Source organism: Pseudophryne corroboree, chromosome 6, assembly GCF_028390025.1.
Source record: "Pseudophryne corroboree isolate aPseCor3 chromosome 6, aPseCor3.hap2, whole genome shotgun sequence".
NCBI lineage: Eukaryota > Metazoa > Chordata > Amphibia > Anura > Myobatrachidae > Pseudophryne > Pseudophryne corroboree.
The window spans coordinates 16,750,931-16,823,019 of record NC_086449.1 but is presented as its reverse complement, the minus strand read 5'-3'; the positions used below and the strand labels follow the sequence as shown (position 1 = coordinate 16,823,019).

Sequence of the window (72,089 nt, the reverse complement as noted above, 5' to 3'; positions counted from 1 at the left end):
GATAGATGTTTGTTTTTAATTTAATTGATGTATTAAATTTGCCTATATTCTAACCGCAGTCTATTCCTTATTTAATTCATCCAGAAACCCTAAGCGCTGTTTCTTTCACTATTTTACTAAACTAAAGGTTATGCTTAATGAAGGTTTACATAACAAATGTATCAACCTAGAGGAATATAAATATCTTCTTAATAAATGTACAAAGCTGGCTACTTTTTACCATCTCCCTAAATTGCATAAGGATTTTTGGCATCATCGGGGCACCCAATAATTGCTGGTATAGGCTCCCTGACTTCTAGGATTTCCGAGTTTGTGGACATATATATTAAAAAATATGTTTTAAGTTTACCTTCTTATATATGAGATTCCACCCATGTGTTACAATTTATCAGAGACCTTGAGTGGAAGAGTGATTATAAATGGTGTACAGTAGATGTACAATCACCGCTTTACCACACTCTAAGGGAATTGAGAGTGTATGGAAAACACTTATGGCTGATCCAGAATTACCTGGCCCATTAATTGAGCTTATATGTGAATGTTTGAATTTCATTTTAAAGCGTAACTATTTTACTTTTTTGGATGAATGGTTTATACAGCAGTGTGGCACAGTGATGGGTAGGATTTGTGTCCCACGCCTGGCTAATATCTACATGGGCCAGTGTGAAAATGAGACTATTGACTTGCTATCTGAACATATTGTACTCTTTAAGAGGTACATTGACAATATTTTGATAGTATGGAAGGGTAGCACTGAATAGTTTACTGAGTTCATGAATATTATTTATGTGAATGATTTTAATTTAAATATCACATATATTATGGGTATTAATAAGATACAGTTTTTAGATCTTGTTCTTGATAGCACAGAGTTTGCCAAACTGGAAAAATTTAAATATACATATTTTTTTTTTTAAAGTTGACTGTAATAGTTATCTGAAGCTTTCTAGTTTCCACTAGAGATGAGCGGGTTCGGTTTCTTTGAATCCGAACCCGCACGAACTTCACTTTTTTTTTCACGGGTCCGAGCGACTCGGATCTTCCCGCCTTGCTCGGTTAACCCGAGCGCGCCCGAACGTCATCATGACGCTGTCGGATTCTCTCGAGACTCGGATTCTATATAAGGAGCCGCGCGTCGCCGCCATTTTCACACGTGCATTGAGATTGATAGGGAGAGGACGTGGCTGGCGTCCTCTCCATTTAGATTAGATTTAGAAGAGAGAGAGAGAGAGAGATTGCTGTGATACTGTAGATTAGAAGAGAGTGCAGAGTGCAGACAGAGTTTAGTGACTGACGACCACAGTGACCAGTGACCACCAGAGACAGTGCAGTTGTTTGTTTTATTTAATATATCCGTTCTCTGCCTGAAAAAAACGATACACAGTCACACAGTGACTCAGTCTGTGTGCACTGCTCAGCCCAGTGTGCTGCACATCAATGTATTGTATATAAAGCTTATAATTGTGGGGGAGACAGGGGAGCACTGCAGGTTGTTATAGCAGGAGCCAGGAGTACATGATAAATAATATTATATTAAAATTAAACAGTGCACACTTTTGCTGCAGGAGTGCCACTGCCAGTGTGACTAGTGGTGACCAGTGCCTGACCACCAGTATATTAGTAGTATTGTATACTATCTCTTTATCAACCAGTCTATATTAGCAGCAGACACAGTACAGTGCGGTAGTTCACGGCTGTGGCTACCTCTGTGTCGGCACTCGGCAGGCAGTCCGTCCATCCATAATTGTATTATATACCACCTAACCGTGGTTTTTTTTTTCTTTCTTTATACCGTCGTCATAGTCATACTAGTTGTTACGAGTATACTACTATCTCTTTATCAACCAGTGTACAGTGCGGTAGTTCACGGCTGTGGCTACCTCTGTGTCGGAACTCGGCAGGCAGTCCGTCCATCCATAATTGTATTATAATATATACCACCTAACCGTGGTTTTTTTTTCGTTCTTTATACCGTCGTCATACTAGTTGTTACGAGTATACTACTATCTCTTTATCAACCAGTGTACAGTGTGGTAGTTCACGGCTGTGGCTACCTCTGTGTCGGAACTCGGCAGGCAGTCCGTCCATCCATAATTGTATTACAATATATACCACCTAACCGTGGTTTTTTTTTCGTTCTTTATACCGTCGTCATACTAGTTGTTACGAGTATACTACTATCTCTTTATCAACCAGTGTACAGTGCGGTAGTTCACGGCTGTGGCTACCTCTGTGTCGGCACTCGGCAGGCAGTCCGTCCAACCATAATTGTATTATATACCACCTAACCGTGTTTTTTTTTTCATTCTTTATACCGTCGTCATACTAGTTGTTACGAGTATACTACTATCTCTTTATCAACCAGTGTACAGTGCGGTAGTTCACGGCTGTGGCTACCTCTGTGTCGGCACTCGGCAGGCAGTCCGTCCAACCATAATTGTATTATATACCACCTAACCGTGGTTTTTTTTTCATTCTTTATACCGTCGTCATACTAGTTGTTACGAGTATACTACTATCTCTTTATCAACCAGTGTACAGTGCGGTAGTTCACGGCTGTGGCTACCTCTGTGTCGGCACTCGGCAGCCCGTCCATAATTGTATATACCAGTGACCTAACCGTGGTTTTTTTTTCTTTCTTTATACATACATACTAGTTACGAGTATACTATCTCTTTATCAACCAGTCTATATATTAGCAGCAGACACAGTACAGTGCGGTAGTTCACGGCTGTGGCTACCTCTGTGTCGGCACTCGGCAGCCCGTCCATAATTGTATATACCACCTAACCGTGGTTTTTTTTTCTTTCTTTATACATACATACTAGTTACGAGTATACTATCTCTTTATCAACCAGTCTATATATTAGCAGCAGACACAGTACAGTGCGGTAGTTCACGGCTGTGGCTACCTCTGTGTCGGCACTCCGCAGCCCGTCCATAATTGTATATACCAGTGACCTAACCGTGGTTTTTTTTTCTTTCTTTATACATACATACTAGTTACGAGTATACTATCTCTTTATCAACCAGTCTATATATTAGCAGCAGACACAGTACAGTGCGGTAGTTCACGGCTGTGGCTACCTCTGTGTCGGCACTCGGCAGCCCGTCCATAATTGTATATACCAGTGACCTAACCGTGGTTTTTTTTTCTTTCTTTATACATACATACTAGTTACGAGTATACTATCTCTTTATCAACCAGTCTATATATTAGCAGCAGACACAGTACAGTGCGGTAGTTCACGGCTGTGGCTACCTCTGTGTCGGCACTCGGCAGCCCGTCCATAATTGTATATACCAGTGACCTAACCGTGGTTTTTTTTTCTTTCTTTATACATACATACTAGTTACGAGTATACTATCTCTTTATCAACCAGTCTATATATTAGCAGCAGACACAGTACAGTGCGGTAGTTCACGGCTGTGGCTACCTCTGTGTCGGCACTCGGCAGCCCGTCCATAATTGTATACTAGTATCCAATCCATCCATCTGCATTGTTTACCTGAGGTGCCTTTTAGTTGTGCCTATTAAAATATGGAGAACAAAAATGTTGAGGTTCCAAAATTAGGGAAAGATCAAGATCCACTTCCACCTCGTGCTGAAGCTGCTGCCACTAGTCATGGCCGAGACGATGAAATGCCAGCAACGTCGTCTGCCAAGGCCGATGCCCAATGGCATAGTACAGAGCATGTCAAAACCAAAACACCAAATATCAGTAAAAAAAGGACTCCAAAACCTAAAATAAAATTGTCGGAGGAGAAGCGTAAACTTGCCAATATGCCATTTACCACACGGAGTGGCAAGGAACGGCTGAGGCCCTGGCCTATGTTCATGGCTAGTGGTTCAGCTTCACATGAGGATGGAAGCACTCAGCCTCTCGCTAGAAAACTGAAAAGACTCAAGCTGGCAAAAGCACCGCAAAGAACAGTGCGTTCTTTGAAATCCCAAATCCACAAGGAGAGTCCAATTGTGTCGGTTGCGATGCCTGACCTTCCCAACACTGGACGTGAAGAGCATGCGCCTTCCACCATTTGCACGCCCCCTGCAAGTGCTGGAAGGAGCACCCGCAGTCCAGTTCCTGATAGTCAGATTGAAGATGTCAGTGTTGAAGTACACCAGGATGAGGAGGATATGGGTGTTGCTGGCGCTGGGGAGGAAATTGACCAGGAGGATTCTGATGGTGAGGTGGTTTGTTTAAGACAGGCACCCGGGGAGACAGCTGTTGTCCGTGGGAGGAATATGGCCGTTGACATGCCAGGTGAAAATACCCAAAAAATCAGCTCTTCGGTGTGGAGGTATTTCACCAGAAATGCGGACAACAGGTGTCAAGCCGTGTGTTCCCTTTGTCAAGCTGTAATAAGTAGGGGTAAGGACGTTAACCACCTCGGAACATCCTCCCTTATACGTCACCTGCAGCGCATTCATAATAAGTCAGTGACAAGTTCAAAAACTTTGGGTGACAGCGGAAGCAGTCCACTGACCAGTAAATCCCTTCCTCTTGTAACCAAGCTCACGCAAACCACCCCACCAACTCCCTCAGTGTCAATTTCCTCCTTCCCCAGGAATGCCAATAGTCCTGCAGGCCATGTCACTGGCAAGTCTGACGAGTCCTCTCCTGCCTGGGATTCCTCCGATGCATCCTTGCGTGTAACGCCTACTGCTGCTGGCGCTGCTGTTGTTGCCGCTGGGAGTCGATGGTCATCCCAGAGGGGAAGTCGTAAGCCCACTTGTACTACTTCCAGTAAGCAATTGACTGTTCAACAGTCCTTTGCGAGGAAGATGAAATATCACAGCAGTCATCCTACTGCAAAGCGGATAACTGAGTCCTTGACAACTATGTTGGTGTTAGACGTGCGTCCGGTGTCCGCCGTTAGTTCACAGGGAACTAGACAATTTATTGAGGCAGTGTGCCCCCGTTACCAAATACCATCTAGGTTCCACTTCTCTAGGCAGGCGATACCGAGAATGTACACGGACGTCAGAAAAAGACTCACCAGTCTCCTAAAAAATGCAGTTGTACCCAATGTCCACTTAACCACGGACATGTGGACAAGTGGAGCAGGGCAGGGTCAGGACTATATGACTGTGACAGCCCACTGGGTAGATGTATGGACTCCCGCCGCAAGAACAGCAGCGGCGGCACCAGTAGCAGCATCTCGCAAACGCCAACTCTTTCCTAGGCAGGCTACGCTTTGTATCACCGCTTTCCAGAATACGCACACAGCTGAAAACCTCTTACGGCAACTGAGGAAGATCATCGCGGAATGGCTTACCCCAATTGGACTCTCCTGTGGATTTGTGGCATCGGACAACGCCAGCAATATTGTGTGTGCATTAAATATGGGCAAATTCCAGCACGTCCCATGTTTTGCACATACCTTGAATTTGGTGGTGCAGAATTTTTTAAAAAACGACAGGGGCGTGCAAGAGATGCTGTCGGTGGCCAGAAAAATTGCGGGACACTTTCGGCGTACAGGCACCACGTACAGAAGACTGGAGCACCACCAAAAACTACTGAACCTGCCCTGCCATCATCTGAAGCAAGAAGTGGTAACGAGGTGGAATTCAACCCTCTATATGCTTCAGAGGTTGGAGGAGCAGCAAAAGGCCATTCAAGCCTATACAATTGAGCACGATATAGGAGATGGAATGCACCTGTCTCAAGTGCAGTGGAGAATGATTTCAACGTTGTGCAAGGTTCTGATGCCCTTTGAACTTGCCACACGTGAAGTCAGTTCAGACACTGCCAGCCTGAGTCAGGTCATTCCCCTCATCAGGCTTTTGCAGAAGAAGCTGGAGGCATTGAAGAAGGAGCTAAAAGGGAGCGATTCCGCTAGGCATGTGGGACTTGTGGATGCAGCCCTTAATTCGCTTAACAAGGATTCACGGGTGGTCAATCTGTTGAAATCAGAGCACTACATTTTGGCCACCGTGCTCGATCCTAGATTTAAAGCCTACCTTGGATCTCTCTTTCCGGCAGACACAGGTCTGCTGGGGTTGAAAGACCTGCTGGTGACAAAATTGTCAAGTCAAGCGGAACGCGACCTGTCAACATCTCCTCCTTCACATTCTCCCGCAACTGGGGGTGCGAGGAAAAGGCTCAGAATTCCGAGCCCACCCGCTGGCGGTGATGCAGGGCAGTCTGGAGCGACTGCTGATGCTGACATCTGGTCCGGACTGAAGGACCTGACAACGATTACGGACATGTCGTCTACTGTCACTGCATATGATTCTCTCAACATTGATAGAATGGTGGAGGATTATATGAGTGACCGCATCCAAGTAGGCACGTCACACAGTCCGTACTTATACTGGCAGGAAAAAGAGGCAATTTGGAGGCCCTTGCACAAACTGGCTTTATTCTACCTAAGTTGCCCTCCCACAAGTGTGTACTCCGAAAGAGTGTTTAGTGCCGCCGCTCACCTTGTCAGCAATCGGCGTACGAGGTTACATCCAGAAAATGTGGAGAAGATGATGTTCATTAAAATGAATTATAATCAATTCCTCCGCGGAGACATTGACCAGCAGCAATTGCCTCCACAAAGTACACAGGGAGCTGAGATGGTGGATTCCAGTGGGGACGAATTGATAATCTGTGAGGAGGGGGATGTACACGGTGATATATCGGAGGGTGAAGATGAGGTGGACATCTTGCCTCTGTAGAGCCAGTTTGTGCAAGGAGAGATTAATTGCTTCTTTTTTGGGGGGGGTCCAAACCAACCCGTCATATCAGTCACAGTCGTGTGGCAGACCCTGTCACTGAAATGATGGGTTGGTTAAAGTGTGCATGTCCTGTTTTGTTTATACAACATAAGGGTGGGTGGGAGGGCCCAAGGATAATTCCATCTTGCACCTCTTTTTTCTTTTCTTTTTCTTTGCATCATGTGCTGATTGGGGAGGGTTTTTTGGAAGGGACATCCTGCGTGACACTGCAGTGCCACTCCTAAATGGGCCCGGTGTTTGTGTCGGCCACTAGGGTCGCTAATCTTACTCACACAGTCAGCTACCTCATTGCGCCTCTTTTTTTCTTTGCGTCATGTGCTGTTTGGGGAGGGTTTTTTGGAAGGGACATCCTGCGTGACACTGCAGTGCCACTCCTAGATGGGCCCGGTGTTTGTGTCGGCCACTAGGGTCGCTAATCTTACTCACACAGCTACCTCATTGCGCCTCTTTTTTTCTTTGCGTCATGTGCTGTTTGGGGAGGGTTTTTTGGAAGGGACATCCTGCGTGACACTGCAGTGCCACTCCTAGATGGGCCCGGTGTTTGTGTCGGCCACTAGGGTCGCTAATCTTACTCACACAGTCAGCTACCTCATTGCGCCTCTTTTTTTCTTTGCGTCATGTGCTGTTTGGGGAGGGTTTTTTGGAAGGGCCATCCTGCGTGACACTGCAGTGCCACTCCTAGATGGGCCCGGTGTTTGTGTCGGCCACTAGGGTCGCTAATCTTACTCACACAGTCAGCTACCTCATTGCGCCTCTTTTTTTCTTTGCGTCATGTGCTGTTTGGGGAGGGTTTTTTGGAAGGGCCATCCTGCGTGACACTGCAGTGCCACTCCTAGATGGGCCCGGTGTTTGTGTCGGCCACTAGGGTCGCTAATCTTACTCACACAGCTACCTCATTGCGCCTCTTTTTTTCTTTGCGTCATGTGCTGTTTGGGGAGGGTTTTTTGGAAGGGACATCCTGCGTGACACTGCAGTGCCACTCCTAGATGGGCCCGGTGTTTGTGTCGGCCACTAGGGTCGCTTATCTTACTCACACAGCGACCTCGGTGCAAATTTTAGGACTAAAAATAATATTGTGAGGTGTGAGGTATTCAGAATAGACTGAAAATGAGTGTAAATTATGGTTTTTGAGGTTAATAATACTTTGGGATCAAAATGACCCCCAAATTCTATGATTTAAGCTGTTTTTTAGTGTTTTTGGAAAAAAACACCCGAATCCAAAACACACCCGAATCCGACAAAAATAATTCGGTGAGGTTTTGCCAAAACGCGTTCGAACCCAAAACACGGCCGCGGAACCGAACCCAAAACCAAAACACAAAACCCGAAAAATTTCAGGCGCTCATCTCTAGTTTCCACCTCATTGAGTGGAAAAAGAATATCCCTTTCTCTCAGTTCTCACATCTTTGGAGGAACTGTGCCAGTTTGGATAGATTTGATAAACAAGCTGAAGACTATACAGAAAGGTTTATGGATAGAGGTTATCCAAAAACCATAAAAGAATAATCCAGGCATAGAGCCAGTAATAAAGTCAGAGAGGACCTATTTATTGGATACTTACTTTAAACACACTTAAACCCAAAGGTTTAAATAAGGGATTTGAAATTACACCTTATATTAGCTAGAAATTATATAATTATTTCTCATCTTTATTCCTGATTACTTGAATTGTTACTTTTATCTTTTTTATTCTTTACTTTTCAATCAATTAAGATTTAGTATGTAATGTCATGACTTATAAATGTATTGTAAACTGTATCTCTATTTCCTAACCACTCTATGGCAATGCTGGTAGTAATGGTCATGGATATGTTGCAGATTTTACTACTTATCTGCTTAGCTTATGCTTTTTACTAAAAGTACTTACTTTATACTATTATGATAGTTAAGTGATTATTAAAGATGTAGGATTTATATGTTATTTATTCACCGCCGATTTCTAAGTAGAGATATGGTGTTCATTCTTGTTCTTCCTGTTTAATTGTGATAAAATACAGGTGATTCAATAGGAGGGTGTATATAAACAGCGACCAGTGTCACAGACTCCATCCCTCTTTCAAAGTCTGTGATGAAACATGTTAAGGTGGAGTCTGTTGACGCAACTAAGTCTCTGATTCCCGGTGTCCTGGACATTTGATGCTCAGCAGCTGTGATCCTACCTGTGATGGTATCCTAGGCTGGAGTCCGGTGAAGGGGTTGAGGAATCCTGTTCCGCCATAAGCAGTGTTACATTATTAGCAAGGGATCTCTGTGTGGAATCATGTGGTAACCAGCCCACACTAGCTACATGCTGGTACGGGCAATATTGTTTGTCTTTATTTGTATCCGTATACAAAAAAAATTATTATAAAAAAAATGGTTTTATACTATGGAGCGCATCCTCTATTTGCTTTTTTAACAGACATATATATATATATATATATATATATATATACTTGTTGGATGGACCGGCACTCTACCCCTCAAATGACCACCATACCCGGTGCCCTCTGGAATACATTGGAATAGATGCCTCTTTCAAACAGTAGCATCACTCGTAGGATTTATAATCAAGAAAAATGTGTATTTCACATCAAAGTCTGACTTTGATGTGAAATACACATTTTTCTTGATTATAAATCCTACGAGTGCCGCTGCTGTTTGAAAGAGACATCTATATATATAAATATATATATATGTATATATATATATATATATCTATATATATATATATATATATATATAGAAAACGTGTAACCGGCACTCTCACTTCCAATTCACATGCCGCAGTGCTCATTGGTATAAATGCATAGATCCTCCGAAATATGGCACTCTGCGGTCTCTTTCTGAAAATTAATTACAGCTCCAGCCAAGCTTGCAACAAGGTTTTGGCTTTAATCGCCTTTGTTAAGCAGCATAATTATCATAATTTAACAGCTCTGATTGTGTACCTTAAATACCCTTACCTCTCTCCTCCTCTGCGCCACGGCCTCTCACCTGCTTCCGGCTATGTAACTGCGGCTTCTGGGTGCAACATCCTTCTCCTACCCTCTCCAAACACTGTGTGTTACCATGGCAACCCCCGAGTATCTCACAGGCGCCAGCAGCTTAGTGTATACATCAGTGATGGCGCTTGTGTGTCAGGACGGGTGTAGTATGGCTGACCAGTGGTCTCCTGACCGCCGGTCAGCTTACCGATGCCGGGATCCCGGGAGCATACCAATGCCGAGATCCCAGCAGGGAGGGGTGAGTGCAGCAAGCCCCTTGTGGGCTCGGTGGCGACTCCCACTCTATGGGTGTCGTGGACACCCAAGAGTGGAAATAGTCCCTGTTGGTCGGCATGCCGACTATCGGGATAGTGAGCCTTCAGGATGGTGTAGGAGGTCATGTGACTGTCGGTCAGCAGACCGCCGGTCACATGAATACCACCCATCAGGACATCTCCCCAGTGTCAATGCATAATGAACCACTTGCAAGAGGGATCAGGATATCCATGGCTACTGAGGAAGAGAAAGACACCATAATGAAGTGAAAAAACATACATTTAAAACAATGTCTACTTTAAAAAACATGTAAAATACATATTGGATTTTCAGCTCTTATTTCTATCTAGAATCTGGTTCACATATTGAAAGAGAACAGTATTGATTAACAATATCTAAGAAATGATGTATCCCATTAAATTGTGTCTCTAGATGTAAGGTACTATAGTACTGAGGCTACTTATAAGAATACATTTAAATTTAATTGATCGTTTAGACCTTAAGGTTTTACTGTCTCTAGAAGGTGGATCCACCTGGACCCTGGGTGCGGGCAGTATCTCAATCTTGTGGCTACCCAACTCCCTATTCACCCCCATCTTCTGGATGTCTCTCCCAGTGTCAAATGTTAATTGATTGATACAGCATTCTTTAGAGGTGAACCAATAAATCTTGAGACATATTTCTAACCCATTTTGTAGTCTCTATTTCTTGAACTGGCTTCAAAGGAGGTATGCTTATTTGGGATTGAAGTAGATCATTTAAACACACAATATTTTATGACTGGTCCAAGATCAATATCTTTCTTTCTTGAGCAGTAAATCATTCTGCTACTAACAACCCCTCCTGCAGCCCTGAAACAATACACATACAGGACACAGCATGTCAGCCATATTGATATATTTGTTAGGTAACTCATACTGTACAGTTTCTAAAATGTCATATATGGTTATGCCTAGGCATGACCATGATAGTACTTGTCATGTATTTTCTGATATTTCAGAATTTGGGGAACTAAAAGTAATAACTTCCACAGAAATGCTAGAAATATTGCTGCAATAATTTATATGCTTGAATTTAAAAGTGACATCTATTAAATATTAGAGATGTGCAGATTCGGATTTACCCGGATCTCAAAACAGCATCTTATTGGCTCTTGGATGTCACGTGTTTTGTTTAGCAGATAGAAAAATCTGTATAAATGTGAACTCGCGTTAATTTTGGAGTTAAGAACCAAATAAAACCAAACTTGCAAATCTCAAAAAAATATAGGTATAATTGATACATTTGCTTTTGTAACATCTTGATACCTGTTTATCACAGATGAACATGCTCTGTTTTTTTGTCAACAACTATAAAGTACTACTTTTATGTATTTTTTTTACATTTCTGAAATATTATTTAATGCAGATTTTCATGATAGACATGTCGTTATCCAAAGAAAATGAGGATACAATTACATTTGTAAATGTTAAGAATTGTGTGCATATCCACCATAAACTGTGACTTTCAGTATATTGATATATATATATATATATTTTACACAAAACATAATTCTCAAAAGCACACATGTTAAACTATGTGTTGCAATAGCACATGGTGCCAACTGTACTTAAATTGGATACACGCTACAAGATTATGCAATGTAGTCCGAGTTTGGTGGCCATGTGAGACTGTAGATGAAATTTTTTTTTTTTTAAAAGGGCAATCATTAACAAGGCTTAATCATGCCTTGCAAATAATTGTCCCTTTAAAAAAATGTCAGATTTTGGCCAGCATCCCTCATGGCCACCGAACTTGGACTCCATTACTTCCCAGCCCATCACTCTGATATTTCTGGTTGGAATGAAAATCTGGTAATGTATGGGAGCACATAACAATTGACTATTTACTCACAAACACTGGAAAACAGACAAAAATGGTTATTCAGGCACATCTGTAAAATCTGTTTGATTTAACCAATTTATCCTAATGACCAATTTTGTAAGTTTTCCTTTTTTTTGAGCAAATGGTTGACAGTGATTTGCTCACAGACATTTCCAGTTTTTCATTCCAACCAGACAGATTGGACAGATAACCTTATAGTGTGTACCTAGTTTAAACCCTGAAAAAGGATAACATGGAAAGAGATAAAATACCACCCAATCAGCTCCTGTCATGTTTCAAACACAGCCTGTAACATGACAGTACGGAGCTGGTTGGTGGGGACATAATAACTCTCCAATTTATAATTTTTCAAGGCTTAGTACATCTGCCCTATGGTCTGAAAAAATGACAATAGACTGTGGACATCAATAAAGTGTATGGGGTAGATTTACTAAAGCTTCTAAAACATAATGGTGGTAACATTGCCAAAAGCAACCAATCAGAGTCTGTCTATCAATTTCTAGAAGGAAACAGAGAAATGAAAGCTATGATCTGATTATTTGCTAAGGGCAACACACCACTTGCCATTTTTATAAGCTTTAGTAAATCTACCCCTACTGTGTGTCTCATGGTGATATCTATGTGTTATGATAAACAGCATTTTTGTACAATTTTGTACAAAATTAAATTTAGTTTATTCTCAAAAAATTTTAACTTTCGTGCCTGAAATTGTTCATGAAATCACTCAAATTCCATTTACATTTTTCAAAAGCTTTCTTAAAGTCTTTATTCCTTAGGCTGTATATAAATGGGTTAAGCAGTGGTGTCACCACAGTGTAAAGCAGCGATACTATCTTACTGATAGCTCTTAATTGTCCTCTTGTTGGAACCATATACACAGTAATAAGAGATCCAAAAAATATACACACAACAGTCAGGTGGGAACTGCAGGTGGAGAAGGCTTTCTGCCTCCCACTGATGGAGCGAATGCTTAGGATGGTGGTGATGATATACACATAAGAAACAAAGATTATTATAAATGGGAATACAAGTGAAACAACACAAATTAAAATGGTCTGGTTTTGAAATACCGAAGTATCAGAACATGAAAGCTCTAGAATAGGAGTTAAATCACAAAAGAAATTATCAACAACATTAGGTCCACAGAAGTCTAATTTGTATGTAGCTACTGCATTCATCGACACCAACAAGAAACTCAAAGACCATGATGCTATGACAGATACAAGACAGAATCTTTTGTTGATTATAGAGCTGTATCGCAGTGGGTTGCAGATAGCCACATAACGGTCATAAGACATCACTGCCAGGATTAGACATTCAAATATTTCTGAATTACCAAACACAAAAAACTGTAATATACAGGCAACAAGAGACATGGTGCCACCATTGTGCAGGACAATGTGAAGTAAGTTGGGGAGAATGTCCGTGGTCATCAGGATGTCCAGTAGAGCTATTATTGTGATGAAGAAATACATTGGTGAGTGGAGATTTTTGTTTACGGAAACTAAAGCAATGATAATAACATTACCGCATATGATGACACAGTAATCGATGAGCAGGAAAGAAAACAGTAGACTATTGAGGCTGTGGAGATTCAGAAATCCCAGGATAAAGATGTGTGAAATATTATTCTTGTGCATGTCTTCATCTCAACACCAGCCTCACACTGTAGATACTGTATAATTAAAAGTGACACATTTTCTATTAAAGAGGGCAATAACACAACATTCTTCAAAGTATAAGTATTTGAGAGATTTGAAAGTAAATCTACAGATGTAGCCATGCTCATCTTACTGTGATGTGACTATTCACAACCGGTGATCACACCATTAATTCAAGGAATTAATGGAGCGATCGCCAGCTGTATATAGTCACAGCCTGGCATGCCATGCATCAAGCCATTTTGCAATATGCCGCATCACAGCAAAGATCTCTTCTTGCTCGATAACAAAAGAAAAACTCATAAAAATAGTAGTTATTATTATTATTATCCTTTATTTATATGGCGCCACAAGGGTTCCGCAGTTCCCAATTACAGAGTACATAAACAAATAATCAAACAGGAAAACAGCAACTTACAGTTGATGACAGTATAGGACAAGTACAGGGTAAATAAACATAGTTACATCAGCAGATGACACTGGAATAAGTATCAGGTGGCAGAAGACTGATGGAATTGGTGCAGTTGAAGATTATTAAAGTAAGAAAGGATTAGCACATGAGGGAAGAGGGCCCTGCTCATGAGAGCTTACATTCTAAAGGGGAGGGGTAGACAGACAGGGGTGACACAGTTGGGGTACATAGAGAGCGTAGAACAGAGGGTTAGGATGAGATTTGGCAGTATTATCAATTATTAGCTGTCAGTATTATAAATAACTTTATTGCACTGTTCATCATGAGTAAACTACTTTGGTCACAAGATCAAATGTTGCTGCCTTAGTTTAATAAATAAACTGCACTTTTAGCTCCAGCCTAAACTAAACAAGATTTTTTTTATAGTTATGCTGCTATAGAAACAATTTTATTGAAAGATAAATCAAGAAATAAATGTTAATCTTAAAATTGCTGTTACATTTGAAATGATTTAGTCTTTTGAACTGGACAAGGGAAGTCAAAAGCTAGCGGAGAAAAAAATGTACAATACTGTACTTTACCAAATAGAAATGAAGCAAACCAAGACAGATAGTTATAATTTAAATGTGCACACACTTCTAAGGGTCTCAGGCACCTTCATCAGGATGCAGGATCTTTAAGCCATGACATCTTGCAATTTGTTGGTGTGATATTGCAGTGGTGACCTATGTAATTAAACATTTCTTGCAAAATTAAACAAGTATAACAAATTGTAATAAAACAACATCTAAAATGTACTTAATGTTACACAGTTTGTCTGTGATATTGCATTGGTGCCATATGTCCTTCAACACTTAAAAAAAATCAAGAAACATGTTTCTTCTATTTAACTATTTTTAACACTAATATTTAGATAGTGCACATGTATTATTCAGCATTTAAACAGAAGGTAAGTAGTTCTGCAACAGGTTATTGTATCAGACAAAACCTTTATGGGGGTAATTGTCTGTTACCGACCATCTTTCTAATTTACACAATTGTGTCAATCTACTGTCAGTGGTGCTCCCAGAGTCAGTAGGAATACATGAACATAAAAAGAGGAAAGAATGTGACTAGAAAATGATCATCATTTTCTAGTCACATTAATTTTAATGCAATAATTAAAAGCTAAGTTTTATCGTCTAATCACGTTTATGATAAGAGTGCCCCAGCACAGAGTCTTTCTTTTCTCTTTTTATGTTCATTATTCAGCATTTCACAGAAAACAATTAGTCACTCACTCACTCACCAGTGCCTGCCAAAGTGGAGCTTACTGTCTATTTTTCCTACCACATCAACCTTCTCTTATACTTTTGCAAAGATATGGTAAAGGAGCTGGTTAGTCTATGGAGAGATCATTGAGAATCTCTTGTGTTTCATTTGTTTTTCCACAGTTGGGAAATTATTTTTAAAATGAGATTAAGGAAAAGTGAAAAAAAAAATTACAAATTGCATTCCAATAAAGGAAAATAATTTGTAACAAAGCTAGCTAATATTTAATATAAAGATCTGTACACACAGATATTTTTTATAGGTTTAAGGGTACCAACAATTTGTGTGTGAATACTGGGGTACCCATCTTCATCTTCTTTCCCTTTAATTCTTTCCCTCTTTCCTGTGTTCCCTGAAATGTCATATATGTCTTTAAAAATCTGGTCCCCATCCATGATCTCTCCGTTTCCAAATCCCTGAAACTCCTAGCCATCACCAAAACAATTTCCCCTTCAGATACTACTACTGCTGTATTATCCTCTGGGGTTCTTCTGTTCACTCACATCCCCACACTGTGGGTTACTGTGGTGGTGTAGAAATCCTTCTATCCTGTTTTTTCCAAAAAACTCATACAGTACCTTCAGAACCATTCCTTTCATTCTCATGCTATTCATCTCTGCTTTCCTTTGTTTAGCTGTCATCTATCATCCGCCTGGACACTATATCCAAACTCCTTGACAAATCTGCTTTGTGGCATCCCTACTTCCTCCCTTCAGATCTACCCTCCCTCATCTTAGATTAGTTTAATACAGCTGTTGATGTCCCCATTGACCCTTCTGCCTCCAAACTTCTTACCCTTAAATCATAATTTGGTCTCTCTCAATGGACCTACACACCCTCCGATATAAGTGGACACTCACTTGATCTGGTCTTCACTCTCTTTTGTGATATTTCTGATTTCACCAATTCCATGTTCCTTCTCTTTGATCATCACCTTGTTTATGTCAGTATTTCTGATTTGGCAAAAAGATGGAGAATAAGTTGGACAGAAGTTTCTGGGCCTAGGGCCATAGGTATCCTTTAACCTCTCTATAAAGGGTTAGAAGGGTTTGTTTCACCATGCTATGACACCAGTAATATCACCGAAACATTTTACACTTCACTCTATAATTTATTTGACCCCGCAGATAATCCTGGTACTCTAGCAAATCAAGAGGCCATTAGTGCATACCTTTCTAGAATTAGATTCCCACGGCTTAGGAACACAGACAGAGAGAACCTAGAGGAGCATTCATTTTAATGGACTTGGATGAAGACAGTAAATCAACCCCAACTGGAAAAAACCCAGTCCCAGATGACTTCACCATCATTTATTATAAGGCATTTAAAGGCAATATTGTTCCTTTGCTTCTTGAAACATGTAGCACTGTCTCAGAGTAGACCCTTTTTCTCATTAATCCTTAGAAGCAAACATTACTGTTATTCCCAATGAGGGTAAGGACCATTCCATGTGTCCTATTTACAGATCAATATCTCTCCTTAATGTCAATGTCATAAACTTCACAATTCTTGGCAAACTGACTAAAATATTATTGCTCACTCTTATCCACACTGACCTAGCTGGTTTGAGCTGACCCCTAAAGCTCAGGACAACAGCACCAAAGTCTTAGCCTTAACAATGGCATCTCCTCTATGGATGTCTCCGCAATTGTGCTGTCCCCAGATGCTGAGAAGAGATTTGACGGATAAGAATAGAGTTTTATGACAGAGGTGCTGGAACACTTGGGATTGGGGCCTGCCTGCTTCCAATGTATACAGTACTTTTCCTTTCCCAATCCCCTTCTGCCATAATTAGTGTCAATGTCTCCCTTTGACATCTGGAATGGTACTAGACAGGGAATACCTACAGGTGTGTCCTTTTTTTGTTGTGGCTGTGATGTGCATTCATTGCAGCACACAACTCACGACATAGTGTGGCGCATGCTCCCTCTATGCATACACTTGAATGCGAGGTGGCGGTCACATGCCTATGCATGCTCCTGCCACCCATTTTTTCTAATTGTTGACGGCTGCAATGAGTATGCATGTGACATGCCGCAATGCATACACATCATCATCATCCCACTACAGCATGCTGCAATATGCAGCAAAGCTGTATCGGGACACATATATGTATATATCACCTGATCTTCATCCTTTACATGGAGGGATTAGCGAGATCTATACAGAAGAATCCTGACATATTGGGATAGTGATTGGGGACAAAGGAGTAGAAATTGGCTCTTTTTGCAGATGACTTACAGGTCACAATCATGAACCCCGTGATCTCCTTGCCAAAAGTATTAGATGAATCTAAGATGGTTGGTGATCTTTCTAACTTCAAGGTCAACTATTTCAAATCAGTTGCACGAATTATTACGGTGCCCCCTCAAATGATAGCTGACCTTTATATACTGCTTTCCCCTTCACTTGACATGTCGCTCATTTAAAATACCTGGGCACTGCCATTACCAGGAATCTTAATCATTAATTTGAGGCCTTCTTTTTCCCTCTCCTGATTACAATATGTTGGAAGCTTCAGTCCTGAAGATCTAAACCCTTCTCATGGCATGGGAGATTAAGCATTCTCAAATTAAAATCACTTTCCAATATTGTCTATCTCCTGCAGACTGTGCCCATCCAGACTCGCTGATTTTGGATATACAGTACATATTCTGCTTAGAGAGTTTGTATGGAGGTAGGGGGTAAGTGGCCTCATTTAAAGCTGGGATTGTTCTACAGACAGAAGCATAGGAAGGTCTAGGTCTTCCTAATATTCAGGGGTATTACCATACTAATCTCCTCAATAGCATCATAGGATTGACAAATGCCTCTTGCATTCTACGTAGGGCCTTTACACCTTTTGAATACATATGTTCCATCACTAGTGCCCTGACTTATACTATCACCCTGCTATACAATTTCCTGTCAGCAGATGTCAGGCAATGAAAAAATGGTGAGGCCTGGGGGGGAGATAAGTGAGATAAATAACTTCTCTTTGCTCATACTAGTTTGCCTAACTCCTGTGTTGTGGAAACTCAATATATGCTATTATCCTGATGGTACAGATGCCTACACACTCTCTGTAATGTAGAGATTGGTGTTCCTAACATGTGCTGGTCCAATGCTCCTGGTACCCTGTTTCACATATGTTGGCAATGCCCAAGCCTTCACCTCTACTGGAATTAGATGATCCATCTTTCAACAAAGATTCATGGGAAACTAGACCCTTCTGACCCTATGCTTTGGCTATTACATCTGTCCCCAGTACTTCTCTCAAAATACAAGAAATCACAGACAGTTATCCCAGTTATCCTCCTACTCATCCACCTCCTCATCCAACCATCATTCTCCTCATCTTCCTCCTTCTCAGCCTCATCCTCCTCTTCATCACCCTCCTACTCCTCCTCCACCTCTTCAGTTACCTCTTCTCATCTTGCCCATCTTTTCAATATCTCCATCATATCAGGCACTGTCTTCTCTGTTTTTAAGCATGGCCTTATCTCCTCCCCCCCCAACACATTCTTATTAACCAACCCTGGATCCTAACACTTTAATTACTGTCCATGCTCTCTTCTCTCTTTTAAATTCAAAACCTTAAGCACATTGTTTATTGCCGCCTTACCGCCTTTCTAACCTCCCATTCCCTGCATGCCTATTTGCTGCTAACTACAAGGTCCACTAATCCTCCTTGGCCCCTCTGCTGCTTTTGACACCGTTGACCATCCTCTACACCTGCAAATCCTTCCTACCATGTTCGAAGTGAAACTGCCGGCTATCCAGGTTTTCATCTGTTCTTTCTCTTCCCAATGTATTTATTTTTTGATCTAATTTATTAGTCCATGACAGGTGCTCAATGATCGTTTTTGTACCGCTTCCATTCTTTCCTTTATATGACAATAAGATCTATATCTTTTCCCCTTACATGTCCTCCTCTCCTAATCACCTTTCTGACCTAATCTCCCTTCTCACTACTGTCTGCCTTCTTCGTTCCACAAGAAAAAAATCTACTCCTACCAACTGCTACCTTCCTTCCACTTCTACCTCCAAGATTTTGCACATGCTGCTCCCTATCTCTGCAATACTCTACCTCTACCCCTCAGATTCTCCACCTCTCTACAAAACTTCTAACATGCTCTCAAGACCAACTTTTTATCAAACCCAGATCATTCTAATTCTCTGTTCCAAGCTCATTGTCTACACCATCTATGTCATAGTAACAAAGGGGGTCATTCAGATCTAATTGATGCTGTGCATTTTGGCACAGTGGGTGATCAGGTCATAACAGCGCATGTGCATGCACGTGCTTCTGACAACAACAAGGGGTATTGTCAGTCAGCAGCGGGATGGTGGCAAAAATCCATTTGCATGGACGTTCACAAGGTGATTGACAGGAGGAAGTTGTTTGTGGCTGGTAACTGACTGTTTATTGGGAGTCTTCGGGAAAATGCAGGCATTCCCAAGTGTTTTCAGGGAGGGTGTGTAACGTCAGCTCTGGCCTCAGAATCAGCTTGAATCTATCATACTGGAAGAGTAAGTCCTGGGCTGTGCAGAGACTGCACACACAGAACATTCACTCCCACTTTAGGCGGTGACTATCTGAATGCAGAACAACAAAAAACACAGCTCAGCGATCAGATCTGTATGACCTCCATAGTTAGTGAGGTTGAAAAAAGACAAGTTGTCCATTAAGTTCAACCTTTGTTTTGATCCTATACTCATATGAATGTTACCAAAGTATACCCGTAGTAACTCAATACAGTCTTTTTAAATGTTAAATCCCTGGATATTTTTAGCAGTTAGAAATGTATCCATCCCATTTTTTAACTCAATTGCTGAGTCCGCCATTACTCCCTTCTCTTGCACGGTATTCCAAATCCTTACAGCCCTTATTGTGAAGAACCCCCTCCTACATTGGGTATTACATTTTTCTCATCTAACCTCAGAGAGTGTCCGTGTGTCCTTTGTATAGGTCTCCTAATAAACAACTTGCCTGACAGTTCCATGTATTGTCCTTTTATGTATTTTATATATATTGATAATGTCTCCTCTCATACCCCTTTCACACTGCACAAATAAACCGGTATTGACCCGGTATTTTGCTTAATCACCACCTTTATTAAAGATGTGGCCGTACCAGTGAAATATATAATGGTACGATTACACTTTCAGCCCTTGTCTTAATTCCCCATTTTATGCAGGCTAAAACCTTACTTGCCTTTGTTGCTGCAATCTGACATTGTAGACTATTCTTACATTTATTATCAATGAGCACCTCCAGATCTATTTTTCTAATACAGTTTTTCCTAAAATCTCTCCATTTAAGTTGTAAGATGCATGGTTATTTTTAGTTCCAAGGTGCATGACTTTACATTTATCTATATTAAATCTAATTCTCCATTTAGATCCCCAAAGTTCCAGATTAAAAAAGTAATTCTGTAGGGAGTTAATTTCCCTACATACAGTACTGTAGTTTAGTATCATCTGCAATAATTGATACTGTGCTTTCCGGACCTTTTCTGGATGATAATAATAATAATAATAATAATAATAATAAAAAATAATAATACATAAATAAATATATTGAACAGTAGACTACTGACCCTTGTGGTATTCCACTGAATACAGTGGCCAGTTGGAAAACAATTACTTACCCAAGTACAAGTGGTGTTTCCTATGCCAAGCTCTTTTAGTTTGAAAATAAGCCTCTTGTGAGGCACTGTATTGAAGGCTTTTGAAAAATCTAAATAGACCACATCTACTGCATTGCTCCGGCTAATTAAGTTAGTTTGGCATGACCTGTCCCTCACAAAACCATGCTGGTTCCTAGTAATGACATTGAAGATATCCAAAAACTCCTGTATTCTATCCTGTATTATTCACCGCAAAATATTTCCCACTGCTGATGTTAAATTAATCAGTTTAACGCATCTGTCTTCCCCTCCCCTTTTGGATGTATGCTTTTGTGAGCAGGGTCCACTTCCCTGATGTGCTTTGCCTTCCTTTACTTATACTATAATATCACCATATTCCCTAAAATGGCACCAAAATCTTGGTTTCCTCCACCCTGATGCTTTTTTGGGTGTTATGACCATTGATGCAGAAATGTTTTTAAACCATGTAGTCATCTTATTTTGTCTGTCCTGTACTTCAAGCCATTTTTTGTTTTACTCTTTTGTTTATGTACTTTGTTAGATGATGATAATGATAATATGATAAAAATAATAATAATAATAATAATAATAATAATAATATTTGTTTGTTTGCCAGAGTGAGAGAGTTAGTCAGTTCATATGAGATGATCATTTACAGATAATAGTTTTTAAAACCAAGCAGCAATAATACACACTGTATGTTATATCAATGCATTTTAACAATTTTACTGGATGAAAGAAAGTACTGTAGTATGTACTTATCCTGTTCAAGTGTGGGATTGTTAGGAACAAAGATACACCTTGCAGTGCTCCTGTTTTTTGCTTTCAGGAAAACTGTTTTATAACTCGTGGATCCTGGTATTTATCAGCTTTCCATGGTCATGTGAAATAGAGTCCAGCTGTGTAGGGTTTTAAGTAGAGTGGATTTGCAGTGACACCTTTTACTCTGATTGTAGCAAGACAATAAACCCTTTTTGCAGGTATGGAACAGAGCTGTGTCTCCTATCAATTGGAGCTGGCTACTCTACTTCTCCAAACTGGGGGAAGCTAATAAATACCAGGATTACCATTCATAGCAATTCCTGAATGGCATTTTTGACTTAATGATACCTTAAAGGGTGTTTGTCTGTTCCAACATGGTTGTACATAGTTTGTAATTAAGTTTAAATGAGAAGTTATGAACACCTGTAGACATCATGGATTTCAACTATCAACTCACAAGGCTTAATGTATGTTCATCATAGTAGGACAGATGTAAATTCTTAACTCATTACTTGTTCCATGAAAAATAATCTTTTATAACTTTTAATATTACTTTATTTTTCAGTTTTGCTAACATAAACTTTATTTAACCTCTAGCATTTACCACTTATATTTGTGCCATTTCAGTATGTTCAGTAGACATCAATTAAGTATATTTCAGTAGAAGCTGAAAAAATGAGGGTGTTTTAAAGCACTGGATTAGTAGTCTGTGTCCATTCTTGGCTTTTTCCTGCCACTAGTCTCTATCTAGAGTAATGATGTCATAGTTGTCACTTTTTTCAGTAGTACTTACCTCTAAAGCAGGAAGTTTACATCTTTATCTCTGCTAAGATTACGAATTTGACCATCTTTGACTGTAGATTCATTCTCATATTTCCCATCAGCATATTGATGATCCAATTCTTGTTGATTATTGATGTAATATATACAGAAGGAAAATTACTAAGAAGAAAGGGCTGAATCATCAGCAGCATTTTATAGTCACTATCCACTACTGACCACAACCCTGGAGTTGTTGATTATGATGATGATGATGATAATGATGATGATAATGACACAATATTTTATGACTGTTTAGAGATCAATATCTCACTACCTTGAGCAGTAAACCATCTTGCTACATTTGACCCCTGCAAACAGTTCACATACATGACACAGCATGTCAGCCATATTTATATATTTGTCAGGGAACACATACTGTACACATGGTGGTATGGTTAGCATTACTGCATCGCAGCACTGAGGTCATCGGTTCGATTCCCACCATGGCCCTAACTGTGGTGAGTTTGTATATTCTCCCCGTACTTGTGTGGGTTTCCTCCGGGTACTCCGGTTTCCTCCCACAATCCAAAAATATACTGGTAGGTTGGTCCCAACAAAAAATTAACCCTAGCATGAATGTATCTGTGTATACATGTCTCAGGGAATATAGTTTGTAAGCTCCACTGGGACAGGGACTGATGTGAATGGGCAAATGTTCTCTGTAAAGAGCTGAGGAATATGTGTGCACTAAATAAAGAACTGGTAGTAATAATAATAATAAATAATTTTATAAAACATCATATCCCATGGTTATGTCTGGGCATGACCATAATAGTATTTTTAATGTATTTTCTGGGATTTCAGACTTTGGGTAACTAAAAGTAATAACTACTACAGCAAAGCTAGATTGAATGCAATGTTGTATAAATATAGGTATAAGAGATCCATTTGCTTTTGTTACATCCTGAAACCTTTTTATCACAGATTAACATGCTCTGTTTTTTGTCAACAACTATAAAATACTAATATTTTTTTTTTTTTTTTTAGAATTACACAAATATTGTTTAATGCAGATTTTCACAATAGAACTGTCTTTATCCAAGGAAAATTAACAATATTTACCTTTACAAGACTTCCGGTTCCAGCTTCATGCTGTAAAACAGCGAGTCACCGGAGCTCTGAGACAACCCTGCCAGAATACCCTTTTAAAAGCTGTTTTCCAGCCTCCATGGCCGCAGAATCAGCCCTCTACAACCCACGGATTTATATGGACAAGTATTTGACTCCGTCCACCCTGGTAAAACAGGTGAAACACCAGGCTAACACCAGCATGGCGCCTGGCATCACTACCCTGCTGGCGTCTCTGGCACCTTAGAAACAAGCTCCAGTACAGCAACGAGCAGACACATCAAAGGTCACCCTCAACCTTAAAGTCCCACTCACACATGCAATAGTAAGAGCCGTGGCCCCACTTCTCACTAAGGCTGTCACAAATATAACAGAGCAGCTGCAGCACAAAGTCGCTATCAATGAAAACAGAATAGGAGGCTTATGCCATGACATGGCTAATGTCCAAGTTGAAATGAAGCGTCTGGAAAAAACAAATTACCAGCTCTGGAATCGATTAGAGGACACAGAGAGTTGTTCTAGGAGAAACAATATAAGGTTGGTGGGCCTTCCTGAAAACATTAAAGGAACTGAACTTACCCATTTTGTTCAAATCACCCTACCCTCTTTGCTTGGTATAACTGATGAATGCAAAGATTTAGTAATAGAACGAGCACATAGGGTTGGCCCTCCACCACGATCCACCGATTGTCGTCCATGCGTGACCTTATTTAGATGCTTGAACTATCTACATAAGCTAGCTTTTTGGACCTCCTCCCGGAAACAGCGCAATTTACTCTGGCAGAATATGCATTTATACATTTTCCAAGACTTTTCGTCCAAATTAACGAGAGCTTGCAAAGCCTTCAACCCTATCTGTTCCAAACTAGCATCGGCAAAAATAAAATTCACAGTTCTCTGTCCAGCCAAACTACGCACATTTGAAGGAGACAATCATATTGACTTTACATCACCTGCTGATGCAGATGCCTACCTGCAAGATCTTCAATCATCAGATCCAGATGATATTGCAGACCTCCCTTCCACTGCTCCAGCTTGACAATGTTCATGTTTACCTATGTTGTCTATGTCACTTGTCCCAAGCAGAGTATTGTTTTTCACTACTGATGTCCTTGGTAGGAATTATCTTCCCTGGTATTCTATAATATATTATGATACTCAAGCTCTAATGATATGTAATTTCCCAACTCTTTTACTGTCTATTCTCTCCTAACCCCTCACCATTACATCACGGCATTCTACTGTATGAATCTATACGTCCCCGGTCACTGAGACACATAGTATAATAAGATAAGTGATCTTATTGCTTTGCTCTCACAGTCTCTGTAGAATTTGTATACACATATAGAGACAAAAAAACATACAAGCAAAAAATGATATATATATATGCATATTAATATTAATGTTGAAAACTTCTTCTCCCCTGAGAAAATACTTCCTAAGATTGCAGACCTCTCCCTACCTTACCTTTAATTACTGTCTCCATTCTCTTCTTACGCTGCACCTAAATTAATTCCTATATAACTTTTGATGTTATACTAGCTAAGGGCTATTTCTGATGGCCTCCTTCTTTATTCCCACGTACCCACCTGGCCGGATTGTTGTCCAGATTTGCTAGCCAGATTACTGTATAGACATGTTTTATGTACTTCTCATATTGATTTTGTTCTCAGGAAGTTGGTTTGTTTTACAAACCCATTACTTAACTATGTTTTGTACCTATGTTCTTTTTAGTATTTTCCTAAGTTCCTTGTCCTCCTATCCCCAATTCCACATCGAAGACACCGCCACACTTTGTAGACAGTAGTGGACCCACTTCCTTGGAAGGCCCAACTATTGGGTGAGTAGATGACTGAGGTGTAGATTGGCACCTTAAATGTCACAGGCATAAACACACCGGCTAAACACCAAAATGTTTTATTATACTTAAATAAACAATCTATAGATTTAGTTTTCCTTCAAGAAACACATCTCACACCACCCGAGACTTTAAAACTCCAAATTCTAGGTTGGTCTCTAATTGCAGTGGCCCCCTACAACTCAAAATCTAGAGGTGTAGTATTTTTAGCTAAAAAATATCTCAATATTAAAACACTCTCCACAGTTATAGAACCCAAGGGCAGATATCTTGGAGTGCATACTACTATCAATGATTGGCCTTTTATTTTTTGTTCAATCTATGTCCCCAATTTATATAATAAATCTTCCTTTCAAAATCTGATATATTCTCAAATTGACTCTGTATTGTACAAATAACTTAATACTTACTGGGGACTTTAATTTAATCTCCTCAATTTATTTAGATTGCTCTCAGTGTCCCAATAGAACCTTCCATCTTCCTAAATTAGGTATAACTCTCTTTTCCTCTACTTTACAATTGATTGATGTCTGGAGAGCATTACACCCGATAGACAGAGAATTTTAATGTCACTCGGCTGCTCATAACACATTCTCACAAATAGATTATATATTAGTCGCTCAACATTTATTTCTTACCGTATCTTCCTCAGCCTTTGAACCCATCTCACTTTCCGACCATGCCTTGACATGGTTCTCTTTAACTATACATCCCGATCTCCTCCCTCCTTCTCTATGGAAATTTTCCACCCATCTAGTAACCTCTAACAAAATTTGTGACTCCTTGCAAGTAGCTTGGGACTCTTATTTTCTCACATATAAATTACATTCTGAGGATAATCCTTCTCTATTTTGGCAAACTGCGAAATCAGTCCATCGTGGATATATTATGTCTTATTCTTCTGCATTAAAAAATAAATATTTTCAATCTTTCATTGAAATTCAACAATCTCTTTCTAATGCCTATCAACTGTTCATAACCAATCCCATGTTGGCCCATAAACAAACATGTAACACCCTAAAATTACAACTTCATTAATATTTGTCATCCACAGGCGGCAAGTATAAATTGCATGTATATTTTTGTTTCCATAAATATGGCAACAAAACTGGAAAACTACTAATGAAGTTACTGAAAGGTACATCATCTCCCGTCATAGTTTACCCCCTGAAACAATCAGATGGATCCTTAACCACAGACCCACATCAAAAATCTCAAATAATGAAATCACATTATGAAGCTTTATATTATTATTATTATTATTATTATTATTATACTTTATTTATATGGCACCACAAGGGTTCCGCAGCACCCAATTACAGAGTACATAAACAAATAATCAAACAGGAAAATAGCAACTTACAGTTGACGATAATATAGGACAAGTACAGGGTAAATAAACATAGCTACATCAGCAGATGACACTGGAATAAGTATCAGGTGGCAGAAGACTGCTGGATTTGGTGCAGCAGAAGATTATTAAAGTAAGAAAAGGGTAAGCACATGAGGGAAGAGGGCCCTGCTCATGAGAGCTTACATTCTAAAGGGGAGGGGTAGACAGACAGGGGTGAGACAGATGGGGTACATAGAGAGCGTGGAACAGAGGTTTAGGATGATATTTGGCTGGGTTTGGTGAAGAAGTGGGTCTTGAGAGCCCGTTTTGAAGTTTTGTAGAGAGGTGGAGAGTCTGATATTCTGATATTCTGATCCTGTTGACTCGGAAACTTGCTCACAAGATACCAATGTACTTTTAGATGCGCAATCATCCTCTAATGACCCCTCACCATCAATACACCTGACTTCCCAAACCTGGTGCTTTCCTCAAATGCCTCAGATCCCCTCTGAATTTATCTCCTCTCTCCCCACACCAATTACTATCAAAGAATTACTCCATACAATACAACATTTAAAAACTAACAAAGCCCCTGGACCAGATGGTTTTTCAAGTGAATTCTATAAATTAATAATAGACAAAATAGATACACATCTTTTGACATTATACAACACGATTTTGGGATCTCATACTCTCCCCCTGTATTTCAATTCTGCAATTAAAAAACTATTTCTTAAACCAGGCCGTGATCCTTCCCTTCCTAGCTCGTATCGACCGATTTCACTCTTAAACACAGGCTACAAAATACTCACGAAAATTTTTGCGGATTGCCTTTAACTTTCCCTTCCTCATGTGATACACTCAGACCAATCTGGTTTCATATGGGGACGCCATTTAGTGACTAATGTACCTAAACTTCTATCAGCAATATATAATTCATCCACCAATTCATCACCCATCAATAAAATTATTTTAGCCCTAGATGCAGAAAAGGCCTTTGATCTTGATACATGGTGACACCTACTTAAAACCCTAAAATACTTTGGCTACCCATCCCCAGTTATTTCCCTACTTCAAACCCTTTATACATCTCCTACTTCACAATTGAACTGCAATAGACTTTTATCTTATTCCTTTCAATTATACAGGGGCACAAGGCTTCCCCCTTTCCCCTTTACTCTTTGCCCTAGCCATTGACCCTCTAGCAATTCAAATAAGACTCTCTCCTGATATTCTTGGTATTTCACTAGGTGACGTTGATTTGAAACTAGCCCTCTATTCCGACGACATGTTACTATTCCTAACTGACCCCCAATCTTCATTATTACCACTATTTAATTTTCTTGATCAATTTGGCAAAGTATCAGGTTTCAAAATCAATCCCTCCAAATCAGAAATGTTAACAATATTGGGAACAAACCTCACTTTCCAATCTCCCTCCTCTTTTCCCACACTCCCTCCTAGTAAAAAAACTATAAAATACCTCAGTGTTAACATTCCATCAGATATCTCATCTTTATATTCTCATAACTTTACTCCTATTCTTACTAAAATATCCTCTCTCTACAACTCTTGGATCAACCTGCATTTATCTTTACTAGGTCGCATAGCAGTTGTTAAAAATATTATTTTTTCTGAAAATCTTTTACCTACTTCAAATGCTGCCCATTGGTTTAACCAAACAAGACCTTTGCAAATTTGATCATCTTACCTCCACCTTTTTATGGCAAGCCAAAAAACCTCATATTACTGTATCCAAATTACAAACACATAGAACTAAAGGTGGATAATCTTTACTCAATCTTCACAATTATACCTTAGCCATCCACTTTACATCACAGATTGGCTCCTTTCTACTTCCACCTACACAATGCCTTCTCTAGACTTAACCCTATTTTCACCCTCCTCCCTAAGTGCCCTCTTGCATACTAACCGATGTCTCATACCTCCACATATACTACACCATCCTCTATTTAACTGGACTTATAAGGCTTGGCTGATAATTAACAATAAATTGTCTAGAGATCCTTCTTCATCTCCATATGTCCCCCTATGGGGAAATCCCACATTTCCTCCCTCACTACATAACTCACAATTTCTCACATGGAAAGAAAAAGGATTGTCACTTACATCCCAGGTTTTTGATCCCGGTGGCTCCATTTTATCTTTTTCACACTTACAGGAACTATATCAATTGCCAAACAATACATTTTTTTATACCTTCAATCCAGGCATTATGCCTTCTCCTTAATACCGGATGCTCGCTATACACTTTCCTCAGAGCCTCTATCTTCACGTCTCCGTTTACTTAAAATGTCACCCTATCTGACTACATATGTTTATAACATGTTACTGCCACACTCTGACAAGAAAACGTGGCAATCTTTAACATCCTCCAGGCTTTCATATTTACCTGCTTTCCTTCAAGTTTTCACTAAACATTATGACAAAGTCCTCACATGGCTAAAATCCTCCAACCTACAAGAGGTTATTTTAAAAACATTGCATCGAGCATATATTTCTCCTGCACAAATAAATAATTTTTCGACAGACACCTCTAGTTCCTGTTTAAAATGTTTTCATACTCATGCAACATTTTTTCACTGTTTCTGGGAATGTGGGGAAAATAAACATTTTTTGGAATAAAACACTAAACTACATCAATCATTTATTGAATACAAAATTATATCTGGATCCAATAGCTTGTTTATTTGCTAATTTACACAAACTGATCAACTACGCACCGACTTTCCTCTAATCTACCATTATTAACTACTATAATCACAGTGGCCTAGAAGATTATCCTAGTCCACAGGATATCTAAAACATCTCCATTTCTTCAAGAACTTAAAAATAAACTTCTCTAACTCTTATATTTTGACAGAAAAGCCACCTTCCCAGACATTAACAAACATATACCAAAATGTTGCGCAAAATGGAACCCCTTCATTATTTCATTAGACACACAAACCCAAAATGGCATTATGAAAGTATTTGAAAATACTGACTGGCAACTATTGTTACCAACTCCTAAATGCCTCCTCCTTTGTGCCTGCTCCTTACTCACTCATCTGACTTGTACCTTATATTTTTGATGTGTCAACCTTGTGGGGTAGGATGGATAGTTGCATTGTCGACAGTTATGGAGATATCAGGTTGGTAACTACTCTTGGTTGGTGGAAAAATAATTAATTCTGCTTTGGAAATGTTGAGTTTGAGGTGGCAAGAGGACATCCAAGATGAAATGGCAGACAGGCATCCAGTGACACGAGCCAATACAGATGGTAATAAATCTGGGGAGGATAGGTAGATTTGAGTATCATCAGCGTACAAATGATACTGAAATCTGAAGGAGCTGATTAGTTTACCAAGAGAGGAGGTATAGATTTAGAACAGCAGAGAACCGAAGACTGAGCCTTGCGGTACTCCAACTGATAGAGGTAGAGAAGAGGAGGTAGAATCAGAGAAGTGAACACTGAAAGAGCGATTAGATAGGTAGGATGAGAACCAAGTAAGGGCTGTGTCCTGAAGATCTAGGTATTGTAGCGTTTGTATGAGAAGAGAGTGGTCAACAGTGTCAAAAGCAGCAGAGAGATCTAGAAGAATAAGTAGTGTGTAATGGCCTTTTGATCTAGCAGTGACTAGATATCTATATCTTACACAAAGCATGATTCTCAACACTCACATGTATAAATGTGTATTGTAAAAGCACATGGGGCCAGATGTACTTTTGAATACTGATAAAGTGGAGATAAATAAAGTAACAACCAATCATCTCCTAACGGTCATGTTTCACATCCTTTAACATGGCAGTACGGAGCTAGTTGGCTGGGACATTATAACTCTCAACTTTGAGGCTTAGTACATCTGCCCCATGGTCTGAAACAAAATGACAATAGACTCTGGGCATCAATGAAGTGTATGAAGTAGATTCACTAAAGCTTCTAAAACATAGAAGTGATACTTGTGCCATAAGTAACCAGAGTCTGTCTATCAATTTCTAGAAGGAAACAGAGAAATAAAAGCTATGATCAGATTACGTGCATTGTGCAACACACCACTTGCCTCTTTTTTAAGCTTTAGAAACTCTACTCCTACAGCATGTCTCATGGTGGTATCTATATGTTTATTTATTTATTATGTATTATCCTTTATTTATATGGCAACACAAGGGTTCCGCAGCACCCAATTACAGAGTACATAAACAAATAATCAAACAGGAAAACAGCAACTTACAGTTGATGACAATACAGGACAAGTACAGGGTAAATAAACATAGCTACATCAGCAGATGACACTGGAATAAGTATCAGGTGGCAGAAGACTGCTGGATTTGGTGCAGTTGAAGATTATTAAAGTAAGAAAGGATAAGCACATGAGGGAAGAGGGCCCTGCTCGTGAGAGCTTACACTCTAAATGGGAGGACTAGATAGACAGGGGTGAAACAGATGTTGTACATAGAGAGTGTGGAAAAGAGGGTTAGGATTATTTATTTATTAACAGTTTCTTATATAGCGCAGCAGCAAATTCTGTTGCGCTTTACAATTTGAAATAACAATAACAAACTGGGTGATAACAAACAGTCATAGAGGTAGGAAGACCCTGCTTGAATGAGATTTGGGATGAGATTTGGCTGGGTTTGGTGAAGAAGCGGGTTTTGAGAGCCCGTTTGAAGTTTTGTAGAGAGGTGGAGAGTCTGAAGGGGAGAGGTAGGGAAGTCCAGAGAAGTGGTGCAACATGTGAAAAATCTTTGAGGTAGGAGTGGGAGGAAGTAATCCATAGGCAGGAGAGTTGGTGTGCATTAGCAGAGCAAAGAGGACGGGTGGGAGTGTGATAAACAGCATTCTTGTACAATTTTGTACAAAATTAAATTTAGTTTATTCTCAAACGTTTTTCCCTTTTGTGTCTGAAACTGTTCATAAAATCACTCAAATTCCATTTACATTTTTCAAAAGCTTTCTTTAAGTCTTTATTCCTCAGGCTGTATATGAATGGATTAAGCAGTGGTGTCACCACAGTGTAAAGCAGGGATAATATCTTGCTGACAGCTCTTAATTGTCCTCTTGTTGGAACAATATACACAGTAATAAGAGATCCAAAAAAAATACACACAACAGTCAGGTGGGAGCTGCAGGTGGAGAAGGCTTTCTGTCTCCCACTGATGGAGCGGATGCTTAGGATGGTGGTGATGATATACACATAAGAAACAAAGATTATTATGAATGGAAATACAAGTGCAATAATAACAATTAAAGTGGTCTGGTTTTCAAGCACTGCAGTATCAGAACATGAAAGCTCTATAATAGGAGTAAAATCACAGAAGAAATGATCAATAACATTAGGTCCACAGAAGTCTAATTTGTATGTAGCTACTGCATTCATTAACACCAACAAGAAGCTCAAAGACCATGATGCTATGACAGAAATCTCACAGAATCTTCTGTTGATTATAGAGCTATATCTTAGTGGGTTGCAGATAGCCACATACCGGTCATAAGACATCACCGTCAAAATTAAACACTCAAATACTTCTGATTTGCCAAACACAAAAAACTGTAATATACAGGCAACAAGAGACACAGTGCCACCATTGTGCAGGACAATGTGAAGTAAGTTGGGGAGAATGTCTGTTGTCATCATGATGTCCAGTAGAGATATTATTCTGATGAAGAAATACATTGGGGAGTGGAGATTGTTGCTCTTCGAAACTAAAAAAATTATAATAACATTACCACATATGGTGACACAGTAAACTATGAGCAGGAACAAAAAAAGTAGACAATTCAGGCTGTGGAGATTCGGAAATCCCAGGATAAAGATGTATGAGATATTATTCTTGTGCATTTCTTTATAAAGTCCTGCAAGGCAAGCATGAAATGTTGTATGCATCAATTATTTATCTACAACAGTAATATATGATTTTTACCTTAAACTAAAGTTTGAGAAGATGACAAGATTTGTATATTTACCTATATGTGTGGTTTTAATTTTATATTGTATATTATGTGTCTGCTTTTTAATCATGAGCTGTTGCTACAAAGAGGCAATTATGACATAAACTGAGATAGTTTTTCTGCTTAAAGTAACAATTTTATTAAAATACAGTATAAATCTAAAAATTATTTTAATATTAAAATTAGCTTTAAGATTTGAACTGTTTTAATCTAACGGACTCGGACAAGGGAAGTCAATAGCTAGAGGAGAAAAAATGTACTGTAATGTACTTTAACAAATATAAAATGAAGAAAACAAAGACAGCTAGCTCTACTGGAAATATGTGCACACTTCTAAGGCTCTCAGGAACCTTCATCAGGACAAAAAGACCTTTGAACCCTGACATCTTTCAATTTGTTGCATTTACAGGAGTTTGCTACCAGATTAGAAATAGCATATTACAATTTTATTCTAATTTTTACAATAATTTTCTAATTTAAAAAAGTCTATAAAAATGTAATAAAACTACTTAAATGTACTTAAGTTTGTACAGTTTGTGATATTGCAGTGGTGCACTATGTTCATAGACATTTAAAAAAATATAATGAAATGTGTTTCCACTATGCAACTATATTCAACACTGTCAAATAAAAATGTATTAATTTATTATAATGATTTAGCTAGTACACATGTATTATTCAGCATTTCACAGAGAAGTGTTAGCCACTCACTCATCAGTCCCTGCCAATGTGGAGCTTAATGTCTATATTTCCTACCACATGCGCACAAACTAAGGTTGTTTTTTTGTCAGAAGCAACTTAACCTACCAGTAAATTTTTGGGATTGTTGGAGAAAGTATACAAAATGTTACCAGTTCTAGTGCGCAAAAAAAAAACCCTATATTGCAGCTAGTTATGTATATCAGAGTAGCGCATCCAGGTTACTCGGAAACAGTGAATAGAAAATTGTTGGAGAAAGCCGAAGTAACAAAGGAAACAAATATGTACTGAGGGAGGACACACAAATTCCACACATACAGTATACTTGACTGAAATTGAGCCCAAGACTTTAGTGTTTGGAGGATAAAAGCTAACCACTGAGCTACAGTACTGCTTAGAAAAAATACATAGGAATTTACCTAGATAAATTCACACTTCTCTGTTAGATATTGAAAAAGCTTACCATAAAGTAGTATCCTCATTCAATACAGGGATTTGTTTCTTTGTGTAAAAATTGATGTGTCAACCTTCTCTTTTATATTGTTGGAGATATAGTAACTGAGCTAGTTAGTCTTTGGAGACCTCACTGAAGATCTCTTGTGTTTAAGTTGTCTGTGCAGTTGGGGAACTAACTTTTTATATGAGATAATGGAAAAGTGAATAACAAATTACAGATTACATTCCAATAAAGGAAAATTATTTGTAACAAACTAGCTAATATTTAAAATAAAGGTCTGGGCATAAAGCAAAAGATCACACTCAATTCATTCTAATATTTTTTTATAGGTTTAATATATAGCTTGTGTTTATTTATGCACATAATGAAATTATTAAATATGTTAAATTTTTTACACCTTCCATTATTTTGTGGTTCTTTCTAAGTGCTAACTCCAGTGGATTAGTATTTACAGTGGCTGAACAACTACTAATTGAAGAAGGTACAGTACACTAGCAATTGGCTGAGTCCTGGAAGGCAGGTTAACAGCAGGGCTTGATTCAGGAGATGCACTAGGAAGTTGACAGCTGGCTGGGGCCAGTAGTTCCACAAGCACAGAGAATAATGTTTACAGCTCTGTGCAGTGGGCAAGCTTTCTCAGAAGATGCTGGAGACACAGGAAATGCATGAAAGTCTGGAGAATCCACCTGACTGCCAGAGGTCAGGGAGCCAAGGACATGGCTGAATAGGCAACATTGTTCTGGCCAAGATTGGATTGATTGGTTACCTTTTATCCCCTGAGGTGCACTAGGATTGGTGGAAAGAATCACATGATGCAAGGATTGACTGTGGAGATAAGCAAAGCTGAAATGTTACTGAAGTTTCAGCAATCAGCTGGCCAGATTCAAAATGGTAGCAGCCATTACACTGAGACAATAGAGATGCTGCAAGGAACCTCTACACCCCCACATGGAAGACACACTGGAGACATCACTGTGACAATGGGTCACCTTCGTAGACATTATGGGATCCTCCAGGACAGCGCAGAACAGCACATAGGCAAGTGCAGATGTGCTGTATGCACATTCCTGACATTGGCTTTGGGGCTAATTGGACAGCTCCAGAGGATCAATTAGCTAATTGAATTCCCCCTATGCAGGATATGGCCCCAAATATCACAATATGCATGAAAACCTGAGCACAGAGAAAAAAAATCACATCATAGCATATGGTCACTGATATGTATCTGAAAACCTACTGGTATTGTGGTACACTTACTTGGGGTACCCGAATGTAGTGTCTCACTCGTTTGCAGTTTTTCTCTTCTGCTCTGGCTATGACGTTCATGGCCAGCAGGGCCCCTGAATACTTGGGTCTATAGCACACAGTACCTGATGGAGGGAACACCCATGAATAACAGGTGCAGTGTAATAAAGGAATTTTGGACACCAGACCATCTCATTATGCAACAGGAAAACTTTATTTCAATGTCTCTAATTTCCTCCAGCACAATAAGAGTAATGGTTTCAAGCTCTACTTCACCAACTTCCTCCAGCACAATACTTGCAGCAGATGGTAATTGCTGTATATTTTAAGCTTGATGGTTACAAAAGGTTTGGTATAGTTAAATTTCCACTCCAAATGAACACTTCCAGCACAGGCTTACGCACGTGTCACACCAGTGAAATGCCAGCACATACCTAATGTTACTGGGTACAGTAGTTCTACCAGGGACGTGCGGTGAGCTAAATGGCTCAGGAGGCACTGGCTAACCCCAGAGCCAGAATTCCATGCAATATATGAGCCAAAGGGTACATCTGGGCATTATACATAGGTGCAGCAGTATAAACTCCTGGATATTTGGTGAGTTTTGATCAAAGATGTGCTGAAAAGATAAGCAGGTGAGGCACTGCCTCACCTGCCATAGACTTTTTACTCCAGAGTTTGGGCTATAAAAATTATTTGGATAAGGCAAAGAAGATATTTCAAACATATTATTAGTATTTTTCATATACTTTATTCAGTCAAAACTCTGGTTTAAACGTAAGTATGACAGGAAAGGCTCTGCCTCACCCCACTGCACGTCACTGAGTTCTACAGCATGTCAGTCCAACAAATACATCATAATGCATACAGGGAATTTCAGAGTTGAAGGTCATCACACGTCTAAATCCTCTAATGTATGGAAACATCCCAATACACAGGGGCTCTCTCTCATTCTGTCACCCTGCATATACCTTCTTCAGGCATACTAATGTCCTCTATATCCACTACAACATATCCCACTATCCACGACCTTTCGTCTGATGTGCTGACAACATTTAACTTTATACAGGACTTTAACCATTGCACTTCTGAGCTCTTCTACTTAGGTATATGGTTGCTCAGAATTCTTCAACAGGACTCCCCTCTAACCTCACTGCCATCTTGCAATGACCCCTTCCTCACTATGGGGCACTTCTCCAAGGGATATCAACTGGGGATCCATCATTACACATCACATTGACCCGCATCCTCTCACACATGGGCTGTCTCTTCACAGGAGATCTCTCATCTTTCACTGTGGCACTTGGCAGCACTCACTGGTCTGCAATAGTAGGTAAGAATGTAATGGAGCGCTCTCCATTGCCCTCCACCTTTTTTCTTCTGCAGGGGGTCTCTCACCTGAATCTGCATGCAATCTTAATCCAGCTGCAGACATTTGCATGGGGTACTTTCTTGTTGCTCTCCATGCTTCCCCTCCTTTCTAGGAACACTTGGAGGGTGCCCTCTATATTACAGTGCTTTCCCTCTTTTTACCAATGGTGGGGCATTTTAATGGGCCTTTTACTTTTTGGGCTTTGCATTACTTTAATTTCCCCCTCATGGCACTGCCATGAGGGGGAAATTAAAGTAATGCAAAGCCCAAAAAGTAAAAGGCCTGAAAGGCCATGCCCCCTGTGCAGCCAGGTTACCCCTGACCTGGTAATTGATGGGTGACGTTGACAGAAGGCAGAGCTTAATCGCGGCGGTGTCAGTAGGTGAAGCTTGCAAATGGGGCAGAACTTAAGCCCCGCACTGTCTGGTATTACTAGTAGATAGAAAACAATTGATATTCAGCAAATTTAGAGGACATCACACTGAGAATATCTAAGGCAATACCAGCTCCTAAATAATATAAAATAATATGTATAGAAAGTGGAAAAAAATCCTGCATGGTAACTGACAGAGCAATAACAGTGTAACCCTACAGTATACATCTATGCATCAACTATTAATTTCCAAATAGTAAGAAAAGGCATGACTTATTTTTATCATGAGAGATACGAAATATACACACATAAATAACAAATACAATAAATAAAAGTAACAACTAATGACACAACAAATAATTATACACTTACTGTAACACCAAAGACAAGGAAAAAACTATATAATATCTAAACTAGAGGTGTGCGGTTCGATTCTCCAGAAATCCAAATGAATCCATATTTTTTGTATACGAACTGAACCAAAACCCGGTCTGGATGCTCCAAGGAGATCTAATCTGATGCGAGTCTCGGTTCAAATCTTCATGCAGTTTGGAATTCAGATTTTAAATTTAAATTCTGGGAGTCCAGCTGCTGCAAATTTGCCTAACTCTCAGACTGGGAATTTCCAAAGCAAGCAACACAGCTGTTCTGAATTATAAATCATCATTTTAGGAGTAAATTTCAATGTATATGTTTTTTTGTCTATACCCTTGATGACGTCTTACAAACACCATTAGCATGCCAGGATAAAATGCACTGGAAATTGCAATTTATCTCTGATACTTTTCCTGTTTGGGCTGTAGAGAATGAAGCCAGGATGACTTATTTATCAGATAAGATCTTATTAGTGTATCTTGCCTTTTGTATGTACATTTTAAAACCATGTATTAATTATATCCTGAGTTTTTATACAGTACAACATTGTTGGATTATGCTTTCTCTCTTTGTGAAAAGTAAATATTTTTGAATATTGCAGAATTGCAAACCCTGATGGGCATGTTTTTGTTTTGTTCAGCTAAGCAGTTTTTCTATTTTGTGTGGTATGGGGCAAATTCTTGCACACATAGTTGACCCCAAAATCCTAGAAATATACATGAAATCTACAGTATATACTGGGCTTATGTAATTTCAGGGCACCTAGATCATATGGTTTAGTGGAAATGAAGCAAATACTCAATATACAGTAATGTACATCCTGGAGCAGTCTTGTCTACAATCATTTTATAACTCAAAAAATAGAGACTGATGTGAACATACCATATTTCATGTTGCTATAGCACAGAGGAAATTATGTAAAGTTATTTGTACTTTGGTCAATAGTTTCATGGGTAGTTATCCATTCATTGGGGACTGGGTCATGACATCATTATGGTTGTAGGTAATAGTTGATAAAAGGTATGAGAGCATTTTGCTCTCTGTCTGACTTGTGGCATCAATTCTAAGTTGATACCTTACCTGCATTTACCTGCCATGTCCCCTGACTCAGAAAAAGGTGAGTGTTATTCTGTGTAAATTTCTCCTTTTTATTTGACATTGCAACACATACAGTCTTTGTATATGTAATCTGTACCTCTTTTTAATTATATTTATTTAATTTCTGTAACTAAGAATTACACTTCTTTGCAAATAAAGTGTTACTTTATTAGCCTAATTTCATATGTGCTCCAAAAAGCAGACTTTTGAGACACTATTATAGCACTAAGGTTACTCTATAACTGTTATTGATAGAAGGAGGATAAGTTCAACTGTGTGCTATTTTGTGTTGCAGAAACTGCACAGTTGTGAGAGAGTATTATGGCAAAGTATTGTAAGGTACAAAACTCATTGGAGGCTCGATACACTCAGTGGCATCACTCAACCCAAGTGAAAAATGGTGTGGTGGCTGCTAAATGGGGACATGGCTTCATGGTCCACGGGTTTAGCCACTAAAAAGGGAATGTGGCTGTGTGAGGTCCCTTTAAAAAAGGTGCATGGCTTCGCAAGATGGGGAGTGGCTACTCATCCAAACCCCAATTTCCCTCAAGTTGGGGGGGTCCGGGGAATGTGGGCTACCCTTGGACACTTCCTTGTCTGCAGTGCTGGCTTATACATGATGACAGGAGCTGAGTGCTGCATATAATGGTACAATGCATCACCTGACTCCTGTCACTTAGCAGGAGCCGGTAGTTGACACCTGGGTGTGGGCCACACCCCCTGCACCTTATGACACCACTGCATACACTGATAACATATGCTGGGGGCTGCATACCTCTGACTGCTTATAATTATTTATTAACGGTTTCTAATATAAATCAGCATGTTCTTTTGCACTTTACAATTGGAAACAGTGATATAACAAACCGGGTAATAATAGACAAAGCAGTAGGAAGGCTCTTTCACAAGCTTAGAATCTATAGGAAGAAATTACATTCATATACAAGAACTGGTGCTATCTATTGAGAAATGGTCCAGCCAAATTGCAAAGGGCTGTATTATGTAGTCACACAGCAAAGCTGGCCAGAGGTCATGAGGATGTGAAGTGAATAAAGAAAAAATATGTGAGGTTATTTGTGGACTGTAAAGTGGGGATGTAATTGTAAAGGAAAGCTTATGAAGGTTATGTGAGCAGTTCTATAATTTGATAAGCTTATCTGAACACTAGAAGTATTGGAAACTAGAGGATACTCTAATTGTGCATGAGAGAGCATTCCAGAGTGGGACCAGCACAAAGATATATGTGCAATTATGAATGGGAGCGAGTACTAAGTGTGAATGAGAGAGTCAGAACTTGTGCAGAGCAGAGAACTCGAGTTGGGTGATATTTGAGATAAGAGAAAAGATGTATGATGGTGTAGTTTGGTTAATAGCCTTGTGTGTAAGAAAATAACTTTATATTGAATATGGTAGAAAACAGGTAACCAATGGAGGGACTGGCAGAGCGGATCTGCAGAAGAGGAACATTTAGCAAGGAAGCTTAGCCTCGCAGCTGCATTCACATGGATTGTAGTGGAAACAGTCTGTTCTTGTTAAGACAAGTAAGGAGACAATTGTAATAATTGTAATTGCAATAAAAGTGCCTTGAGTCCTGTTAGAGTAGAGAAAGAGCGCTATATAAAATTATTATTTTTATTATTATTATTAGAGATGTGCACCGGACATTTTTCGGGTTTTGTGTTTTGGCTTTGGATTCGGTTCCGCGGCCGTGTTTTGTATTGGGACGCGTTTTGGAAAAACCTCTCTGAAATTTTTTTGTCGGATTCGCGTGCGTTTTGGATTTGGGTGTTTTTTTTTAAAAAAACCTTCAAAAACAGCTTAAATCATAGAATTTAGGGGTCATTTTGATCCCATAGTATTATTAACCTCAATTACCATAAATTCCACTCATTTACAGTCTATTCTGAACACCTCACACCTCACAATATTATTTTTAGTCCTAAAATTTGCACCGAGGTCGCTGGATGACTAAGCTAAGCGACCCAAGTGGCCGGCACAAACACCTTGCATATCTAGGAGTGGCACTGCAGTATCAGACAGGATGGCATTTCAAAAAAATTGGCCCCAAACATCACATGATGAAAAGATAAATCTTCCGCTTGACTTGACAATTTTCTCACCAGCAGGTCTTTGAACCTCTGCAGACTTGTGTCTGCCGGAAATAGAGAAACAATGTAGGTTTTAAATCTAGGATTGAGCACGGTGGCCAAAATGTAGTGCTTTGATTTCAACAGATTGACCACCTGTGAATCCTGGTTAAGCAAATTAAGGGCTCCATCCACAAGTCCCACATACATAGCGGAATTGCTTCATTTTAACTCCTCCTTCAATCTCTCCAGCTTCTTCTGCAAAAGCCTGATGAGGGAAATGAACTGACTCAGGCTGGCAATGTTTGAACTGACTTCATGTGTGGCAAGTTCAAAGGGTTGCAGAAACTTGCACAACGTTGAAATCTTTCTCCACTGCACTTGAGTCAGGTGCATTCCCCCTCCTTTGCCTATATCATAGGTAGCTGTATAGGCTTGAATGGCCTTTTGCTGCTCCTCCATCCTCTGAAGCATATATATGGTTGAATTCCACCTCGTTACCACCTTTTGCTTCAGCTGATTGCGGGGCAGGTTCAGGAGTGTTTGCTGGTGCTCTAGTCTTCAGCACGCGGTGGCTGAATGCCAAAAGTGGCCCGCAATTCTTTGGGCCACCAACAGCATCTCTTGCACGACCCTGTCGTTTTAAAAAAAATTCTGCACCACCAAATTCTATGTATGTGCAAAATATGGGACGTGCTGGAATTTGCCCACATGTAATGCACACACAATATTGGTGGCGTTGTCCGATGTCACAAATCCCCAGAAGAGTCCAATTGGGGTAAGCCATTCTGCGATGATGTTCCTCAGTTTCCGTAAGAGGTTGTCAGCTGTGTGCCTCTTATGAAAAGCAGTGATACAAAGCGTAGCCTGCCTAGGAACGAGTTGGCATTTGCGAGATGCTGCTACTGGTGCCACCGCTGCTGTTCTTGCTGCGGGAGGCAATACATCTACCCAGTGGGCTGTCACAGTCATATAGTCCTGAGTCTGCCCTGCTCCACTTGTCCACATGTCCGTGGTTATGTGGACATTGGGTACAACTGCATTTTTTAGGACACTGGTGACTCTTTTTCTGACGTCTGTGTACATTCTCGGTATCGCCTGCCTAGAGAAATGGAACCTAGATAGTGTTTGGTACCGGGGGCACAGTACCTCAAGCAATTCTCTAATTCCCTGTGAATTAACGGTGGATACCGGACACACGTTTGACACCACCGCAGCTGCCAAGACCTGAGTTATCCGCTTTGCAGCAGGATGACTGCTGTGATATTTCATCTTCCTCGAAAAGGACTGTTGGACAGTCAATTGCTTACTGGAAGTAGTACAAGTGGTCTTCTGACTTCCCCTCTGGGATGACAATCGACTCCCAGCAGCAACAACAGCAGCGCCAGCAGCAGTAGGCGTTACACTCAAGGATGCATTGGAAGAATCCCAGGCAGGAGAGGACTCGTCAGACTTGCCAGTGACATGGCCTGCAGGACTATTGGCTTTCCTGTCTAAGGAGGAAATTGACACTGAGGGAGTTGGTGGTGTGGTTTGCAGGAGCTTGGTTACAAGAGGTAGGGATTTAGTTGTCAGTGGACTGCTTCCGCTGTCACCAAAAGTTTTTGAACTTGTCAATGACTTCTGATGAATGCGCTCCAGGTGACGTATAAGGGAGGATGTTCCTAGGTGGTTAACTTCCTTACCCCTACTTATTACAGCTTGACAAAGGCGACACACGGCTTGACACCTGTTGTCCGCATTTCTGTTAAAATAATTCCACACCAAAGAGGTGATTTTTTTTGTAATTTGACCAGGCATGTCAGTGGCCATATTCGTCCCACAGACAACAGGTGTCTCCCCGGGTGCCTGACTTAAACAAACCCCCTCACCATCAGAATACTCCTGGTCAATTTCCTCCTCAGCGCCAGCAACACCCATATCCTCATCCTGGTGTGCTTCAACAGTGACATCTTCAACTTGACTATCAGGAACTGGACTGTGGGTGCTCCTTCCAGCACTTGCAGGGGGCGTGCAAATGGTGAAAGGCGCCACCTCTTCCCGCCCAGTGTTGGGAAGGTCAGGCATCGCAACCGACACAATTGGACTCTCCTTGGGGATTTGTGACTTAGAAGAATGCACAGTTCTTTGCTGTGCTTTTGCCAGCTTAAGTCTTTTCATTTTTCTAGCGGGAGGATGAGTGCTTCCATCCTCATGTGAAGCTGACCCACTAGTCATGAGGAACATAGGAGAGGGCCTCAGCCGTTCCTTGCTACTCCGTGTCGTAAATGGCATATTGGCAAGTTTACGCTTCTACTCAGACGCTTTTAATTTAGATTTTTGGGTCATTTTACTGAACTTTTGTTTTTTGGATTTTACATGATCTCTACTATGACATTGGGCATCGGCCTTGGCAGACGACGTTGATGGCATATCATCATCTCGGCCATGACTAGTGGCAGCAGCTTCAGCACGAGGTGGAAGTGGATCTTGATCTTTCCTCATTTTACCCTCCACATTTTTGTTCTCCATTTTTTAATGTGTGGAATTATATGCCAGTTATATATCAACAGCAATGGCCTACTGTACACAAATATATACTGTTGGGTCACCAAAATGCTGCACTGTAATACTATATATATTGCTCACAAAAATGCCGCACAGATATGGAATGGATACGTGCACTCAGTGACACAGAGCTGCAAGATACAGCAATGGCCTACTGTACACAACTATATACTGTTGGGTCACCAAAATGCTGCACTGTAATACTATATATACTGCTCACAAAAATGCCACACAGATATGGAATGGATACGTGCACTCAGTGACACAGAGCTGCAAGATACAGCAATTGCCTACTGTACACAACTATATACTGTTGGGTCACCAAAATGCTGCACTGTAATACTATATATACTGCTCACAATAATGCCACACAGAAATGGAATGGATACGTGCACTCAGTGACGCAGAGCTGCAAGATACAGCAATGGCCTACTGTACTGTACTACTATTATACTTGTGGTTCCCAGTCCCCACAATGAAACACACTGAGCACAGATATTTTCAGCACACTGAGCACAGATATGGAGCGTTTTCAGGCAGAGAACGTAGATATTTTCAGCACACTGAGCACAGATTATTTGCAGCACACTGAGCACAGATATTTGCAGCACACTGAGAACAGATTACGGAGCTTTACATGGAGAGAACGCTGCCACGTCCTCTCCGTTCAATATCCAATGCACGAGTGAAAATGGCGGCGACGCGTGGCTCTTTATATAGAATACGAATCTCTCGAGAATCCGACAGCGGGATGATGACGTTCGGGCACGTTCTGGTTAACCGAGCAAGGCGGGAGGATCCGAGGCTGCCTCGGACCCGTGTAAAATAGGTGAAGTTCGGGGGGTTCGGATCCCGAGGAACTGAACCCGCTCATCTCAAATTATTATTATTATTATTATTATTATCATCATCATCATCAATGTGGGAGATAATGAGAGCATGCATTAAAGATTTTGCAGTGTCTTGCGTCAGATATGGTAATGTTTAATGTTTTTTATATCTATGTAACATGATTTTGAGACAGATTGAATTTGGGGATCAAAAGACAGTACAGGGGTTAAGGAGGACACCTAGGAATGAGCTTGTGTGGTAGGGTTAATTGTTGAGTTATCAACAGTGATAAAGATATATGTTTGTTATCTACTACTGGTCGGTGGAAATATAATTAATTTTCTTTAGGAAATATTGGGGGAGATGTACTAAGCCTGAAAAGTGATAAATATCACTGTGATAAAGCACCAGCCAATCGGCTAATAACTGCCATGTCACAGGCTGTGTTTGAAAAATGACAGTTAGGAGCCGATTGGCTGGTGCTTTATCACAGTGATATTTATCACTTTTCAAGCTTAGTACATCTGGCCCATTAAGTTTGAGGTGGCAAGATGACATCCAAGTTGAAATGGCAGAAAGTCAATCAGTGACGCAGACCAAAACAGATGGTGACAAATCAAAGGAGGATAGGTAGATTTGAGTATCATCTGCATACAGTTGATACTGAAGTCTAAAACTGCTGATTAGTTTTCCCAAAGATGAGGTAAAGATAAAAAAAAAGCAGAGGGCCTAAATCTGAGACTTGAGGTACTACAGCTCATAGAGGTAGTGAAGAGGAGGTGGATTCAGAGAAGAGAACACTGAAAGAGCAATTAGATTGGTAGGATGAGAACCAAGAAAGGATTTTGTCCTGAAGATTTATGGATTGTAGTGTTTGTATGGTGTCAAATGCAGCAGAGAGATCTAGAAAAATTAGTATTGAGTAATGGCCTTTTTAAACTTAGCAGTGACCAGATCACTGCTGCCTCAATGGCGTGTTTTGAAAGAAAGCCTGACTGAAGTGGGTCCAATAAGTTGTGTGAGTTAAGAAAGTGTGTGACGGAAGTGTAGCCAAGTCTCTCAAGTAGCTTGGAGGGGCATGGGAGCTGAGAGTTGGGACAGTAATTTGAGAGAGAGTTAGAGTCAGAATTAATTTTTTTCAGAATGGGAGTAATCACTGCATACCTGAACAATGATGGAAAGATTCCAGTAGAGAGAGAAAAAATACAGATTTCAGTGAAGCTTGGTATGAGCATGGAAGACAGAGCTTTACTGATTATTGAGGGTATAGGATCTAGAGGAGAGGTAGTAGAGTAACAGGGTGAGTAGAGTGTTGATACTTCTTCACTATTTGTGGGATCAAATGAAGAGAAGGTGACAGAGGGTTCAGGTAGGGAAATAAGCAGGTTGCTGACTGAGGTAGAGCATACCGTTTCATTTTGGATCTTATCAGTCTTGTCCTTGAAGTAGGAAGCAAGATCTAGCTCTTTGATAGTGGCTGTTGGGTTGGCTTAGGGAGGGTTAAGAAGTTATTTAAAGGTACTAAATTTTTGCATGGGATTAGAGGCTAGAGATGAGAGAATTGAAATATATTTGTTTGACAGTGCCCAGGGTATTACTATATGAGTAGTAGATAGTCTTATTTGTTAGAAAATGACTTGGAGTACGAGATTTATGTCACTGATGTTCTACTTTACATGAAAGGTTTTTTTTACAGATGTGTTCACTTACATCTAGCCTCCCTGCATGTTAAGCAGCCCTTCTGGTCATACTGTGGCTTGATTCGGTTATGCAGAGCGTCTTTACATGTGACTTTTTCCATTAAAATGTGCATTATTCATAAAAGGATGGGAATAGGATGCACAAGCAGCTTATGGTGATTAAAATGATATGTAGCATGTCTATATTCTATGTGTGGCCATGGCTATATCTGCATACATAGCATTTTGTATGCAGATTCAGGTACAGCCATGCAGAGAATATAGAATATCAATTTAATGAGCTTAGTCTGCTTATGCATCCTATTCACTTAATGATGTGACTAAGACACATGTCTAGCAAAGAAAGATACTTTTTGCTATCAGAGTTGTATGGGACCTTTCAGCTCACTAATGCCAGGCATCTTCCGCTATGTGAAGTATTGAGGCAAGATGTATGAGGACAATGCTGTAGGTGTCTTGTTAATACAGTGCCGCGGTTGATATCTAAGTCTATGTGGAGTGTGATGGGTAGCTGGAGCCACTTCATCAAGGGCTATTTCTAGAGTCTGGTTCAGATGTCACACATAAGTCTCAGGAGTAGTGAATGTAAAAATCAGTAAGAGCAGTTGCAGAGAGGTGGAAAGTTCTTGAAAAGTGGACAGATGCTCATTGCATCTGACCACTTACACCTCTGGCTCCCAACAGATCATGGAACACAGAGGTCGGAGCCAGGCAAATGATGGAGGAACTTTTCAGCAATGTAATCTTTCACATGCTGCTATCTCTGTAGACTTCATATATCTGGCTATTCACAGCCTCCAGTTCCCTGGAATTGGGCACATGAAGGGGGACCTACCAGCATGAGAATAGACATCAGAGGATTGGTCATAACTGTATGGAAAGAATAGAATAAAAATGTTCATATTTGGTTCAGCCCATGCTTATAAGGGCATATACCAGTTTAATATTCAGAAAAGAGCATAAACATTCAATTTAATGTTTCTATTTAAAAGCATTGTTATTGAAAGTATAGGCGGGGTGTAATGGCATCTGAGTTTGGAAGAGGTGCGGAATGCCGGCCAGACTCGGATTTTTTTTAAATTGTCATTCATTTACAAGGCAAAACCATGACTTGTAAATGACTGTAGCTTTAACAAATAGTCTGAGTATTATTATGTATCATATGGTTTTGTACAGCACAAGACTGACACCAAATTTAACGATTTACATACCTGTAGTAGCACTCATCTCCTATGATACCAGATTTTTGCACATGGTTAGAGCTGCTTTTTACACACCATCACATATATTTGTACAAACAAACTGGGGACCCTCACACACATATACAGTATTCAATGTATCAGAACACACTTAAAAAAGCCACTTTCTCTAAAATGTTATAAAAATCACTTATATGTATCTGATAAAGAAGTCAAGCTTCAAATACTGTAGCATCAACCACAAGGACAACATTGGAGGCTTTCCCTAACGTGGTTGCATCTGGTTACATGATTTCAGAGGAGCCTGTCAATGACTGATGGGATCCAGGGGTGGTGCAAGGTTTCTCGACGCCCTAGGCAAAACTTCAGCATGTTGCCCCCTCCTTCATTCCCAAACCACACACCAGTACCTACTATCCAGCCCCTCAGGTGAAAGTCTGGAGATGACATCTTAGAAGTTCAAACGCCATAGTCTGCGTTAAGTTAAAAAAGGATGCATCTCTCACAGTTATCCTTAATTTTATGATAAGCAGACCCCCCAGATCATAGCGTCCTAGGCAGCTGCCTAATGATAGAGTCGACCCTGTTCCTACTGCTTTGTCTGTAATTACCCAGCTTTGTTCTATCACTGTTTGTAAAGTGCAACAGAATCTAAGAAACTGTTGTTGTCAATAATAATAATAACAACTTGCATTGTCACAGAAGTAGGCGGACAGTGTAGTGTCTGCCTACTTTTGCATGCCGAGAGGGGCGGAGCGTACAGACAGGAAGTTGCAGCGCAGCCCGTATACCACGCCATATAACTCTGACAAGTAGCTGGCCTCTATTACAGCTGTCTAGCGGTGGTGCCACAAACATATATATATATATATATATATATATATATACATATACATACACATACATACAGTGGTTGAAATGGAAATTTTGAAATGGGGGTATGCAAAAGTCAAGGACATAATTATGCGCTCCCTAAAAGGGAGCGTGGTCACCCAAAAAGGGGGTGTGGTCACTCAAAAAGGGGGCATGACCAGTGTAGTAGAACCCCTTATACTATCTAGTACTGGTGCCCCTTTCACCTTATAGCACATGGTACGATCCGAAACTCACATTGTAGCACACTGAATGAGCCGAAATTCACATTGTAGCACACTGAATGAGCCGAAATTCACATTGTAGCACACTGAATGATCCAAAATTCACATTATAGCACACTGAATGAGCCGAAATTCACATTGTAGCACACTGAATGAGCCGAAATTCACATTGTAGCACACTGAATGAGCCGAAATTCACATTGTAGCTCACTGAATAGGCCGAAAATTCACATTGTTGCACACTGAATGACCCGTAATTCACATTGTAGCACACTGAATGATCCAAAATTCACATTGTAGCACACTGAATGAGCCGAAATTCACATTATAGCACAGTGAATGAGCCGAAATTCACATTATAGCACACTGAATGAGACGAAATTCACATTATAGCACACTGAATGAGCCAAAATTCACATTATAGCACACTGAATGAGCCGAAATTCACATTGTAGCACACTGAATGAGCCGATATTCACATTGTAGCACACTGAATGAGCCAAAATTCACATTGTAGCACACTGAATGAGCCGAAATTCACATTGTAGCTCACTGAATAGGCCGAAAATTCACATTGTTGCACACTGAATGACCCGTAATTCACATTGTAGCACACTGAATGATCCAAAATTCACATTGTAGCACACTGAATGAGCCAAAACTCACATTGTAGCACACTGAATGAACCAAAATTCACATTGTAGCACACTGAATGAGCCGAAATTCACATTATAGCACAGTGAATGAGCCGAAATTCACATTATAGCACACTGAATGAGACGAAATTCACATTATAGCACACTGAATGAGCCAAAATTCACATTATAGCACACTGAATGAGCCGAAATTCACATTGTAGCACACTGAATGAGCCGATATTCACATTGTAGCACACTGAATGAGCCAAAATTCACATTGTAGCACACTGAATGAGCTGAAATTCACATTGTAGCACACTGAATGAACCGAAATTCACAAATTCACATTATAGCACACTGAATGAGCCGAAATTCACAAATTCACATTGTAGCACACTGAATGAGCCGAAATTCACATTGTAGCACACTGAATAAGCCGAAATTCACATTGTAGCACACTGAATGAGCCGAAATTCACATTGTAGCACACTGAATGAACCAAAATTCACATTGTAGCACACTGAATGAGCCGAAATTCACATTGTAGCACACTGAATGAGCTGAAATTGTGACAGCAGGGACATCCAGAGTGACGACAGGGAGAGAGAGAGTGACAACAGGGAGAGAGAGTGTTGACAGGGAGAGAAAGTGTTGACAGGGAGAGAGAGTGAGAGAGAGTGACGGCAGGGAGAGACGAAAGTTACGACAGGGAGAGAGAGTGACGACAGGGAGAGAGAGTGATAACAGTAACGACAGGGAGAGAGAGTGACGACAGAGAGAGAGATAGTGACGACAGAGAGAGTGACAACAGAGAGAGAGAGTGACGACAGAGAGAGAGTGACGACAGGGAGAGAGAGTGACCACAGTGATGACAGGGAGAGAGAGTGATGACAGTAACGACAGGGATAGATGACAGTAATGACAGGGAGAGAGAGTGACGACAGGGAGAGAGAGTGACGACAGGGAGAAAGAGTGACGACAGGGAGAGAGAGAGACAACAGTGACAGCAGGGAGAGAGAGAGTGACGACAGTGACAGCTGGCAGAGAAAGAGTCACAGTAGGGAGAGGGACAGTAATTACAGGGAGAGAGGTGATAGCAGTGGAACACTACCTCATTTGTTGCTGGTGGCTGGCAGCGGTGAGCGGTTGGCTGCTGGCGACGGTGAGCGGTTGGGAGCTAGTGCAGCGCTCTACACAGTCGCCGGCAGCCGTGCAGGGATGGGAAACAACATGTGCAGCAGGATGGCTACTTCCCTCGCCTCCTGCTGCAGTTTCAGTTCCTTATTTCCGGGTCAGTGGAAGAAGTGGCGGTATACCATACTGCCGTATATCACACCACTTCGACCACTGTATATATATATATATATATATATATAGAAGCAATGTGCGGCGGCACTCAGAGAAATAAACCAGTCAAGCAGAGTAGTTTACAACGTTTCGGAGCTTTAATTTCCCTCCGTCATCAGGTATAACAAATGATACAAACATTTACCTTAAATAGACTCCCCACCACGTGTATCACCTGGCGTGCAGTCCCAGGATACGGACGCCCACTAGTGACGTTCACTCCCGTTCCTTGCATCACCATGGTAACATTACAAACAAAATCATTAAAAACAGATGTGTAACATTGCCTCCTGCACAATCCGTAATCGCCTCACAAAAACTCATTGCCGTATAACTAGTATATCATATACAGTAAACGATAGTATTAAGCAATGAATTATTGAATGAAAAAATTGCATGAAAAATATACATACAAAATGATATTGCTATCCACAAAAATTGCATTAAAGAAGCACGACATCTAACCTGATGTGTCACTGTTTATTGATCTTTTGGAAATGGTGTTGATATGTAATTATTTTCTTTTTGATGGAAAATTCTATCTCCAGACATCAGGGTGTGCGATGGGGTCTTCAGTGGCCCCATCGTATGCGAATGCTTATATGTATATGGTGGAGGATGATATATTCTTCAACAATGATTTATTTTTAACGTGTACCTCATTTTATGTGAGGTACATAGATGATGTGTTTTTGGTTTGGTCTGGCAGTCATGAGTCATTGTCTGCGATGATTGAAGAACACAATAGTCTATGCCATCCTGTTAAATTCACATATAATGCCAGTACTGAAACTGTTAACTATCTTGATGTTAAGATTTCAGTGAATCAAGGAATTATCAGTACTGAAATCTTTTATAAACCGACCGATAGAAACACCATACTCCACGCACAGAGTTTTCATCCAAGATCCCTTAAGTTTGGTTTACCCTATTCACAATTTTTACGTGCTATTAGAATCTGCAGCAATGTTGATGATGCTAGAGGTCATATTGATAACATGATACATAAATTTAATGATAGAGGGTATGATCTGCAATTACTTTTGAAAGCAAAGGATAGAGCCTTAAAATCAAGCCGTGAACAATTACTTAAACCTAATAATAAGAAAATTAAAGCTAATCGGTTGCCCTGGGTGAATCACTATAACACTGCTAGTGCTGAGATTGCTGGTGTAACAAGAAATTTATGGCCCATTTTGTCCACAGATTATGATCTTAATTTAACAGAGACGACCGTTATGCCATGTTACACACGTGGACGTAACATTAAAGATTGGGTGATGAAGACTGACATAACAGGGATTCAGTCACTCCAGAGTGAGCAGAACAGATTTTTATCCTTAAAGAAGGGATGCTTTAAATGTCTTAATTGTGTTACGTGTAGATCCTTAATTGTCGGTAAATATTTCTCCCATCCATCCAGTGGTAAAAGATATGAAATCAAACATCGAGTCACATGTACCACCAAATATATTATTTACATGATTGTTTGCCCTTGTGGCAAAAATTATATAGGTAAAACTGACCGTACCCTAAGAGAACGGATGGCAAATCATAAAATGGCAATAAGAAACGCACTTTCCACTGGTAATAGTGACCAACCATTGGCACGGCACTTTGCAAATGCCGGCCATAGCCTAGCATCTTTAAAATACATTATTATAGATCATGAGCCAGCAAAGTTGCGGGGAGGAGATAGATCAGTGCGCTTGTTACAAAGGGAATCCAGATGGATCCATGAACTAGGGACATTGGCCCCTAGAGGCCTTAACGAAACATTGGGATTACATTGTTTTTTGTGATTGTTAGATGTCGTGCTTCTTTAATGCAATTTTTGTGGATAGCAATATCATTTTGTATGTATATTTTTCATGCAATTTTTTCATTCAATAATTCATTGCTTAATACTATCGTTTACTGTATATGATATACTAGTTATACGGCAATGAGTTTTTGTGAGGCGATTACGGATTGTGCAGGAGGCAATGTTACACATCTGTTTTTAATGATTTTGTTTGTAATGTTACCATGGTGATGCAAGGAACGGGAGTGAACGTCACTAGTGGGCGTCCGTATCCTGGGACTGCACGCCAGGTGATACACGTGGTGGGGAGTCTATTTAAGGTAAATGTTTGTATCATTTGTTATACCTGATGACGGAGGGAAATTAAAGCTCCGAAACGTTGTAAACTACTCTGCTTGACTGGTTTATTTCTCTGAGTGCCGCCGCACATTGCTTCTATTATTTGGACCTGCTGAGGTACCTAGGAAGGCACCGGGACATTTGTTGATTCACTGGGAGTGCTGCCCGAACGACGCCTATATATATATATATATATATACCCGCACATACATACAGATGATTAACTGATCGGCCACAGCTGGGCTTTCTCCCCCTGGCGCTGGTGTCAACCAGTCCATGCAGTGGGAACGCTGCTCCGTCCCTGCCATGACGTCATCAGAGAACGTCCACCCAACCAGGCCGCACTTTAAAATTAAAGTCTCTAAGTGCCGCCAACTTGTTCACATGTCAAGGGTTTTTAACTCCTGGAAGGCACCGGAGCTGGTGTGCCCTCCTAGGACTTGTAGGAGATCCAATATATATAAAAAAAAATAAAAAAATCTGGCAGCACTCCACAGACTTACAAACAAAGTAATCAGCATCCTTCATTCTTACAGTGTATAAAATATATATATATATATATACACACACACACACACACACACACACACATACTGTGTGTGTGTGTGTGTGTGTGTGTGTGTGTATATATATATATATATATATATATATATACACAGTACACACATATATAATATATATATATATATATATATACAAACAAAGAACCCAGCACTCACCAAAGTAAACTCACTTATCCTCAACAATTCAATAAATAAATGATGGGGGTTTAGTTGGTGGATTGGCCAATGCACGGAAGCCTGCATACCGATTTTCAAGGTACCCCACCTTCATGCAGGTCCTACACTATCACAGAGTCTTAAAACCTGACTACTTCACTGCTGTTACACATATCATCTGCCTGCTAGATTTAATGTGTACCTGCCACAGACTTTATGGCTTTTAAAGGCACACTAGTCACCTATTGCACTGGCTTAACGATGATTGCTAAGGAACAGCTGAGACAGGTTCAGGATAATAAAGTCCACACAGGGGTGCATGAGAAAGCTAGTGGCCACGGTTAATAAGAGCTAACCATAGATTAACCCCATCGTATACACACAGAGAAAAAACCACAGCACTCACCACACCAGAAGCGGGGCACAGCTATGCACTTAACACTCACAGGGTGGGGTGCATGTAACACAGCACTCTCCACCACAAAAGCGGGGTACACAGCCGTACGTACCACTCACAGGGCGGGGTGCATGTAGCCCATGACCACATCGTGAGTGGTAAGTGCATAGCTGTGCCCCGCTTCTGGTGTGGTGAGTGCTGTGGTTTTTTCTCTGTGTGTATACGATGGGGTTAATCTATGGTTAGCTCTTATCTAATCTATGGTTAATTCTCTGTGTGTATATATATATATATATATATATATATATTATACATTGTAAGTCCGTGGAGCGCTGCGGTGCACTCTTTCCCCCTTCCTGCGGGGCATGCGATCATCACAGTGCAGGCAGGAAGTATTGCGGCGGCGGCAGGGGGGGGGGCGGGAAGTGTCGATGGGTGGGGATGGTGGTGGCGTGATATGCAATCGCGGGGGAGGCGGGGGGAGAGGATGTAATACTGTGTGTCTGGGATGCAATCGCGCGGGGGGGTTAGAGGATACTGTGAACGCGGGTCGGTTGGGTGGGTGGTGGTGTTGGTGTTCAGAGAGCATAGCATGCTAACAGTATTACTTCCTCTATCCCCCCAAACGATTGCATCCCGCACAGACATTACGGGGCTCTGTTGCTGTGGTGCGGGTAAATCGGGTGTTGCGGTGGGAGCAGTGACAGTCACTTACTACACTACAAGTGTAGTTCACAAAACTTACTTTATGCAAGCAGCTGCCGATGGATTACTTACTTACACCTTCAGTGCTTCTGGGCGGCAGGGGCATCGCTGCTCTTCTCGTAAAGGAAGAGGAGCTCAGCTAAGGCAAGAATTTTTCGGCAGCATGAGGTACCGCCCTCCAAAGGCCTCTGCCCATAGGCAGCTGCCTAAAGCTGCCTAGTGGTAGCACCGGCCCTGATGGGATCTAATATTCCAGAAGCTGCAGAGCTCAGTACACCAAGCCTTCCCCTCAGTTGCAATGGCAATCTCTTTGTTGCCTCCATCTACTGGCTGCACAGCCCATTCATGGCTGCAGGAAGACAGGCTCCCTGCAGCCTTGACTAATGGAAACTGGCTTTCCTTCTCTCCCCTAGAAAAAGGCAGTGATCGGTGATCTTAAAAGAATCACCCACATCCTGGGCTGTATGCACAGCAGTTGCGTTTCCTTCATCCTCACATTGAAAATGTTAACACATATGTCAACATGTTTTTTTTAAACCCTAGTTTTAGCATAACTCAAATTCTAACCCATAACCCTAAACCTTACCCTAACTCTAAATCTAACCATATCCTTAACCCTAACCCTAAAATGAATAAAAATCTTAAATTGACATTTTCAAGGTTGACATCTTGAAACGGTTGACCTTTTAATTCTGTCGACCTAAATGCATGTTGTTATACACACTGTTGACCTAATGTCTCTGAAAAACCACTAAGCATGTACATATACTTACTATCAAGCTTCTAGTGCATACCTTCTTACTGTAGGACATGTTAATGTAGACCAGTTACCTGGATTCTCACCATGGCTGTCCAGTCATAATAGTTTCTAACCACAGAGTAGAATTTGGGGCTTAATTTTTTTCTTTTCTCTTTACAAAACATTTCAAATGAAATTAAACTTCTCTGCATATCCACTATAATCAAATGGCCATACTGAGACTGTTTTACACCTCTATATCTCATCATCTCAAAGTGACCGGTCTAATTTGCTTCCATGGGCAGAATTTTATCACAGCAAAGATTATCATGAATCATCTGCATCCACTACATTCCATACAGTTTATGGTTTACACCTTCAAGTTCCATCTTTCACCCCTATGTCATTATCACCTGTTCCAGCAACTGAGTCTGCTCTATAGGACCTCCAAAACCATCAACAACTTAAACCCTCTTTCCTTGCAGCTTCTCAACACTTCAAGTTTATGTATACAGAAAATAAAGAGCTATTCCAAGTTTGTGGCATAGAGACAAAGCCTGATTCAGGGAAGTGCACTAATGCCGCTGCAAGTAATAAAGCTGATGCAAGTCTTCACAATGCAACTACTAATATCACAAATGAAGCTGCAACTCAAATATTAAGAGATGCCCACCGGAGCTTACGTAATTCACTAATGCATACACATACTAGAGATGAGCGCCTGAAATTTTTCGGGTTTTGTGTTTTGGTTTTGGGTTCGGTTCCGCGGCCGTGTTTTGGGTTCGAACGCGTTTTGGCAAAACCTCACCGAATTATTTTTGTCGGATTCGGGTGTGTTTTGGATTCGGGTGTTTTTTTCAAAAAACCCTAAAAAACAGCTTAAATCATAGAATTTGGGGGTAATTTTGATCCCAAAGTATTATTAACCTCAAAAAACATAATTTACACTCATTTTCAGCCTATTCTGAACACATCACACCTCACAATATTATTTTTAGTCCTAAAATTTGCACCGAGGTCGCTGTGTGAGTAAGATAAGCGACCCTAGTGGCCGACACAAACACCGGGCCCATCTAGGAGTGGCACTGCAGTGTCACGCAGGATGTCCCTTCCAAAAAACCCTCCCCAAACAGCACATGACGCAAAGAAAAAAAGAGGCGCAATGAGGTAGCTGTGTGAGTAAGATTAGCGACCCTAGTGGCCGACACAAACACCGGGCCCATCTAGGAGTGGCACTGCAGTGTCACGCAGGATGGCCCTTCCAAAAAACCCTCCCCAAACAGCACATGACGCAAAGAAAAAAAGAGGCGCAATGAGGTAGCTGTGTGAGTAAGATTAGCGACCCTAGTGGCCGACACAAACACCGGGCCCATCTAGGAGTGGCACTGCAGTGTCACGCAGGATGGCCCTTCCAAAAAACCCTCCCCAAACAGCACACGACGCAAAGAAAAAAAGAGGCGCAATGAGGTAGCTGACTGTGTGAGTAAGATTAGCGACCCTAGTGGCCGACACAAACACCGGGCACATCTAGGAGTGGCACTGCAGTGTCACGCAGGATGTCCCTTCCAAAAAACCCTCCCCAAACAGCACATGACGCAAAGAAAAAAAGAGGCGCAATGAGGTAGCTGTGTGAGTAAGATTAGCGACCCTAGTGGCCGACACAAACACCGGGCCCATCTAGGAGTGGCACTGCAGTGTCACGCAGGATGTCCCTTCCAAAAAACCCTCCCCAATCAGCACATGATGCAAAGAAAAAGAAAAGAAAAAAGAGGTGCAAGATGGAATTATCCTTGGGCCCTCCCACCCACCCTTATGTTGTATAAACAAAACAGGACATGCACACTTTAACCAACCCATCATTTCAGTGACAGGGTCTGCCACACGACTGTGACTGATATGACGGGTTGGTTTGGACCCCCCCCAAAAAAGAAGCAATTAATCTCTCCTTGCACAAACTGGCTCTACAGAGGCAAGATGTCCACCTCATCTTCACCCTCCGATATATCACCGTGTACATCCCCCTCCTCACAGATTATCAATTCGTCCCCACTGGAATCCACCATCTCAGCTCCCTGTGTACTTTGTGGAGGCAATTGCTGCTGGTCAATGTCTCCGCGGAGGAATTGATTATAATTCATTTTAATGAACATCATCTTCTCCACATTTTCTTGATGTAACCTCGTACGCCGATTGCTGACAAGGTGAGCGGCGGCACTAAACACTCTTTCGGAGTACACACTTGTGGGAGGGCAACTTAGGTAGAATAAAGCCAGTTTGTGCAAGGGCCTCCAAATTGCCTCTTTTTCCTGCCAGTATAAGTACGGACTGTGTGACGTGCCTACTTGGATGCGGTCACTCATATAATCCTCCACCATTCTATCAATGTTGAGAGAATCATATGCAGTGACAGTAGACGACATGTCCGTAATCGTTGTCAGGTCCTTCAGTCCGGACCAGATGTCAGCATCAGCAGTCGCTCCAGACTGCCCTGCATCACCGCCAGCGGGTGGGCTCGGAATTCTGAGCCTTTTCCTCGCACCCCCAGTTGCGGGAGAATGTGAAGGAGGAGATGTTGACAGGTCGCGTTCCGCTTGACTTGACAATTTTGTCACCAGCAGGTCTTTCAACCCCAGCAGACCTGTGTCTGCCGGAAAGAGAGATCCAAGGTAGGCTTTAAATCTAGGATCGAGCACGGTGGCCAAAATGTAGTGCTCTGATTTCAACAGATTGACCACCCGTGAATCCTTGTTAAGCGAATTAAGGGCTGCATCCACAAGTCCCACATGCCTAGCGGAATCGCTCCGTGTTAGCTCCTTCTTCAATGCCTCCAGCTTCTTCTGCAAAAGCCTGATGAGGGGAATGACCTGACTCAGGCTGGCAGTGTCTGAACTGACTTCACGTGTGGCAAGTTCAAAGGGCATCAGAACCTTGCACAACGTTGAAATCATTCTCCACTGCACTTGAGACAGGTGCATTCCATCTCCTATATCGTGCTCAATTGTATAGGCTTGAATGGCCTTTTGCTGCTCCTCCAACCTCTGAAGCATATAGAGGGTTGAATTCCACCTCGTTACCACTTCTTGCTTCAGATGATGGCAGGGCAGGTTCAGTAGTTTTTGGTGGTGCTCCAGTCTTCTGTACGTGGTGCCTGTACGCTGAAAGTGTCCCGCAATTTTTCTGGCCACCGACAGCATTTCTTGCACGCCCCTGTCGTTTTTTAAAAAATTCTGCACCACCAAATTCAAGGTATGTGCAAAACATGGGACGTGCTGGAATTTGCCCATATTTAATGCACACACAATATTGCTGGCGTTGTCCGATGCCACAAATCCACAGGAGAGTCCAATTGGGGTAAGCCATTCCGCGATGATCTTCCTCAGTTGCCGTAAGAGGTTTTCAGCTGTGTGCGTATTCTGGAAAGCGGTGATACAAAGCGTAGCCTGCCTAGGAAAGAGTTGGCGTTTGCGAGATGCTGCTACTGGTGCCGCCGCTGCTGTTCTTGCGGCGGGAGTCCATACATCTACCCAGTGGGCTGTCACAGTCATATAGTCCTGACCCTGCCCTGCTCCACTTGTCCACATGTCCGTGGTTAAGTGGACATTGGGTACAACTGCATTTTTTAGGACACTGGTGAGTCTTTTTCTGACGTCCGTGTACATTCTCGGTATCGCCTGCCTAGAGAAGTGGAACCTAGATGGTATTTGGTAACGGGGGCACACTGCCTCAATAAATTGTCTAGTTCCCTGTGAACTAACGGCGGATACCGGACGCACGTCTAACACCAACATAGTTGTCAAGGACTCAGTTATCCGCTTTGCAGTAGGATGACTGCTGTGATATTTCATCTTCCTCGCAAAGGACTGTTGAACAGTCAATTGCTTACTGGAAGTAGTACAAGTGGGCTTACGACTTCCCCTCTGGGATGACCATCGACTCCCAGCGGCAACAACAGCAGCGCCAGCAGCAGTAGGCGTTACACGCAAGGATGCATCGGAGGAATCCCAGGCAGGAAAGGACTCGTCAGACTTGCCAGTGACATGGCCTGCAGGACTATTGGCATTCCTGGGGAAGGAGGAAATTGACACTGAGGGAGTTGGTGGGGTGGTTTGCGTGAGCTTGGTTACAAGAGGAAGGGATTTACTGGTCAGTGGACTGCTTCCGCTGTCACCCAAAGTTTTTGAACTTGTCACTGACTTATTATGAATGCGCTGCAGGTGACGTATAAGGGAGGATGTTCCGAGGTGGTTAACGTCCTTACCCCTACTTATTACAGCTTGACAAAGGGAACACACGGCTTGACACCTGTTGTCCGCATTTCTGGTGAAATACCTCCACACCGAAGAGCTGATTTTTTGGGTATTTTCACCTGGCATGTCAACGGCCATATTCCTCCCACGGACAACAGGTGTCTCCCCGGGTGCCTGACTTAAACAAACCACCTCACCATCAGAATCCTCCTGGTCAATTTCCTCCCCAGCGCCAGCAACACCCATATCCTCCTCATCCTGGTGTACTTCAACACTGACATCTTCAATCTGACTATCAGGAACTGGACTGCGGGTGCTCCTTCCAGCACTTGCAGGGGGCATGCAAATAGTGGAAGGCGCATGCTCTTCACGTCCAGTGTTGGGAAGGTCAGGCATCGCAAACGACACAATTGGACTCTCCTTGTGGATTTGGGATTTCAAAGAACGCACAGTTCTTTGCGGTGCTTTTGCCAGCTTGAGTCTTTTCAGTTTTCTAGCGAGAGGCTGAGTGCTTCCATCCTCATGTGAAGCTGAACCACTAGCCATGAACATAGGCCAGGGCCTCAGCCGTTCCTTGCCACTCCGTGTGGTAAATGGCATATTGGCAAGTTTACGCTTCTCCTCCGACAATTTTATTTTAGGTTTTGGAGTCCTTTTTTTTCTGATATTTGGTGTTTTGGATTTGACATGCTCTGTACTATGACATTGGGCATCGGCCTTGGCAGACGACGTTGCTGGCATTTCATCGTCTCGGCCATGACTAGTGGCAGCAGCTTCAGCACGAGGTGGAAGTGGATCTTGATCTTTCCCTAATTTTGGAACCTCAACTTTTTTGATCTCCATATTTTATAGGCAGAACTAAAAGGCACCTCAGGTAAACAATGGAGATGGATGGATTGGATAGTTTACTAGTATACAATTATGGACGGACTGCCACGGTTAGGTGGTATAAAAAAACCACGGTTAGGTGGTATATATTATAATAATAATACAATTATGGATGGACGGACTGCCTGCCGACTGCCGACACAGAGGTAGCCACAGCCGTGAACTACCGCACTGTACACTGGTTGATAAAGAGATAGTAGTATACTCGTAACAACTAGTATGACACTATGACGACGGTATAAAGAATGGAAAAAAAACCACGGTTAGGTGGTATATATTATAATAATAATACAATTATGGATGGACGGACTGCCTGCCGACTGCCGACACAGAGGTAGCCACAGCCGTGAACTACCGCACTGTACACTGGTTGATAAAGAGATAGTAGTATACTCGTAACAACTAGTATGACACTATGACGACGGTATAAAGAATGGAAAAAAAACCACGGTTAGGTGGTATATATTATAATAATAATACAATTATGGATGGACGGACTGCCTGCCGACTGCCGACACAGAGGTAGCCACAGCCGTGAACTACCGCACTGTACACTGGTTGATAAAGAGATAGTAGTATACTCGTAACAACTAGTATGACACTATGACGACGGTATAAAGAATGGAAAAAAAACCACGGTTAGGTGGTATATATTATAATAATAATACAATTATGGATGGACGGACTGCCTGCCAACTGCCGACACAGAGGTAGCCACAGCCGTGAACTACCGCACTGTACACTGGTTGATAAAGAGATAGTAGTATACTCGTAACAACTAGTATGACACTATGACGACGGTATAAAGAATGGAAAAAAAACCACGGTTAGGTGGTATATATTATAATAATAATACAATTATGGATGGACGGACTGCCTGCCGACTGCCGACACAGAGGTAGCCACAGCCGTGAACTACCGCACTGTACACTGGTTGATAAAGAGATAGTAGTATACTCGTAACAACTAGTATGACACTATGACGGTATAAAGAAAGAAAAAAAAATACCACGGTTAGGTGGTATATATTGTAATACAATTATGGATGGACGGACTGCCTGCCGAGTTCCGACTGCCGACACAGAGGTAGCCACAGCCGTGAACTACCGCACTGTACTGTGTCTGCTGCTAATATAGACTGGTTGATAAAGAGATAGTATACAATACATACAACAATGAATATACTACTATACTGGTGGTCAGGCACTGGTCATCACTAGTCACACTGGCAGTGGCACTCCTGCAGCAAAAGTGTGCACTGTTTAATTTTAAATTAATATAATATTATGTACTCCTGGGGGCTCCTGCTATAACAACCTGCAGTGCTCCCCAGTCTCCCCCACAATTATTATAAGCTTTGCCTTTTATACATTGATGTGCAGCACACTGGGCTGAGCTGAGTGCACACAGACTGAGTCACACTGTGTGACTGGCTGCTGCTGTGTATCGTTTTTTTTCAGGCAGAGAACGGATATAGCAGAGAACGGATATATATTAAAATAAATAAAAGTTAACTAACAACAACTGCACTGGTCACTGTGGTAAACTCTGTCTGACTCTGCACAATCTCTCTCTCTCTTCTAATCTAATTTCTAATGGAGAGGACGCCAGCCACGTCCTCTCCCTATCAATCTCAATGCACGTGTGAAAATGGCGGCGACGCGCGGCTCCTTATATAGAATCCGAGTCTCGCGAGAATCCGACAGCGTCATGATGACGTTCGGGCGCGCTCGGGTTAACCGAGCAAGGCGGGAGGATCCGAGTCTGCTCGGACCCGTAAAAAAAACATGAAGTTCGTGCGGGTTCGGTTTCAGAGAAACCGAACCCGCTCATCTCTAACACATACTCAGCCTTTATGCATGAAAAATGAACACTTGGCTTAAGGGTAGCCCTACACAGACTAAACCAAGCAGTATTCATGCAGGTGCCATGTTTTGTACATTCGAGCTCACAGTTGATATTAGATACATGCCCTAAAAAGGGCCATGACATGCCTGCATGTTTCCAAACACTACAAACAGGACATCACTAAAATGACATTAAAAGGAGAGGTAATAATAATGGGAGACTTTAATCTACCGGATATAAACTGGGAAGTGTTTGTTGCAAGTTCAACTAGAAGTAGGGGAAGTCTGAATTCCTTGCAGGAAGCATACCTCCAGCAATTTTTGACAGAGCCCACTCGGAAAGATGTAATATTAAACTTAATACTTACAAATGGAGAAAGAATATCTTATGTAAAAGTGAGTGAAAACCTGGGATCCAGTAATCTACAGAATAAAGACAGAGGGGTAATTTTACTAGGATGGGAGTTCTATTTAAGATGGGATGTTACCCATAGCAACCAATTAGATTCCATGTATTATCTTGTAAAAGGTGCTAGATAAATGAGAAGTAGAATTTGATTGGTTGCTATGGGCAACATCCCATCTTAAATATAACTCCCATCTTAGTAAATTTACCCCAGAGATCGACTCATCCCATACAAAAACAAAGGTGTTAGAAATTAGGAAGGCTGGTTTTGTAGGACTGGGGAAATGTGTAAGTGATTCTTTGCCAAAGTGGAGGAATTTGGAAGGATTGCAGTAGAGATGGGAAAAAATAATAGGTGCAATACTAAAAGCAACAGATCTTTGTATCAAAAGAGTTAGGAAAAACACAAAGAAGAGGAATCCAGTATGGTTTGCAAAAGAATAATAAAGTACTGTGAAAGCAAAAAAGATGGCCTTTAGGAAATATAAGCAGGCACAAAATAATCAAGGCAAAGAGATATATCTTGTTAGACAGAAGGAGACTAAAAATTCAATCAGATGTGCAAAGGCACAAACTGAGGAAAAAATGGCCAAGTCAGTGGGTAAAGAGGGAAAAGTTATTTTTTGGTATATAAACAAAAGGAGGAAAACAAAAGGTGAAATAATAAGACTAAAGACAGAGACTGTGAGTCTTGTTGAGGGGGACACTGTAATAGCAGGTCATCTTAATAATCACTTTTGCTCAGTATTCACTACTGAAATATACGGGAAATGCCCACAGTTAAGTTGTAGGCATATTCTGAAAAATTAGGTAACAATCAATACATTTACAGAGAAGGTCCTAACAAACCTCTAAAAACTGAAAGTAGATAAATCAATGGGGCCAGAAGGAATACATCCAAAGATACTAAAAGAGCTTTAAGTGGTGCTGGTAGCATCATTAACAAAATTATTGAACCAGTCACTAACTGCAGGAGTAATTCCAGAGGGCTGGAAAAGATTGAACACAGGGGGTCATTCTGAGTTGATTGCTAGCTGCCGTTGTTCACTTTATAGCGATCAGTGTATAAAATGGCTTATCTGCGCATGCGTATGCACCGCAATGTGCACGTGCGTTGTACGGGTACAAAGTCCTTTGGGGTTTTGCACTGGTTCTAGCGACAATTCCAAACACACAGCTGACAACAAGGAGATTGACAGGAATAGGGCATTTCGGGGTGTCAATGGACCATTTTCTGGGAGAGTTTGGAAAAACGCAGGCGTGGCCGGGCATTTGCTGGGTGGGTATCTGACGTAATTACCGTGTCACTTATCGCAGCAATCATCACACAGGATAAGCAACGGCAGGGTTGGTCTTGTTTTGCACAAAATGTGTTTGCAGGTGCTCTGCTGTACAGGCGTTCACACTCCTGCAAAGGGAAAATACACTACCCTGTGGGTGGCGACTATGAGTTTGCACAGCTGCTAAAAACTACTAGCGAGCGATCAACTCGGAATGACCCCCCTTGTCCCACTGCACAAAAGTGGAATCAAGGGAGAGACAAGCAACTGCAGACCAGTGAGCCATACATCAGTAGTAGGGAAATTGATGGAAAAACTCTTTAAAAAATTGTTGAGGATCTCAAATACAGCAACTTACAGGATCCCAAAAAGCATGGATTTATTTGGGGGAGATCATGTCAAAAAAATGTATTGACTTTTTCACTGGCTAACTAAAGTAATAGATAAAGGGGTAGGTGCAGATATAGCTTATCTAGACTTTAGTATAGCTTTAAACACTGCCTTACTGTACATTGCAGACTTTTAAATAAACATGAAAGCATGGCATTGGATACTAAGATGGTTGAATGAATAACATCTTAGTTGTAGGATAGACAACAGGGAGATGTCATTAATGGAGTGCATTCAAAGGAGGGAAATGTTACCAGTGGAGTTCCCCAGGGATCTGTACTTTGACCAGTGTTTTTTTATATCTTTATTGGTGACAGTGCAAATGGTATTGAAGGGAAAGTATGCCTTTATGCAGATGCCACAAAGGTATGCAACTGGGTAGAAACACCAGGAGAGGTAAAACAATTGATTGATGTTCTAGGTAGACTAGAAGAATGGCCAAAAGAGCGGCAACTACAGATTAATGCCCAAAAATGCAAAATCATGCACTTGGGTCTCAAAAATTCAAGGACTAAATATAGTATTAATGACAATATACAGGAAACTACTGAGGAGTAAAGGGCTCTAGGTGTTACTATTTAGGGTGACTTAAAGCAGGTTAGCAGTGTAACAAAACAATTAGGAAGGCTAGTCAGATGCTTTGTGCATTGGGGGAGGAATCAGTAGCAGAAATAAAGAAATACAGATACATCCTGACTCAATATGTCAGGCAGTGGGGGATACCTGGTGTGAGTGAGCTGACAGATCCTCTTTGGTGTTGTTTTTCTTTTTTTGCTAAAAATGTGTCTTACCAGACACAGCTTATTAAAATGATATGTGGCATGCCTATTCTCTGTGCATCTGCAGCTGGAAAACACTGTAATGTACCATTTTGTATGCACAAACAGCCACGGTCTCACACAACATATAGGCATGCAACATATCATTTTAATCAGCATAAGCTTCTTGCGCATCCTATTTACATCATTTTTCAAATAAGATGCATTTAATGGAAAAAGTCCAAATCAGACACTTAGCGCTACCGAGTCATGCCACAGTATGTTGTGACTAGAAGGGCTGTTTAATGTGCAGGAAAGCTAGATGTAGGTGGACACATCTGTAATAATGCCACTGTATAAGTCATTGGTACAGCCACATCTAGAATTATGTGTTTAGTTCTGGAGGCTATATCTTCAGAGAGATATTAATGCAAGGGACAAGAGTATTATACTCCCATTACATAAATCACTAGTGATGCCACATTTTGAATACTGTGTGCAATTTTGGGCACCATATTACAAAAAGGATATCCTGGAGCTAGAAAAGGTTCAGAGGCGAGCAACCAAACTAATCAAGGGCATGGAGACGCTGGAATATGAGGAAAGGCTTGCAAGTGTAGGCAAGTTTACATTGGAAAAGAGGAGACTAAGAAGGGACATGATCAGCATCTACAAATATATAAGGGGACAATTCACAGAGCTTGGGAGGGACCTGTTTTCTTAAGATAAGCACAGTGTACACCTGGTCACTTGATTAGGTTAGAGGAGAGTGGTTTCCACACATTGAGGCGGAAAGGTTTTTTCACAGTAAGGACAATACGTGTTTGGAACTCCCTGCCTGAGAGAGTAGTAATGGCGGACTCAGTCAACACCTTTAAGAATGGGTTAGATTCATTCCTATCAAGAAGCGAGGTAGTAGAGTAGGAGTAGGAGAAGAGTGTTGATACTTCATCTTCATTTGTGGACTCAAATGAAGAGAAGGTGCCAGAGGGTTCAGGTAGAGAATTGAGCAGGTAACTGGCAAAGAAAAAGAGCATACCAGTTAATATTGGATCTTTTCAATCTTGTACTTGAAGTGGGATGGAAGATCTTGTGCATTGATAGTGGTGGTAGGTTGGGTGAGGTAGGTTGGGTGAGGGAGGATTGAGAAGTGAATTACAAAGTCACTTGGGGTTTCAAACTTGAGCAGAGATAAGAGTTTGGGAATATTTTTGTTCTACAGAGTCCAGGGCATTATGATAGGAGTGGCAGATAGTCAATTATGTGACCAAGTACAAGATTTACGCCACTGATGTTAAACTTTATGTGAGAGGTTTTGTGTCTTTGTTGATTTAGAGTACCACGGTTAACAATTAAGTATATATGGAGTGTGATTGGTAGCTGGAGCCACTTCATCGAGGGCTAATTCTAGAGTCTCATTCAGGTGTAATACACCAGTCTCAGGAAAAGTGAATGCAGAAATAGGTAAGAACAGTTGTTGCAGAGAGGTGAAAAGTTCTTGAAAATTAATTATTTTATTATATCAGCAGGTTTGAAAAAGATTTGAAGGTTTCAGTGACATTGAGTTTGAAGTATCGGATGACAGCATGCAGGTGATAAGGTTGTGATCTGAGAAAGGGAAGGTGAATACAAGATCAAGGCATTTGCCCTCCTGGTGAGTAGAGGAGTCAGTACATTGGGAGAGGCTGATAGAGAGGGTCAGATGGAGTAGTTTGGAGACATGAGCAGTAGATTTCAGACTCATTCGGGATATTGAAAACATTAATTATGATGGTGGAGATGTAAGAGGATAGGATGGGAGGGTGAAAGGCAGAAAAAATCTTCAAGAAATTGGTTGGGTTGCCCATGTGGGTGATAGATACTGTAGCTGCAACACATAGATAAAAAGTAGAGTATATCTGATAGAATATACTTCAAATAATGTGAATGTGAGTGATGGAACCAGTGGTTGAACTGTGTATGTAAAAGATTGGGTTAGTAATATTCTAACCCATTTCCTTTACTGTTACCAGTCCCGGAGGTGTGTGTGAAGTGGAAAACACCATATGTCAGTTCTGCAGGGTAGGCAGTGTCTGATTGTGTGAGCCATGTTTTTATTATAGCCAGTAGGCTGAAGTTAACCCAAGGGGTCCTGACCTCAAGCTCCTTGTGCATTGATAATTACATTAAATGTAAGAACAGTTGTGAAGTAAGGGCATGATCTATAACTGATCAAATTCACACAGCGGCTGATTATCAAATGACTGTGTATGTGTATGCACCGCAATGTGCAGGCGCGTTGCCAAACAGCAACAGGAGGGTCTGAAAATTTAGATTGCAAGGCAATTGCAAGGTGATTGACAGGAAGTGGGTGTTTTTGGGTGGTAACTGCCCATTTTTTGGGAGTGTCAGGAAAACGCAGGTGTTCCCAAGCGTATTCAGGGCCTGTGTGACATCATCTGCGGCCCCGATCAGCCTGTTTGTGTTGCACTGCAGGAGTAAGTATTGGGCTACTCACAGACTGCACAGAGTGGAAAAATCATTCGATGGTGAGGGAGTTGGGAATGGATTTGCAGCTGTCCTCTGTCTGGTGGATTTTTCGCACGGCATACACATGCATTTGCACACTTGCAAGGGGTGGGTTTTAACTCTCCCTGGGTGGTAATTCAGACCTGATTGCAGACGACTTCTGCAAATTTGCAGCACAGCGATCAGGTCGGAATTAGGCCCTAAATTAAGTGAATTAGTGCTTATTAGCAGAACAGCTAATCCTCTTTAGAGTAGAACATACAGTAGATCTGGGAAAAATGTATTAAGCCAAGTTGCCCAAAAGCAAACAATCAGCTTTTACTGTATCTAACATTAATCAAGTGCACTTTATAAATTGAAAGGTGGGAACTAACTGGTTACTATGGCCAATTTCTCCACAATTTACTAGCAGGATTGATTCTCTACATCTCCTTGCTGGTCTGTTATCTAAAAACATGACTGTGCTTTTTAAAAAAGATGCTCTCCCACAGAATCCACTAAATCTGATTTGGAGGCTTCAGTTGGAGGAATTTGTGGCAAAATAAAGAACATACCAGATGTTTGGAAAAGTTCTACTTTCACCAGGGTCATAACTAGGTGTGGGCAGATGGTGCATTGCACACAGTGCATTTGTCCTGCGGGTGCACATCTGCATCCAACCCTATTAACCATCTATCTATATGTGAAGAGAGCTGCAGCAGCAGTGCTGGAGAGGCAGAGTCCGTTTGTGTTTTCAGTGTTCTCTCTTGCTGTGCCGATGCTGCAGACATAACATGAGGCAGCGCTGGTCAGGCTCTCCTGTGTGGCCATCCCCCTTGTTTTGTAGCAGTGCTGCGAATCTTACAGCAGTTAGGGCTGGGCATCCCGCTTGTGCACAGCTTCCCCCGTGTGGTTTGTACAAGTGGGCATTGGAGCCGGCTGCCGCTTCTGTGGAGATGAGGAGAGGGAAGTAATGTGTGCACTGATGATCGGATGGAATCACCGCTCCACCCCACACACACACATTATGGAGCCTGGAGATGAGAGAGGAGCTCTCAGCTGAGCTGTAGATATTCCTCACATCCTGTATTCTCATTCTTCACTGGTTTGCAGGTAAACTGCAGGCATCCAACCCCACAGTAGCCCAGTCTAGGAAGCAAGCAAGCAAGCATTTGTAGGACCCCTAAAACAGTACCAAGAAATGCAATGTGTTAATATTTTCCTCAGGGCCGTAACTTGATGTGTGCCAGCGGTGTCTGGCACACAGCACATGTCCACTGTGGGCGTAGGAACGCTGGCAACATGCTACCCTGTGTGTCCACATGGCTATGGCACCAGACTACTTGGAAAGTGCTAAATAGAAGAAAAGCAGGGTAGCGCTGCAGGATGTGTGCCACCCTTGTCATTTTTAATTTATTTAATAATTTGGCTGCAGCACTTGCCTTGTATGCCAGAGAGACCCCCTGGTCTCCCTGGACCCATGGCTCCTCCCCCAGCATATCCCGATCACTGCTGGCCAGTGATCGGGCAGCTCGCAGCATTCCACCCAGCACTGTAGAGACTGCAACCTTAGCCAGCTGTAGAGGTGACGTCCCCACTCCGTCTCCAGAATCTGGAGAGAGCACTGGAGCCTGGTGAATGCAGCCTACAATGCGAGCAGGCTGGGAACTTACTTATATGAGGGCCTGAAAATCCCTTCATCAAACACAGCCAGTTGCGCATACAGAAGACCCCGGGCATTAGCACTCGCCACTGGTGAGTCTGCTTTTGGCATGTCAAGTGACGTGCTTCAGTTGCTAATCATTTCTAAATAGCACATAAAGCCCAGACAGGTGGTGATGTCCCAGGGAGTCACCTACTTTCAGGCGAATTGTATGTCTCATATATGAGTGTGTGTATCTCTCACTCCCCCCTATCCTGCTCCAACCCCTCTCTCTGTCTCCTTCCCACCACTCTCTCTCTGTCTCTCTATCTGCCATGTTTCTTTCTCTCTAACACCCAACCCTATCACTCTCTCCATTCCTCTCTCCTTCTCTCTCTCTTAACTCAACCTGGTGTAATATGTCAAAGGGGACTCTACCAGCCATAATGTGTAAAAGGTGTAAAAGGGGATGCTACCTGTCTTAATATGTAACATGGATCTCTGCCTGCCATAATGTGTAAAAGGTGGCTCTACCTGGTTTAATGTGTGATATGGGCTCTTCCTGGAGTAGTTTATAAAATGGAGCTCTATCTGGCATAATATGTGACAGGGGCTCTACCTGGCATAATGTGTGAAAGGGGACTCTACCTGTCATGTGTAAAAGGGGACTCTACCTGCCTTAATATGTAACAGGGAGCTCTGCCTGACATAATGTGTAAAAGGCGGCTCTACCTGATGTAATGTGTGATACGGGCTCTTCCTGGAGTAGTTTGTAAAATGGAGCTCTATCTGGCATAATATGTGACAGGTGCTCTTCCTGGCATAATGTGTAAAAGTGGCTCTACCTGGTTTAAAGTGTGTAAGTGGTGCTACTGTACAGTGTAATTTGAATAATGGAGACTACTGTGCAGTGTAATATGAATTGGTAATATTTTGTGGCCATGCCCCTTCCCTAAGAAGCCATGCCCTTATATTTTTAGCTTGGGCTTAAGGAGCGCAATGACCCTGTTTTAAATAGTGGAGGTGGGGGTAAGGGTGGGGGTTGGGCACTGATGTCTAGTTACGGCACTGGCTTTCACTCCTGAAGAAGCCATGCCCTTATATTTCTAGCTTGGGCTTAAGGAGCGCAATGACCCTGTTTTAAATATTGGGGGGGGCACTAATGTCTAGTTATGGCACTGGCTTTCACTCCTGGCGGCAGATTTAATGGTGGGGCTGCATTCAGATAAAACAAACAACATTTGGGCTAATCAGCTTGATATAGGAAAGGAGGGAGCCTAGTAGAGATGAAGATTCAAGTAAAACCCAGCCAATAAACATGCATTTGGGGTGAAGCTTATTAATGTATTGATAAAATTGCTTTTTCCTTTGGAAGAAGCAATAAACTCTGGTCAAGCTAGCAAACCCAATAAAGAGGTGTATTTGACCAGTTCATTTTAATTGCCTTCTTAGAGATGGCTGTGTTCAATACCTCAGATTACTTACATATCAATAATGGATATCAATATACTGTAATAAATGAATATTTTACTGTCATTTGAAAGCTTTTTAATTTTACTAACAAATTGTTGCTCTACGTATTAATTAATTGTTAAGGGATTCACAGGTGATTGTTGTTCCTCTGTGACATTCATGAAATCATCCTCACATGTAATTCCACAAGGATCTCTGTCTGCTATAAAATCATCACAGAAGCTGGGAGCTAGATACTGTACAGCAGTCACAACATTAACAAACCAGAACACCACGACTGCTGAGATGAGGAACCTGCCATTCCCTCAGATGTCTTCTTATGCATGAAACATACTGTAATATTCCATCATTTTATCACCTGCTGTTTTTATTATTGACAAGACTACGATCTTTGGTGAAGACCAATTCGGATTAGGACAGAATATTTCTGGAATATTTTCTTACTGAATGCCATTCTGAAATTGTGCTCTAAAATAGGCAGATGTTTCACATTTAATATCTGACTTTTCTCCAATCCATATTATGTCATTAGCAGTGTTACTGCTAATTGTGTATATCTCTTTACCAGTGATGGTTATCTTAGTGAACATTCGGAGGTGATTTGGTGAAATAATTTGTGACATTTACAAAGCCACATTTATACATTTTAAAAATTATATTAAGATAATTGTAATCTGTTACTATTTATGTATTCTGACCTTTGATAAATAATCCTATAAAACAACTACTTCTAAATTATAAGTGTGTTATCTGGTGATATCAGTTGACAATTCAATTTGAAAAAAAAGACGTCTAAGCTCTCACATTCCCCTTCTCTACTCACCACTGTGCAACTTTGTCTCCTGACCACTCTTTATATTTTGATCTTTTTTTTACTATAAGACTCCACAGAATACATTATAGATATTTACATGTTGTATTGTTATTAATAGGGGAATTTAGTAAACAAAAAACCAATTGGACATCTCATTTAATGCACCATCTTATTGCCAACTTTTACATTAACTAGCCACCCCCTACATAATTTTTTAGGACATAGGTTATTTATGGACATTTCAGAACTTTGAAGTTTATAGGAAAAAATATCTGTTACAATACAATTTTTTTTACCATCTTTGCACAGTAATTTCCTGTTGCATTCTTATTTTTATTTTTATAATTTGTGACTCCTGTTACCAACTCCATGTTTGTTGATTACACAGTTTCATATTTTTAATTCAAGAATAATATACATACTTAATATATGTCTACATTTTTCAAAAACTTTTTTCTTTCTCTTAACATTGTGGGTTGCTGAAATCTGGCACAATAGGTATGGACATTTTCCTTATGGTTTATTGATAGAATATAGATGTCTGTTGTTTTAAATTTAATTTCAGTATCAAATTCAAGTATTCAGATATATATTGTCCATATTTTTATCTATTCAATTAGCCACAAATTCCAATCTGTGACATCCCGCATTTATAATCTAAACATTTTTTGCAAATAAAAAAAAATGTTTGAGTTCAAAACTTTAATGTGTGGACATCGCGCCAACATCGTGCATTAGTTATGTAATGTGTAATCTATGTAAAGTGCATGAAAGAGTCATTCTATGTAGAAATTTACTCGGTTCTTAACGCCAGAATTAACGTAAATTCCGATTTTCTGGATTTTTCTTTTTGGCTAACCTAAACACGTGACGTCCGAGTGCCAATAAGAAGATCTGGGTAAATCCGCAAATAGAGTGTCCAATGACTGCAGATTTGATTAGTAACAGTGGACAGTAAGCAAAACATAGGAGGCTATTGTAAGGTATCGTAGGGCTGATTTCTACAACATTTAAGATAGAATTAGAAAGTATAGCCAGCAGGAGTATTTCAGCAAATAAAAAAAAAGGATTTTGGGGTTACTGTTAGATTTACGGTATCTAATGTGATTTATAAGTGAGTTAGTAAACTCTTGCATTTCCCATCTGGCAGGTCAAAAACACATAATTAAAAAGCATAGACCTTCATGTTCCCCATCATTACACCCATCTCTCTGCTCTTTAGAAAATAACATGAATAATTAAGTGGCATTATAAGCTATGTATTACTATTGAAACACCTGTACATATATCATTAGTCATCAGGTAGGTGCTCTGGAAACTTACTGAGAGCCAAAATGTCTCCCTCTGATACCCACATTAACTTAACATACAGTAGTTTTCTTAATGAATAGCAAAAAGTCATGGCCATGAGATTTTGAC

General features: G+C 41.0%; 2 protein-coding genes across 2 annotated transcripts; both read right to left on the bottom strand.

Moving 5' to 3' along the window:
- Positions 1–12,545: 12,545 nt before the first annotated feature.
- LOC134934049 (olfactory receptor 11L1-like) lies at positions 12,546–13,496 on the bottom strand. The gene has a single exon (XM_063929565.1). The coding sequence runs from the start codon at positions 13,494–13,496 to the stop codon at positions 12,546–12,548; it is 951 nt and encodes a 316-aa protein (XP_063785635.1).
- Positions 13,497–31,588: 18,092 nt separating this feature from the next.
- On the bottom strand, positions 31,589–45,567 carry LOC134934048 (olfactory receptor 6C3-like). The gene is made up of 5 exons (XM_063929564.1): positions 45,465–45,567; positions 44,962–45,243; positions 35,084–35,196; positions 32,686–32,749; positions 31,589–32,574 (listed from the first exon to the last, which is right to left on the bottom strand). Exons 1-5 carry the CDS (start codon positions 45,565–45,567, stop codon positions 31,589–31,591), a joined length of 1,548 nt encoding a protein of 515 aa, XP_063785634.1.
- Positions 45,568–72,089: the final 26,522 nt, after the last annotated feature.

Excerpts from the sequence above, each read along its gene's own strand:
- LOC134934049 (XM_063929565.1), bottom strand. The coding sequence starts at position 13,496 with ATGCACAAGAATAATATTTCACACATCTTTATCCTGGGATTTCTGAAT.
- LOC134934048 (XM_063929564.1), bottom strand. The coding sequence starts at position 45,567 with ATGCACATTTTAATGGAAAAAGTCACATGTAAAGACGCTCTGCATAAC. Across the intron at positions 45,244-45,464 it reads AACATGCAGGGAGGCTAGAT|CCAACCCAACAGCCACTATC; the intron begins GTAAGTGAACAC and ends ACCCTCCCTAAG. Across the intron at positions 32,750-35,083 it reads ACTACATTCGGGTACCCCAA|CAACAGCTCATGATTAAAAA; the intron begins GTAAGTGTACCA and ends GCCTCTTTGTAG.